The following is a 72,089-nucleotide window of genomic DNA, read 5'->3' as shown; positions in this document are numbered from 1 at the left end:
GCCGCGGCACGAGGGAGGCGGTGGCGCGAGTGGGCCGGCTGGGCCTCAACCCAGTTCGGTCCGAGAGTCTTTTTTTTAACTATTCCGCCGAATTGGAAAATCCTAAATAAATATAAAAAATCTAAAAATGCCAAAAACAATTTTCACCGTCCAAATAAAATATTTAGAACATAGTGAACATTTTCTTGGACTAAAAATGCAATTTTGAAAAATGCATATTTTTCTAATTCATATAAAATAACAAATAAAATCCAAATAAAATCTTTATTTGATTTTAAATATTTTTCCTCCAATATTTCTTTTATTTTGGAGAAGTCTTATTATCTCCTCTTTTACTTTCAGTATTGGAAATATTTTCGGAGAGAAAAATAATTAAAACCAAATTGATCCTCTTTTCAATATTTGAGAAAAATTCAAATATGAACTCTCTCCGTGGGTCCTTGAGTTACTTAGAAGTTCTAGGATCAAAAACCAAAATGCAATTAAAATATGATATGCATATGATGACCTATGTATAACATTCCAAATTGAAAATTTGGGATGTTACAGCTGGCTCGTTGGCGATGTGGAGCTTGCCAAGGAGGTCGACGAAGAAGATCTCGGAGCTGGCTGCTCCCGCGTCAGGCGCGGGCTCGTCGGAGAGGTGGATCTCGCCGATGATATCAGCGAGGCAGGCCTCCGCGCAACCGACTTCTGCGCCATGCAGCGCGTCAGCGCAAACGCCATCGGGTGTGTCGGGCTAGCTGCGCTCGCTAGGGAGGAAAAGGGTTCCTGTCCAGAATAGTTCTCGGGATGACAGTGCACCTAGCCCCACGGTGGGAGCCAAATGTCGGGGGTGTCGTGTGACATATGCCAAAGGATGGCTTATCATGGTGGGGGAGAGTAATACGTCGTCGGTGCCTGGAAACAGGATAAGGCATAGATAGGTACGTCGACGCATCTTACCCAGGTTCGGGGCTCTCCTAGGAGATAACACCCCTAGTCATGCTCTACAGAGTCTCCACACGATCACTATCTCAACAAGTAGCTACAAGCTTGCTCCTTGAGCTGTTGGGCTAGAGGAGGAAGAAGGGCAAGGCTAGCTCTACTGCTCTCTCTACGTGTGTGTGTTATCTAAGAAGCTGAACCCTTTGCATCGGTGCCCTGGGGGGTTTATATAGGCCTACCACCCAGGGTTACAATGGTAATCCGGCTAGGTGTAGGACCCAGCCGTCAGTGTCTCTGGTGGCCAGCTTTTCCGCGGGCTGGTGGGTCCCGCCGCCTGGTGGGTCCCGCCAGTTGTCTCTTACTTGGCCAACAGGCCGTGCCCGCCGCTTGCGGGTTGTGTCGGCTGCTTAATACTATGGCAGTACCATTGATGATGTGTGCTTTGTTGGGGGGAACATGGCTATGATAGGTCTCCAACGTATCTATAATTTTTGATTGTTCCATGCTATTATATTACCCGTTTTGGATGTTTACGGGATTTATTATACACTTTTATATTATTTTTGGGACTAACCTATTAACCGGAGGCCCAGCCGAAATTGTTGTTTTCTTGCCTATTTCAGTGTTTCGAAGAAAAGAAATATCAAACGGAGTCCAAACGGAATGAAACCTTCGGGAGAGTTATTTTTGGAACGGAAGCAATCCATGAGACTTGGAGTAGACGTCAGGGAAGCTTCGAGGAAGCCACGAGGCAGGGAGGCACGCCCTACCCCCTGGGTGCACCCCCACCCTCGTGGCTCCCCTGTCCGACTTCTTTCGCCTATATATGTCCATATACCCTGAAAATATCAAGGAGCACAATAGATCGGGAGTTCCGCCGCCAGAAGCCTCTGTAGCCACCGAAAACCAATCTAGACCCGTTCCGGCACCCTGTCGGAGGGGGGAATGCCTCTTCGGTGGCCATCTTCATCATCCCAACGCTCTCCATGACGAGGAGGGAGTAGTTCACCCTCGGGGATGAGGGTATGTACCAGTAGCTATGTGTTTGATCTCTCTCTCTCTCTCTCGTGTTCTTGAGGTGGTACGATCTTGATGTATCACGAGCTTTGCTATTGTAGTTCGATCTTATGATGTTTCTCCCCCTCTACTCTCTTGTAATGGATTGAGTTTTACCTTTGAAGTTATCTTATTGGATTGCGTCTTTAAGGATTTGAGAAAACTTGATGTATGTCTTGCATGTGCTTATATATGGTGACAACGGGATATCACGTGATCCACTTGATGTATGTTTTGGTGATCAACTTGCGAGTTCCGTGAACTTATGCATAGGGGTTGGCACAAGTTTTCGTCTTGACTCTCCGGTAGAAACTTTGGGGCACTCTTTGAAGTTCTTTGTGTTGGTTGAATAGATGAATCTGAGATTGTGTGATGCATATCGTATAATCATACCCACGGATACTTGAGGTGACATTGGAGTATCTAGGTGACATTAGGGTTTTGGTTGATTTGTATCTTAAGTTGTTATTCTAGTATGAACTCTATGATAGATCGAACCGAAGGAATAGCTTCATGTTATTTTACTATGGACTCTTGAATAGATCGATCAGAAAGGATAACTTTGAGGTGGTTTCATACCCTACCATATTCTCTTCGTTTGTTCTCCGCTATTAGTGACTTTGGAGTGACTCTTTTTTGCATGTTGAGGGGTAGTTATATGATCCAATTATGCTATTATTATTGAGAGAACTTGCACTAGTGAAAGTATGAACCCTAGGCCTTGTTTCCTAGCATTGCAATACCGTTTACACTCACTTTTATTACTTGTTACCTTGCTGTTTTTATAATTTCATATTACAAAAACCTATATCTACCATCCATATTGTACTTGTATCACCATCTCTTCGCCGAACTAGTGCACCTATACAATTTACCATTGTATTGGGTGTGTTGGGGATACAAGAGACTCTTTGTTATTTGGTTGCAGGGTTGCTTGAGAGAGACCATCTTCATCCTATGCCTTCCACAGATTGATAAACCTTAGGTCATCCACTTGAGGGAAATTTGCTATTGTCCTACAAATCTCTGCACTTGGAGGCTCAACAACGTCTACAAGAAGAAGGTTGTGTAGTATACATCAAGCTCTATTCTGGCGCCGTCGCCGGGGAGGTTAGCGCTTGAAGGTATATATTTAGATCTTGCAATCGAATATTTTAGTTTCTTGTTTTATCACTAGTTTAGCCTATAAAAGAAAACTACAAAAAATGGAATTAAGGTTACCTCATATGCTTCATCTTTTTAATGTCTTTCGTGAAAATAAGGATTCCGATAATTGTGCCAAAGTGTTAGAAGAAGAATGCATTAAAATGTTTGGCAATAAATCTTTGTATGATGAGCATGATTGCAATGTTGTTAGTATGAATTCCTTGAATATCGATGATGCTAATGATATGCAAAGCCACAAGCTTGGGGATGCTATGTTTGATGAAGATGACATTTTTTGTCCCCCAAGTTTTGACGAGCAAATTTATTTTGATGATAGTATGCCTCCTATTTATGATGATTATATTGATGAAAGTGGGTTTGGAGTGGTCATGACTTTAGTTAATGTTAATCCCACTATTTTGGAAGAGTGTCAACTTTGCGTACATGTAGATCATGAAAAGAATGCTTTATGTGATAGTTATATTGTTGAATTCATTCATGATGCTACTGAAAATTATTATGAGGGAGGAATATATGCTCGTAGGAATTGCAATAATACCAAGTTTCCTCTCTATGTGTTCAAAATCTTGAAGTTATGCTTGTTTTGCTTTCCTATGCTAGCTGATTATTGTTCCCATAAATTGTTTGCTCACAAAATCCCTATGCATAGGAAGTGGGTTAGACTTAAATGTGCTAGTCATATTCTTCATGATGCTCTCTTTCTGTTTCAATTCTTGTATTTTATGTGAGCATCATTGAAATCATCATGCCTAGCTAGGGGCGTTAAACGGTAGCGCTTGTTGGGAGGGAACCTAATTTTATCTTTGTTCTTTACTTTTTTCCTGTTTATTAAATAATTAATCTAGCCTATGTTTATATGTGGTTTTATGTTTAAATTAGTGTTTGTGCCAAGTAGAACCTTTGAGAAGGCTTGGGTGAAGTCTTTGTGATCTTGCTGTAAAAAACAGAAACTTTAGCGCTCATGAGAATTACTGCCATTTTTACTGGAGAGTGATATTAAGTTGATTCTTTTTGAAGAGGATTAATAGAAAAATTCCTCACGTCCACCAATTAATTTTAGAATTTTTGGGGTTCTATATGTATACGTTTGATCCAGATTACTACAGACTGTTCTGTTTTTGACAGATTCTGTTTTCTATGTGTTGTTTGCTTATTTTGATGAATCTATGAGTAGTATCGGAGGGTATGAACCATAGAGAAGTTGGAATACATTATATATTACACCAATATAAATAAATAATGAGTTCCCAACAGTACCTAAGTGGTGATTTATTTTCTTATACTAACAGAGCTTACGAGTTTTCTGTTGAGTTTTGTGTTGTGAAGTTTTCAAATTTTGGGTAAAGATTTGATGGACTATGGAATAAGGAGTGGCAAGAGCCAAAGCTTGGGGATGCCCAAGGCACCCCAAGGTAATATTCAAGGACCACCAAGAGCCTAAGCTTGGGGATGCCCCGGATGGCATCCCCTCTTTCGTCTTCGTCTATCGGTAACTTTACTTGGAGCTATATTTTTATTCACCACATGATATGTGTTTTGCTTGGAGCGTCATTTTGTTTTGTTTTGTTTTTCTTGTTGTTTGAATAAAATACCAAGATCTGAAATTCTTAAATGATAGAGATTCTTCACATAGTTGCATAATTATTCGACTACTCATTGATCTTCACTTATATTTTTCGGAGTAGTTTGTCTTTTGCTCTAGTGCTTCACTTATATCCTTTTAGAGCACGGCGGTGGTTTTATTTTGAAGAAATAGATGAACTCTCAAGCTTCACTTATATTATTTTGAGAGTCTTTAGAACAGCATGGTAATTTTCTTGGGTTATGAAATTAGTCCTAATATGATAGGCATCCAAGAGGGATATGATAAAAACTTTCATGAAAAGTGCATTGAATACTATGAGAAGTTTGATATTTGATAATTGTTTTGAGATATGAAGATGGTGATATTAGAGTTATGCTAGTTGAGTAGTTGTGAATTTGAGAAATACTTGTGTTAAAGTTTGTGATTCCCGTAGCATGCACGTATGGTGAACCGTTATGTGATGAAGTCGGAGCATGATTTATTTACTGATTGTCTTCCTTATGAGTGGCGGTCGGGGACGAGCGATGGTCTTTGCCTACCAATCTATCCCCCTAGGAGCATGCCCGTAGTACTTTGTTTCGATAACTAATAGATTTTTGCAATAAGTATGTGAGTTCTTTATGACTAATTTTGAGTCCATAGATTATACGCACTCTCACCCTTCCACCATTGCTAGCCTCTCTAGTACCGCACAACTTTCGCCGGTACCATAAACCCACCATTTACCTTCCTCAAAACAGCCATACCTACCTATTATGGCATTTACATAGCAATTTCGAGATATATTGCCATGCAACTTTCCACCGTTCCGTTATTATGACACGCTTCATCATTGTCGTATTGCTTGCATGATCATGTAGTTGACATCGTATTTGTGGCAAAGCCACCGTTCATAATTCTTTATACATGTCACTCATGCATCATTGCACATCCCGGTACACCGCCGGAGGCATTCACATAGAGTCATATTTTGTTCTAAGTATTCAGTTGTAATTCTTGAGTTGTAAGTAAATTAAAGTGTGATGATCATCATTATTAGAGCATTGTCCAGTGAGGAAAGGATGATGGAGACTATGATTCCCCCACAAGTTGGGATGAGACTCTGGACGAAAAAAAAGAAAGAAAGAAGTCCCAAATAAAAAAATGAGAGAAAAAGAGAGTCTCCTATGTTACTATCCTTTTTCCACACTTGTGCTTCAAAGTAGCACCATGATCTTCATGATAGAGAGACTCCTATGTTATCACTTTCATATACTAGTGGGAATTTTACATTATAGAACTTGGCTTGTATATTCCAATGATGGGCTTCCTCAAAATTTCCCTAGGTCTTCATGAGAAAGAAAGTTGGATGCACACCCACTTAGTTATTATTCTGAGCTTTCATACATTTATAGCTCTAGTGCATCCGTTGCATGGCAATCCCTACTCACTCACATTGATATCTATAGATGGGCATCTCCATAGCCCGTTGATACGCCTAGTTGATGTGAGAGTATCTTCTCCTTTTTGTCTTCTCCACAACCACCATTCTATTCCACATATAGTGCTATATCCATGGCTCACGCTCATATTTTGCGTGAAGATTGAGAAAGTTTGTGAACATCAAAAGTATGAAACAGTTGCTTGGCTTGTCATCGGGGTTGTGCATGATTTAAATATTTTGTGTGGTGAAGATAGAGCATAGTCAGACTATATGATTTTGTAGGGATAACTTTCTTTGGCCATGTTATTTTGAGAAGACATGATTGCTTAGTTAGTATACTTGAAGTATTATTATTTTTATGTCAATATTGAACTTTTATCTTGAATCTATCAGATCTGAACATTCATGCCACAATAAAGAAAAATTACATTGAGAAATATGTTAGAAAGCATTCCACATCAAAAATTCTTTTTTATCATTTACCTACTCAAGGATGAGGAGGAATTAAGCTTGGGGATGCTTGATACGTCTCCAACGTATCTATAATTTTTGATTGCTCCATGCTATTATATTATCTGTTTTGGATGTTAATGGGCTTTATTTTACACTTTTATATCATTTTTGGGACTAACCTATTAACCAGAGGCCCAGCCCAAATTGCTGCTTTTTTATCTATTTTAGTGTTTCACAGAAAAGGAATATTAAATGAAGTCCAAACGGAATCAAACCATGGGGAACGTGATTTTCTCAACAAACGTGATCCAGGAGACTTGGAGTGGGCGTCAATAAACAATCGGGGAGGCGACGAGGCAAGGGGGCGCGCCTACCCCCCTGGGCGCGCCCTCCACCCTCGTGGGCCCCTCATTGCTCCACCGACCTACTTCCTCCTATATAAGTCCACGTACCCCGCAAACATCTAGGAGCACCATGAAAACCTAATTCCACCACCGCAAGCGAGAGATCCCATCTATTGGGGCCTTTTTCGGAGCTCCGCCAGAGGGGGCATTGATCACGGAGGGCCTCTACACTAACTCCATGGCCTCTAAAAATAAGAAGCAAAACAAGAAAAGACTCATATCATACAGGACGCTCCAAGCAAAACTCATGATATGTGACGAATAAAAATATAGCTCCAAGTAAAATATCGATGGTCGTTAGAAGAAAGAGGGGATGCCACTCAGGCATCCCCAAGCTTAGTTGCTTGCTTCTCTTTTAGATAATGGCCTGGGATGCCATGGGGCATCCCCAAGCTTAGGCTCTTCTTACTCCTTGTTCCTTCATCCATCATGATCTCACCCAAAACTTAAAAACTTCAATCACACAAAACTTGACAAAACCTTCATGAGATCCGTTAGTATAACAAAGCAAATCACTACTCTAACTACTGTTGCAAACCCATTCAAATTTTATTCTTGCATTATATCTACTGTATTCCAACTTTACTATAGCTTATATCATCCAATACAAACCATAGATTCATCAAAATAAGCACACAACGCAAAGAAAACAGAATCTATCAAAAATACTTCTGGAACTCTAAAAGTTCTGAAAAAATAGGACAACGTGGGAAGTTTGTATATTAAACTTGTGTACAAAAATCAGGATTTTATCGCGCTTCTCTTAAAAATGAAAATGGTTTTTCTCGACGCAAAAGTTTCTGTTTTCCAACAAGAGCAAATCAACTATTACCCAACATGATCCCAAAGGCTTTGCTTGGCACAAACACCAATTAAAACATAAAAACACAATCATAACAGTAGCATAATTGTGAAAACGCTTAAGAACAGAAAGAAAAAGACAAAAATAAATTTTATTCATTGGGTTGCCTCCCAACAAGCGCTATTGTTTTATGCCCCTAGCTAGGCATAAGACTTCATTGATGCTCACGTGAAAGATAATAATTTAAACACAAAGAGAGCATCATGAAACATGTCACAAACACATTTAAGTCTAACCCTCTTCCTATGCATAAGCATTTTATAAGAAAACAAATTATCAAGACAAACAATTTCTAGCATATGCAAAGGAGAGGGATAAAACATTGAAATCTCAACATAATGAGAGGTAATTTAGTAACATGAAGATTTCTATAACCATATTTCCCTCTCTAAAAATTATTACATATAGGATCATAATCAAATTCAACAATATAGCTATCATATAAAATTTTCTCTTCATGATCCACATGCATAAAAGTTTTATAATCTTCCAAAATATTGGGATTAACATCAACTAAAGTCATGACCTCTCCAAACCCACTGTCATAAAAAAATTCATATGATTCAACACTCCCCAAATATGTGGGATTATTTTTAACTAAAGTTGACGCTCTTCCAAGCCCACTTTAAATATTATTGCAAACATATTCATCATGAGGCTTAAATAGATTTTCAAGATCATAAGAATCATTATCACCCCAATCATGATCATTGCAACAAGTAGTGGACATATAGCAAAATTAGCATCCCCAAGCTTGGGGTTTTGCATAGTATTAACACAATTGACATGAATAGAGTTTATAGTAAAATCATTACAATCATGCTTTTCATTCAAGGAGCTATCATGAATCACTTCATAAATTTCTTCATCACAATTTCCAGATTCACGAATCTCAAGCAAAACTTCATAAAGATAATCTAGTGCACTCAACTCACTAGCAATTAGTTCATCATGACTGGATCTTTTAAAAAGATTAGAAAGCAAAGATCCAAGCATATAGAAGGCACATGGCAACACAAGAAAACAAAACATCTAATGAGAAAAAGGCGAACGAAAAAGAGGGCGAATAACACGGTATTTTTTGTGAAGTAGGGGAGATGAAAACGAGAGGAAAATGGCAAATAATGTAAATTGTAAGGAGATGAGAATTGTGATTAGGAACCTGGTAGACGTGGATGCTGTCTCCCCGGCAACGGCGCCGAAAATTTGATGCGGCTTGAACTACGTCGGTATTTCCCCAAAGAGGAAGGGATGATGCAGCACAGCTACGGTAGGTATTTCCCTCAGTGACGAGACCAGGGTTATCGAACCAGTAGGAGAACCACGTGATAACCCACAAGTATAGGGGATCACAACAGTTATCGAGGGTAGAGTATTCAACCCAAATTTATTGATTCGACACAAGGGGAGCCAAAGAATATTCTCAAGTATTAGCAGCTGAGTTGTCAATTCAACCACACCTAAAATAATTAATATCTGCAGCAAAGTATTTAGTAGCAAAGTAATATGGAAATAACGGTAACAGTGACAACAGTAACAGTAGCAGTTTTGTAGCAATCATAATAGTGGCAACGGAAAAGTAGTGTAGCAAAGATCAATATGAAACAAACTCATAGGCAATGGATCAATGATGGATAATTATGTTGGATGGCATTCATCATGCAACAATTATAACATAGGGTGACATAGAACTAGCTCCAGTTCATCAATATAATGTAGGCATGTATTCCGAATATAGTCATACATCTCTTCCCCCCCAGCCACGCGCGTCGTCCCCGCCAACTGCGCCAAGGCCGCCCCGAATCAGTACCCGTTTTTCGTCGACTACTTCTCTTGTGGCCTCTGCCCTCCTTTCTCCGATTTCTTCAATGATGTCATGCACACATTTGGCTTCCACCTTTTGGATTTTACCGCAAATGACGTGGCGTGCATGGCTCTTTTTGCCCATTTTTGTGAGGGCTTCGCCGGAGTTGTCCCCAACATGGTGCTCTACCGCCACTACTTTCACCTTTGCATCCAGAGGGGAGGCGCCATCTCTGGTTGCATCACCTGGATCCCGAGGTAGAAAGGGGCCGCGTACCCAGATGGCGCCCAGAAGGAGAGGTTGGAACAATGGCGGAGGCGGTGGTGCTGGATCGAGGAGGACGACCCACAGGAGTTCTGCCGGGTTCGCCAAGCGCCGCCCGTTCGTAGGCCCGATTGGGGTGACGTCGACGCCAAGGACGACAAGCCCAAGGTCGCCGTCACCCGGATTCTCCGCCTCACCGAGTCCGGGCTCACCCTTGTGATGATCGGGGCAGATTTCATCCGCCGCCGGATCGCTCCACTGCATTACAAGGGGGAGGCCGGCCTGGCTCTTCACGAATGCGGCCGATATCATGAGGCTTCGCCCCGGCCTCGACCACAACTTCACAGTGCTGGAGCACGCCCACTTCTGCCAGCGGATCTTCCAGCTCGACGAGGGCCGTGACGGCAGGGCTGAGAGGTCCGGCAAGGCCGCAAGGGCCGGCAAGGTCGCCAAGGGGCCCTTGTTTGGGTTGCCGGCGGGGGTGGTCCTGCTGAGCAATAACTCGCGCCGGAACAACATCATCGCCATGATGCCGGACTGTAACGCGCATGGCCCCATCCCCAACTGGGCCGTGCCGTCGCAGGAGCGGGTGCAGGAGTTCTTCGACAATCTGGAGGAGAAGTACGTCCGTGACGAGCCGCGGCTCGTCCAAGACACCACCTGGGCGGAGCTGGACTACATTGCCGCTAGGGCGGCGGAGGCGGAGCTCGCCAAGGAGGCCGGCAGCACCGGCGGCGTGGAGGAAAAGGCCGCGACAGCCGCAGAGGAGAAGGAGCTTGCCCAGTGGGCGGACTCTGCTGGGGAGGCCAGCAACGGCCCCACCGAGGACCCTCTCGTCGAGGATGACGACGATGAGTCGTCTAAGGAGGAAGCCGAAGCCGTCGAGCCCCCAATCGCGGGGAAAGGGTGAATCTTGCGGCGAGCCAGCTTCAGTGAGCCGGTTCGGCCCGGAAGGGCCGCCCAACCCCGGCACGCCCAGGAGGTGTCCGCACGCCAAACGAGGGCCGCAGCGGCGAAGAAACTGGTGAAGGCCATGGTGGCCAAGAAGAAAGCATCTGCCTCTTCTTTGTCCAAGCGTTTCCCAACCTCGTCTGCTTCCCCTCCTCCCGCAAGCAATGACACAGAGGTCTTCTTTGACCTCGGGTCTCTCAGCGGAGGAGGAAGAGGAAGGCCGCAGAAGAGGAGGTGTAGGACGAGTAAGCGTCGTTCCCTTTTGTCATTCCCAGCCCCCTCTAACTATGCTCCCCTATCTTGACTTGTTTTCATCTTGGCAGGGTTGCGGAGACGCTGGCCCAAAGGGTAAAGAGGGCCAGGTCTTCGGCGGGCGGCCAGCCCCCGGCGGGCACCTCCAAGGCACCACTGGTGGTGGTGAGTAGCCCGGATAGCAGCCCCCGGAGTAGCCCCCATCGTAAGTTCACCACCCGCCCCCTCGTCGACGTGCGCCAAGGGCACGGTTCTTCGAGCTGACCTTGCCGTGACTGCAGGAGGTGGAGAGCAGGAGGATGAGCCGCTGAGGGCCACTCCCAACCCACGGCCTCCATCAACCACGCCGCCCCGAGGGGTGTTCCCAGCAAGGGCGCCAAGCACCGAGCCCATGCACATGGAGGAGGAGGAGGCAAACTTGGGCACCGGTGGCCACACCTCGGCGCCTGATGTTGGCGGGGAGGGGGCCTCGTCTTCCTTGCCTGGCACGGGTAAGCCATTCTCCTTCCATCCCTTTTCTTTTTCTTGAATCTTGGTCTTGGCTTTACTCCCCCTTCTAATACCCAGATCCTCTCCCGGCGGACCGGGAGGACCTGGACACTGTTATCGAGGATGTTGCCAAGAACGCCGCGGCGGAGGCCGAGAAGACCGCCGCTGAAGAGGCCGCCAAGGGTGTTGCCGAGGACGCTGCCAGGGAGTCTGCCGGGGGACCCGGTGATGTCTACTACACAACCTTTCTCTTGTAGACATTGTTGGGCCTCCAAGTGCAGAGGTTTGTAGGATAGTAGAAAATTTACCTCAAGTCGATGACCTAAGGTTTATCAATCCGTAGGAGGCGTAGGATGAAGATGGTCTCTCTCAAGCAACCCCGCAACCAAATAACAAAGAGTCTCTTGTGTCCCCAACACACCCAATACAATGGTAAATTTTATAGGTGCACTAGTTCGGCAAAGAGATGGTGATACAAGTGGTATATGGATAGTAGATAAAGGTTTTTGTAATCTGAAAATATAAAAACAGCAAGGTAACTAATGATAAAAGTGAGCGTAAACGGTATTGCAATGCGTTGAAACAAGGACTAGGGTTCATACTTTCACTAGTTCAAGTCCTCTCAACAATAATAACATAATTGGATCACATAACTATCCCTCAACATGCAACAAAGAGTCACTCCAAAGTCACTAATAGCGGAGAACAAACGAAGAGATTATGGTAGGGTACGAAACCACCTCAAAGTTATTCTTTCCAATCAATCCGTTGGGCTATTCCTATAAGTGTCACAAACAGCCCTAGAGTTCATCCTAGAATAACACCTTAAGACACAAATCAACCAAAACCCTAATGTCACCTAGATACTCCAATGTCACCTCAAGTATCCATGGGTATGATTATACGATATGCATCACACAATCTCAGATTCATCTATTCAACCAACACATAGAACCACAAAGAGTGCCCCAAAGTTTCTACCGGAGAATCACAATGAAAATGTGTGCCAACCCCTATGCATAGGTTCATGGGCGGAACCCGCAAGTTGGTCACCGAAACATACATCAAGTGAATGACGTGATATCCCATTGTCACCACAGATACACACAGCAAGACATACATCAAGTGTTCTCAAATCTTTAAAGACTCAATCCGATAAGATAACTTCAAAGGGAAAACTCAATCCATTACAAGAGAGTAGAGGGGGAGAAGAAACATAAGATCCAACTATAATAGCAAAGCACGTGATACATCAAGATCATGCCAAATCAAGAACACGAGAGAGAGAGAGAGATCAAACACATAGCTACTGGTACATACCCTCAGCCCCGAGGGTGTACTACTCCCTCCTCGTCATGGAGAGCGCCGGGATGATGAAGATAGCCACCGGAGAGGGATTCCCCCTGCGGCAGGGAGCCGGAACGGGTCTAGATTGGTTTTCGATGGCTACGGAGGCTTCTGGCGGCGAAACTCCCAATCTATTGTGCTCCCTAATAGTTTTAGGGTATATGGATATATATAGGCGGAAGAAATACATCAGGGGAGCCACGAGGGGCCCACGAGGGTGGAGGGCGCGCCCAGGGGGGTGGGCGCGTCCCCCTGCCTCATGGCTTCCTCGTTGATCCCCTGACGTGCACTCCAAGTCTCCTGTATTGCTTTCTTTCCAAAAATAACTTTTCTGAAGGTTTCATTCCGTTTGGACTCCGTTTGATATTCCCTTTCTGCGAAACACTGAAACAAGGGAAAACAGAAACTGGCACTAGGCTCTGGGTTAATAGGTTAGTCCCAAAAATCATATAAAATAGCATATAAATGCATATAAAACATCGAAGGTTGATAATATAATAGCATGGAACAATCAAAAATTATAGATACGTTGGAGACGTATCAGCATCCCCAAGCTTAATTCCTGCTCGTCCTCGAGTAGGTAAACGATAAAAACAGAATTTTTGATGTGGAATGCTACCTAACATATTTATCCATGTAATTCTCTTTATTGTGACAAGAATATTCAGATCCATAAGATTCAAGACAAAAGTTTACTATTGACATAGAAATAATAATACTTCAAACATACTAATGAAGTAATCATGTATTCTCAAAATAACATGGCCAAAGAAAGCTATCCCTACAAAATCATATAGTCTGGCTATGCTCCATCTTCACCACACAAAATATTTAAATCATGCACAACCTTGATGACAAGCCAAGCAATTGTTTCATACTTTTGATGTTCTCAAACTTTTTCAATCTTCACGCAATACATGAGCGTGAGCCATGGACATAGCACTATAGGTGGAATAGAATGGTGGTTGTGGAGAAGACAAGAAGGAGAAGATAGTCTCACATCAACTAGGCGTATCAACGGGCTATGGAGATGCCCATCAATTGATATCAATGTGAGTGAGTACGGATTGCCATGCAACTGATGCACTAGAGATATAAGTGTATGAAAGCTGAACAAAAGAAACTAGTGGGTGTGCGTCCAACTTGCTTGCTCACGAAGACCTAAGGCATTTTGAGGAAGCCCATCATTGGAATATACAAGCCAAGTTCTATAATGAAAAATTCCCACTAGTATATGAAAGTGACAAAACAAGAGACTCTCTATCATGAAGATCATGATGCTACTTTGAAGCACAAGTGTGGTAAAAGGATAGTAGCATTGTCCCTTCTCTCTTTTTCTCTCATTTTTTTATTTTTTTTGTTTTTTTGTGGGCCTTCTCTTTTTTATGGCCTCTTTTTTTCTCTTTTTTCATCCGGAGTCTCATCCCGACTTGTGGGGGAATCAAAGTCTCCATCATTCTTTCCTCACTGGGACAATGCTCTAATAATGATGATCATCACACTTTTATTTTCTTACAACTTGATACTTAGACCAAAATATGACTCTATATCAATGCCTCCAGCGGTGTACCGGGATGTGCAATGACCCATGAGTGCCATGTATGGAAGAATTATGAATGGTGTCTTTGCCACAAATACAATGTCAACTACATGATCATGCATAGCAATATGACAATGATGGAGCGTGTCATAATAAACGGAACGGTGGAGAGTTGCATGGCAATATATCTCGGAATGGCTATGGAAATGCCATAATAGGTAGGTATGGTGGCTGTTTTGAGGAAGGTATATGGTGGGTTTAAGGTACCGGCGAAAGTTGTGCGGTACTAGAGAGGCTAGCAATGGTGGAAGGGTGAGAGTGCGTATAATCCATGGACTCAACATTAGTCATAAAGAACTCACATACTTATTGCAAAAATTTATTAATTATCGAAACAAAGTATTACGCGCATGCTCCTAAGGGGATAGATTGGTAGGAAAAGACCATCGCTCGTCCACGACCGCCACTCATAAGGAAGACAATCAGTAAATAAATCATGCTCCGACTTCATCACATAACGGTTCACCATATGTGCATGCTACGGGAATCACACACTTCAACACAAGTATTTCTCAAATTCACAACTACTCAACTAGCATGACTCTAATATCACCATCTCCATATCTCAAAACAATTATCAAGTATCAAACTTCTCTTAGTATTCAATGCACTCTATATGAAAGTTTTTATTATACCCTTCTTGGATGCCCATCGTATTAGGACTAAATTCATAACCAAAGAAAATTACCATGCTGTTTAGGACTCTCAAAATAATATAAGTGAAGCATGAGAGTTCATCTATTTGTACAAAATAAATCCACCGCCGTGCTCTAAAAAGATATGAGTGAAACACTAGAGCAAATGACAAACTACTCCGAAAGTTATAAGTGAAGATCAATGAGTAGTCGAATAATTATGCAACTATGTGAAGACTCTCTAACATTTAATAATTTCAGACCTTGGTATTTTATTCAAACGGCAAGCAAAACAAAAGAAAATAAAATGATGCTCCAAGCAAAACACATATCCTGTGGCAAATAAAAACATAGCTCCAAGTAAAGTTACCGATGAACGAAGACGAAATAGGGGATGCCTTCCGGGGCATCCCCAAGCTTAGGCTCTTTGTTGTCCTTGAATATTACCTTGGGGTGCCTTGGGCATCCCCAAGCTTAGGCTCTTGCCACTCCTTATTCCATAGTCCATCGAATCTTTACCCAAAACTTGAAAACTTCTCAACACAAAACTTAACAGAAAACTCGTAAGCTCCGTTAGTATAAGAAAATAAATCGCCACTTAGGTACTGTTGTGAATTCATTCTAAATTCATATTGGTGTAATATCTAATGTATTTCAACTTCTATATGGTTCATACCCTCTGATACTACTCATAGATTCATCAAAATAAGCAAACAACACATCGAAAATAGAATCTATCAAAAACAGAACAGTCTGTAGTAATCTGGATCAAACGTATACTTATGGAACTCATAAAATTCTCAAATAAATTGCTGGACGTGAGGAAATTATCTATTAATCATCTGCAAGAATAATTAACTAAATAGCAATCTCCGATAAAAATGGCAGTAATTCTCGTGAGCACTAAAGTTTCTGTTTTTTACAGCAAGATCAAAAAGACTTTCCCCAAGTCTTCCCAACGGTTCTACTTGGCACAAACACTAATTAAAACATAAAAACTCAATCATAATAGAGGCTAGATAAATTATTTATTACTATACAGGAACAAAATGCAAGGAACAAAAATAAAGTTGGGTTGTCTCCCAACAAGCGCTATCATTTAATGCCCCTAGCTAGGCATGATGATTTCAATGATCCTCACATAAAGGATAAGAATTGAAACATAAAGAGAGCATCATGAAGATTTTGTGTCGGTGTCAAAACCGGCGGATCTCGGGTAGGGGGTCCCGAACTATGCGTCTAGGCCGGATGGTAACAGGAGGCAGGGGACACGATGTTCTACCCAGGTTCGGGCCCTCTTGATGGAGGTAAAACCCTACGTCCTGCTTGATTGATATTGATGATATGGGTAGTACAAGAGTAGATCTACCACGAGATCAGAGAGGCTAAACCCTAGAAGCTAGCCTATGGTATGATTGTTGTTCCTCCTACGGACTAAAACCCTCCAGTTTATATAGACACCGGAGAGGGCTAGGGTTACATAGAGTCGGTTACAATGGTAGGAGATCTACATATCCGTATCGCCAAGCTTGCCTTCCACGCCAAGGAAAGTCCCTTCCGGACACGGGACGAAGTCTTCGATCTTGTATCTTCATAGTTCAGGAGTCCGGCCGAAGGTATAGTCCGGCCATCCGGACACCCCCTAATCCAGGACTCCCTCAGTAGCCCCTGAACCAGGCTTCAATGACGACGAGTCCGGCGCGCAGATTGTTTTCGGCATTGCAAGGCGGGTTCCTCCTCCAAGTACTTCATAGAAGATTTTGAACACAAAGGTAGTGTCCGGCTCTACAAAATAAGTTTCCACATATTTCCATAGAGAGAATAATATTTACACAAATCTAATCTGTTGATGTATTCCGTAGCGTGACATCACACCACGGCCAAGTCTTTATTCGAATCGTTTTACTGTCCCACCTCAGCGCGTTTAGCGAGGCAGTTTCCTTGGCACGTCTTGTTAAAGCAGAGATCGTGTCCCCTTATTTCGGGATTCTCATCAATACAGGTGTGGGTAACCCAACCGCGCCATTGACTATGGCGCTTGGGAGATAAGCGAGTTTTACCAGGCTGGTGGGGGCGCATAGTCGCGTCCGCCCATATAATGGGATAAGGATCCACGTTTTCATCCATGCCTTATTCCTCCTTTGCCTATCCATTTCCGCGCACTCGAGCTCCAGCGCCCAAGTCTGCACACCCCACCTCAACCTTCTCCAGCCATGTCTGGAGCGGGAGGCAAGTGGATGGTCTCCTCCGTCACGGAGGGACACATCAAAAGACTGAGGAAGGCCGGATACTTGTCTAACGACATTGCGCACCGGCTTCCCGAAGAGGGGCAGCTCATCCCCACCCCTAGGCCCCATGAGAGGGTGGTGTTCCTCCCCCATTTCCTCCACGGACTAGGCTTCCCTCTCCACCCATTTGTCCGGGGGCTCATGTTCTACTATGGCCTGGATTTCCACGATCTGGCCCCGAACTTTGTCCTCAACATCTAGACGTTTATCGTCGTGTGCGAGGCTTTCTTCCGCATCCGCCCCCATTTCAGCCTATGGCTCAAGACTTTCAATGTCAAGCCGAAGGTGGTGCGCGACACCCAAGTGGAGTGCGGAGGTGCCATGGTGGGCAAGATGCCCAACATTCTATGGTTCGAGGGCTCCTTCGTGGAATCCCTAAAGGGGTGGCAGTCGGGGTGGTTTTACATCACCGAGCTGCGCGACCCTGAATGGGTCGCAACCCCCGAGTTCCGATCCGGACCCCCTATGCGGCTCGCCTCCTGGAAAGAGACGGGCCTGTCGTGGGGTAAAAAAGGAGAGCTTACCGAACTCCAAACATGCGTCCAAACCCTGGTGGACAGGAAGCTCAAACCTGTCAACGTAGTCCAGGTTATGCTCACCCGCCAGATCCTCCCGTGTCAACAACGGGCTTTCAACCTGTGGGAGTTCGACCCGGCGCGGCACCGAACTCTGAGCAGGCTCTTTGACACGATGTACGAAGATGCCTGGAAGGTGCTTTTCAAGGGCGCCGAGGCCCCCTCATCCACTACCGAGGATCGCGGATTCAGCACGCAGCGTCACGCTCGTGCGGTAAGCTATTTTTACCTTTTACAGGGTATTAGTTTTTCATAGTTCGACTCCATGCGGGATCTAAGCTCCCTTACCTTTGACAAGATTGTCAGGAGACGTCCGGACAGATCAACTGTCCGGCTCCTTTGCCCGAAGTCCCAGCGGACGCTCGCTTGGCGAAGCTGCTGGTTCCGGCACCCTACGTGGTGCCGGAGAAGAAGGCCAAGAAGAAGGCCACGGGGACTCAAAAGAGTGCCCGGCGCCAGGAGGTGTTAGATTGATCATCCGACGACTCCAAGGCGCACTCCTCCCATGAAGACGAGGAACAGGAAGAAGAGACCTCTCCCCCTCCAGCGGGGGGAGGGAAGAAAAGGAAGGTCGCCCCAACTGGGGAGGCCGAAGGGTCCAAGAGGGGGACGACCCCTCCTCCGGACTACTCCACCAACGCCGACGACGGCGAAGAGGAGTGGCCGCACAGGGCCAAGCCCCTGGCGAGATCGTAAGTATCCGGATACCAGAGTGATTCATAGTATTCCCCCATTGCACAGCTTTTCCTTACGTCGAACATGATTGTGCAGTCCTCCCAAGGCCAGGCTCGACGAGTCGTCGAGTGGCTCCCTGGATTCGTCGGATGTGAATTCGCTTTCGATGGCTTCCTCCCCCCACCCTATGGACGGTGCCGAGGTGGCGTCCCAACAGGTTCCAAGCCGGGAGGAGGTGGTCCTGGAGGCGCCGCAAGGCAACCTCCCGGACTCCAGGCGTAAAGGGGATAGAACGCCGAAGGGCTCCAAGTTCGGCCTTGAGCCGGACACCGCGCCGGAACCTTCAACGGTTCTAGACTCCGGTAGGCAGCCTCCTTCCAAGAGGAGCAAGCCTACCGAGCCGGTGACCTCCGTCCAACCGGAGGCACCGGACAATTTGCTGGAGACGCTTAACGGCGCCTCCATCGACGAGGAGCACCGCACTATTATGAGTGTGGTGATCCAGAAGGTTCAGTCCGCCAAGAGCGGACTGACTGAAGCCTGTGCCAGCCTTCTAACAGGCTTTGAGGTAAGTAAAGAATATGTAAAGATATTACCGCATAGACAGTAGCCCCTGATGCTCTGTTCGGCGTTCGGAAAGAAAAGCCGAATAGAGGATCTAATAACATTCACAGGAGTCTAACATAATCAAGTCAATATGCGTATGCAGGCTTCGCTGCTGGCCTCCGCCGCACTAACTGCGGAGGTGGATATGCTGAAGCAGAACCTCGAGCGGTCCAAGCAAGAGCTCGGCCTAGCCAAGCAGCAACTCGAGGAGAAGGAAGGTAAGAAATACCTTATTGAAATATGTGAAAGTTGCAATTGCAAAAAGTGACAGGATTAACACGGCTATTGTAGGGGCCACAACTGAGGTGGCGACCCTTACGCAAGCGCTGTCCGAGGCCGAAAAGAGGGCGGCCACGGAGCGCACCGAGCGGGAGAAGCATGAGACGCAGGTTGGCGAGGTGCGGCAAGAGCTCCATGCTCTCATGAAAAAACATGAGAGTTTGGAGTTTGACTCGAAGACGCGAGATTCTGAGCTCGCGGTGGCCATTGAAGATGCCAAGTCTGCCAAGGACGAAGCCTAGAAGGCCCTCCAGGAGGTTGAGGCAATAAAAAAGATAGCGGCGGGTAAGGCATTATTTATGCAAAGCAAGCTCATAAAAGTGAATTACTTGTTACTTACCTAAATCCGGAGCTCTCCAGGAGCATTCACAGACTTGCCCCGTAGCGTGTCGGATGCCGCCGCCTTCTATCGAGCCGAGGAGGGAAGCTCGATGGAGAAGGTGTTCTGGTCTCAGTATGCTGAGGCCGAACATCCGGTGCCCTTAAGCGACCAGCTGAAACAGCTGGTCGAGCTCCATAAGGTGGCCGAACAGGCCATGAAGGCCTCATAGTCCGGCTATGGCCTGGAGAGGCCATGCCTGGGAGCTACTTCGGGCTGGTGAGGCGGCTGGTGGAGGCTTGTCCAAGGCTCGAAGTCATCAAGCGCTCTGTATGCATCGAGGGTGCCCATTGGGCGCTTGCCCATCCGAAGGTGCACTGGAACAAGCTGGATGCTAAGAAGCTTGTGAAGGATGGTCCACCGCCGGGCAAGGAGCATCGCAAGCCCGAGATGTATTATGAGGGCATTCTGAAGGGTGCCCGCCTTGTGGCCGATGAATGTTCCATGGATGTAATTTTTTAGTAAACTCGCTCGTTTTGTCCTGTGCGCTGAAAACTTGTTCATGTGCGCTAAGAAATGCTTTTTGAATTTAAAATATTACCTTCTGTGCGGCCGTTTATCAAATTTGAGAGATGGTGAGTCGTCGGCTTCTGCCCCCATGGCACGAGTGCTGGGGTGTTCGGGATAAACATGAGCACTCTTTTTCCCATTCTTGGGTCCTTCGAGGGAGGCGCTCAACACAACGAACAAGGCAATCGGACTATAATGCTTGAACACTCTCACTTAGCCATAGAATTCTATAATTTTAAATTTCGGCGAAGCCCCTAGTGTTTGGAAGACCGAGTTCGGGGCGCTATCCACGCCTAGGACGGACAAAGCCGACTCCTCGCTCTAAGCGGCATAAGTCTTTAGGGACTCGAAAATCTCTCGAACAGCGACCAGCTCTCGCCTCATCATGACGGTCAGTTTTAGCTTTCTCTACTGAGGTTCTTAGCCCAGCTCAACTGGGGCACAATCACAGTAGTTCTCCTAGTGCTACCTTAGCCGATATAACGGAATGTAAGGTACAAAAACATAGGAGCCGGGCAAACCCAACTATTAACCCAAGACATGATTCGGAGCCGATGCATATAATGCTATAAGTTCGGGGTGCCGCACTTGTGAAAGTGTTCGGACTTCTCACACCGTATTGTGGGGTACTTAAGCCCCTGGCATATTGGCCGTACCAAAGTGTACGGGTGCAATATGTCATTAATGAACATATATTCATAAAAAGAGTAATGCAATGATAGACGGAAGCTATGCATTGTTTATTTAAAAAGGCTGCGGTCAAGCAGGACGATACAAATAGTGCGATAAGCAAAAGATGGGACTATCAAATATGTCCTTTCCAGGGGCGAGCTGCGGAATGTTATGCGAAACAGGTATACTGCTTGTTATAGAGACCACCTTAGAGTTCCGTAGTGCAGCGTAGCTTTCTGCTTCCCTGGTTGTATCGTTTGTGCGACAATTGTACTGCCAGACAAGCCTTCTGAAGAATGGAGTCCTGAAAATAAGAGAAAATTAAGAGATCGACAGCCCCTAGTGCGGTTTAAGCCACGTTTCAGGCGTGCCGTGATGGTGCCCCTCCCCATGTGCCCATGGTATTTCCAGAGCGTAGTTATGTACGCGCAGCACTGGTTTCACAAGTTCGCGAGGGCTGGGGTTGGGGCCGCATTGCTACGCTTGCTCTGAACGTGCCGGGCGGTCTTGGTGTAGGTTACTCCGGGCGCGCTTGACCGTGTCCAGACGTTTAATGGCCGGACTAGAGAATTGCCTTGAGAGGCTGCTTTGTACTTCCGCTGCGATAGCCGTCGTATGCTCCTCCATTCAGAGAGAGCGTTCGGTGTTTCCATTGACCGTGATGATGCCTCGAGGGCCTGGCATCTTGAGCTTGAGGTATGCGTAGTGCGGCACCGCATTGAACTTGGCAAATGCGGTTCGCCCGAGCAGTGCGTGATAGCCACTGCGGAACGGGACTATGCCGAAGATTAACTCCTCGCTTTGCAAATTATCTGGAGATCCGAAGACCACTTCAAGTGTAACTTAGCCTGTACAGTTGGCTTCTACACCTGGTATGATGCCTTTAAAGGTCGCTCTAGTGGGCTTAATCCTCGAGGGATCGATGCCCATTTTCCGCACTGTATCCTGATAAAGTAGGTTCAGGCTGCTGCCGCAGTCCATAAGGACTCTAGGGAGGTGAAATCCGTCAATAATTGGGTCTAGAACCAATGCGGCGAATCCGCCATGACGGATGCTAGTGGGGTGGTCCCTTCGATCAAAAGTGATCGGGCAGGAAGACCATGGGTTGAACTTTGGGGCGACTGGCTCCATCGCATATACGTCCCTTAGCACACGCTTCCGCTCCCTCTTGGGGACGTGGGTTGCGTATATCATGTTCACCGTCTGCAATTGTGGGGGAAAATCTTTCTGTCCACTGTTGTTCGGCGACCGGGGCTCCTCCTCGTCATCGCTATGCAGCCCCTTGTCTCTGCTTTCTGCATTTAACTTGCCTGCCTGCTTGAACACCCAACAATCCCTGTTGGTGTGATTCATTGGTTTTTCGGGGGTGCCATGTATCTGGCATGAGCGGTCGAGTATTTGGTCCAAACTGGACAGGCCCGGAGTATTTCTTTTGAATTACTTTTTCTGCTGACCCGGTCTAGAGCCTCTGAATCCGGCATTAACTGCTGTATCCTCAGCGTTGTCGCTGTTAATGCGGCGCTTTTGCTTGTTGCGACGCGACCTGCCACTGCTGTCCTTGGTATCCGAATTACCAGGGCTCTTGGTCATGTTATTGCTGCGAGCTAGCCAGCTGTCTTCTCCCGCGCAAAAGCGGGTCATAAGTGTCGTGAGGGCTGCCATAGATTTCGGCTTTTCCTGTCGTAGGTGCCGTGCAAGCCACTAATCGCGGATGTTATGATTGAAGGCTGCTCGGGCCTCTGCGTCCGGACAGTCGACAATTTGATTTTTCTTGGTTAGGAACCGTGTCCAGAATTGTCTGGCCGATTCCTCTGGCTGCTGAATTATGTGGCTTAGGTCATCGGCGTCTGGTGGTCGCACATAAGTGCCCTGGAAATTGTCGAGGAATGCGGCTTCCAGGTCCTCCCAACAACCAATTGATTCTGCTGGCAAGCTGTTAAGTCAATGCCGAGCTGGTCCTTTAAGCTTGAGTGGGAGGTATTTGATGGCGTGTAGGTCCTCACCGCGGGCCATGTGGATATGAAGGAGATAGTCCTCGATCCATACCGCAGGATCTGTTGTGCCATCGTATGATTCGACGTTCACGGGTTTGAAACCCTCGGGGATTTGATGATCCATTACTTCATCTGTGAAACATAGTGGGTGTGTGGCGCCTCTGTATTAGGCTACATCACGACGCAGCTCAAACGAGCTTTGTCTACTGTGTTCGGCCCAGCCGGATTTACTGTATCCGGGGTGACGAGTACCGTCTCGTGTTGTGGGGCGCCCACGTGATCCGTAGATCGATCTTGTTTGCCTTGCCTTGTCCTCCAATATATCTCGCAGGTCTGGTGCATTTTCCCATGCCTTGGTATTTTTTGAGTGGCGCTGGGGTGCGGCTTGAGTGGAGGGCCGAGAGGCCTCTCTGTCGCGGCCACGGGGTGGCCGGTCGGCCGCATCATGCGCTGGTGATGTACGTTTAGGTTCTTCCTCCTCTAATTGGGGTAGCAACCTGTGCTTTGGGTAGCTCTTGGAGGGCCGTTCGAGTTCATACTCTTCGGCCGCAAGGACTTCAGTCCATCTGTCGGCTAGCAAATCTTGATCAGCTCTAAGTTGTTGCTGTTTTTTCTTGAGGCTGCTCGCCGTGGCCATAAGCCTGCGTTTGAAATGCTCTTGTTCGACGGGATCCTCCAGCACGACAAATTCGTCGTCGTCGAGGCTTGCCTCGTCTTCGGAGGGAGGCATATAATTATCGTCATCGACCTCTCTATCTGCTGTTCTCTCATGAGGGCTGGCTTCTCTATCCTCCTGTGTTGAATCTTGCTGGAGGTGGTTGTCTTCAGCACTGTCCGGGGTGTTATTATCTCCCGTGCCGGAATCACCGTTTTTGTTTTGGCGGGATTTAGAGCGGCGCCACTGATGCCGACGCTTAGGCTGCTTCTTGGAGGGGTCATCCTCCGCTGTTCCATCGCCATTGCCTTCTTTTGGGGTGTCCACCATGTATATATCATAGGACGAGGTGGCTTTCCAGTGCCCTATAGGCACTGGTTCTTGATCGTCTCCTGCATCGGCGTCCATACTGTCAATGTCTTCGGAGTCAAAGTCGAGCATGTCGGTTAAATCATCGACAGTGGCTATGAAGTGGGTGGTGGGTGGGCTTTGAATTTCTTCATCATCCGCATCCCAACCTTGCTGACCATAGTCCGGCCAGGCCTCTCCTGACAAAGAGAGAGAGAGACTTTACTGAATTCAGAATATCGCCAAAGGGCGAGTGCTAAAATATGTCCGCGGCGGTGAACTCCATGATCAGCGCCCAATCGGGTTCGATCGGTCGGGGCATGGAGGGCTTGGAGTCTGGAGAGGAGTCCGGCTCCTTGGAGTCACGGGCTTCGCAGAGAATAGGGCTGGTGTTCGGCTCGATCGCCGTAGAGATTGCAGCCCCCGAGGTGGTGTCTAACCACCCATCCTCGATTGGTGTGATCGGCTCCGAGCTAGGGGTCAGAGCGGACACAGGTGCGGCCTCCAGGGCACTGTTCGGCGGCAGAGCTAAATCATGCCTATCGTGACAGTGCGGCGCGCTTGGCTGTGGCTCGAATCCGTCGAAGATCAAGTCTCCGCGGATGTCGGCCGTGTAGTTGAAACTTCCAAATCTGACCTGATGGCCAGGGGCGTAGCTTTCGATCTGCTCCAGATGACCAATCGAATTGGCCCAGAGTGCAAAGCCGCCGAATACAAAGATCTGTCCGGGGAGAAAAGTCTCACCCTGGATCACATCGCTGTTGATGATCGGAGAAGCCATCGGGCCTAAAAGTGACGACACAGAGGAACTCTCAATGAAAGCACCAATGTCGGTGTCAAAACCGGCGGATCTCGGGTAGGGGGTCCCGAACTGTGCGTCTAGGCCGGATGGTAATAGGAGGCAGGGGACACGATGTTTTACCCAGGTTCGGGCCCTCTTGATGGAGGTAAAACCCTACGTCCTGCTTGATTGATATTGATGATATGGGTAGTACAAGAGTAGATCTACCACGAGATCAGAGAGGCTAAACCCTAGAAGCTAGCCTATGGTATGATTGTTGTTCCTCCTATGGACTAAAACCCTCCGGTTTATATAGACACCGGAGAGGGCTAGGGTTACATAAAGTCAGTTACAATGGTAGGAGATCTACATATCCGTACCGCCAAGCTTGCCTTCCACGCCAAGGAAAGTCCCTTCCAGACATGGGACGAAGTCTTTGATCTTGTATCTTCATAGTCCAGGAGTCCGGCCGAAGGTATAGTCCGGCCATCCGGACACCCCCTAATCCAGGACTCCCTCAATATGGCTATCACACTTAAGTCTGACCCACTTCCTATGCATAGGGATTTTGTGAGCAAACAACTTATGGGAACAAGAATCAACTTTCATAGGAAGGTAAAACAAGCATAACTTCAAAACTTTAGCACATAGAGAGGAAACTTGATATTATTGCAATTCCTACAAGCATATGTTCCTCCCTCATAATAATTTTCAGTAGCATCATGAATGAATTCAACAATATAACCAGCATCTAAAGCATTATTTTCATGATCTACACGCATAGAATTTTTATTACTCTCCACATAAGAAAATTTCTTCTCATGAATAATAGTGGGAGCAAACTCAACAAAATAACTATCATGTGATTGAAAATTAAGATCAAGATGAAAAGTTTCATGGTTATCATTATTCTTTAAAGCATACGTCTCATCACAATAATCATCATAGATAGGAGGCATGCTTTCATCATAGTAAATTTGCTCATCAAAGCTTGGGGGACAAAAATATCATCTTCATCAAACATAGCATCCCCAAGCTTGTGTCTTTGCATATCATTAGCATCATGGATATTCATGGAATTCATACTAACAACATTGCAATCATGCACATCATTCAAATATTTAGTGCCAAACATTCTAATGCATTCTTGTTCTAGCACTTGAGCACAATTATCGGAATCCTTATTTTCATGATAGATATTAAAAAGATGAAGCATATGAGGTACCCTTAATTCCATTTTTATAGTTTTCTTCTATAAACTAAACTAGTAATAAAACAAGAAACTAAAAGACTCGATTGCAAGATCTAAAGATATACCTTCAAGCACTCACCTCCCCGGCAACGGCGCCAGAAAAGAGCTTGATGTCTACTACACAACCTTCTTCTTGTAGACGTTGTTGGGCCTCCAAGTGCAGAGGTTTGTAGGACAGTAGCAAATTTCCCTCAAGTGGATGGCCTAAGGTTTATCAATCTGTAGGAGGCGTAGGATGAAGATGGTCTCTCTCAAGCAACCCCGCAACCAAATAACAAAGAGTCTCTTGTGTCCCCAACACACCCAATACAATGGTAAATTGTAGAGGTGCACTAGTTCGGCAAAGAGATGGTGATACAAGTGGTATATAGATAGTAGATAAAGGTTTTTATAATCTGAAAATATAAAAACAACAAAGTAACTAATGATAAAAGTGAGCATAAACGGTATTGCAATGTGTTGAAACAAGGCCTAGGGTTCATACTTTCACTAGTGCAAGTCCTCTCAACAATAATAACATAATTGGATCACATAACTATCCCTCAACATGCAACAAAGAGTCACTCCAAAGTCACTAATAGTGGAGAACAAACGAAGAGATTATGGTAGGGTACGAAACCACCTCAAAGTTATTTTTTCCAATCAATTCGTTGGGCTATTCCTATAAGTGTCACAAACAACCCTAGAGTTCGTACTAGAATAACACCTCAAGACACAAATCAACCAAAACCCTAATGTCACCTAGATACTCCAATGTCACCTCAAGTATCCGTGGGTATGATTATACGATATGCATCACACAATCTCAGATTCATCTATTCAACCAACACATAGAACCTCAAAGAGTGCCCCAAAGTTTCTACCAGAGAATCACGACGAAAACGTGTGCCAACCCCTATGCATAGGTTCCTGGGCGGAACCCACAAGTTGATCACCAAAACATGCATCAAGTGAATCACGTGATATCCCATTGTCACCACAGATATGCACGGCAAGACAAACATCAAGTGTTCTCAAATCTTTAAAGACACAATCTGATAAGATAACTTCAAAGGGAAAACTCAATCCATTACAAGAGAGTAGAGGGGGAGAAGAAACATAAGATCCAACTATAATAGAAAAGCTCATGATACATCAAGATCGTGCCAAATCAAGAACACGAGAGAGAGAGATCAAACACATAGCTACTTGTACATACCCTCAACCCCGAGGGTGGACTACTCCCTCATTGTCATGGAGAGCGTCAGGATGTTGAAGTGTGACGCCCCCGATTTGACCGTACACTAATTATACACGCAAACATGTACGATCAAGATCAGGGACTCACGGGAAGATATCACAACACAACTCTACAAATAAAATAAGTCATACAAACATCATATTACAAGCCAGGGGCCTCGAGGGCTCGAATACAAGAGCTCGATCATAGACGAGTCAGCGGAAGCAACAATATCTGAGTACAGACATAAGTCAAACAAGTTTGCCTTAAGCAGGCTAGCACAAACTGGGATACAGATCGAAATAGGCGCAAGCCTCCTGCCTGGGATCCTCCTAAACTACTCCTGGTCGTCGTCAGCGGGCTGCACGTAGTAGTAGGCACCTCCTGAGTAGTAGTAGTTGTCGACGGTGGCGTCTGGTTCCTGTGCTCCAACGTCTGGTCGCAGCAATCGGGTACAGAAAGGGGGAAAAGAGGGAGCAAAGAAACCGTGAGTACTCATCCAAAGTACTCGCAAGCAAGGAACTACACTACATATGTATGCATTGGTATCAAATGGAAAAGGGGTATCATATATGGACTGAACTACAGAATGCCGGAATAAGAGGGGGATAGCTAGTCCTTTCAAAGACTACGCTTCTGGTAACCTCCATCTTGCAGCAGGAGAAGAGTAGATGGTAAGTTCACCAAGTAGCATCGTGTAGCATAATCCTAACCGATGATCCTCCCGTCGTCGCCCTGTGAGAGAGCGACCACTGGTTGTATCTGGCACTTGGAAGGGTGCGTTTTATTAAGTATCTGGTTCTAGTTGTCATAAGGTCAAGGCACAACTCCAAGTCGTCCTGTTACCGAGGGACACGGCTATTCGAATAGATTAACTTCCCTGCAGGGGTGCACCACATAACCCAACATGCTCGATCCCATTTGGCCGGACACACCTTCCTGGGTCATGCCCGGCCTCGGAAGATCAACACGTCGCAGCCCTACCTAGGCACAACAGAGAGGTCAGCACGCCGGTCTAAATCCTATGGCGCAGGGGTCTGGGCCCATCGTCCATTGCACACCTGCATGTTGCGCACGCGGCCGGTGAGCAGACCTAGCCTCCCTTATACAAGAGCAGGCGTTCCAGTGCAACCCAGCGCGCGCCGCTCAGTCGCTGATGTCACGAAGGCTTCGGCTGATACCACGATGTCGAGTGCCCATAACTGTCCCCGCGTAGATGGTTAGTGCGTATAGGCCAGTAGCCAGACTCAGATCAAATACCAAGATCTCCTTAAGTGTGTTATTTTGAAATAACCGCGAACGCCGACCAGGGCCAGGCCCACCTGTCTCCTACGTGGTCTCTACTTGCCCTGTCGCTTCGCCACAAAGATCCACACAGAGGGCTGTCGGGAAAGTATGTCCTTCCAGCCCCCAATTCGTGAATCAACCGCGGGTACTCCTCGAGCCAACCCGACTTTAGTCATCACATGTATCATGTATAAAGTATATAGTATATACCCGTGACCCCAAGTGATCACGGCCTGATAGTATAGCATGGCAGACAGACAAGAATGTAGGGCCACTGATGATAATCTAGCATCCTATACTAAGCATTTAGGATTGCAGGTAAGGTATCTACAGTTGTAGCAACAATGACAGGCTATGCATCAGAATAGGATTAACGGAAAGCAGTAACATGCTATAGTACTCTAATGCAAGCAGTATAGAGGAGAGTAGGCGATATCTGGTGATCAAGGGGGGGCTTGCCTGGTTGCTCTGGTAAGAGAGAGGGGTCGTCAACACCGTAGTCGTACTGGGTAGTAGTGGCATCGGTCTAGGTGTCTAGCGAGAGAAGAGGGGGTAGAAACAATAAATATAATGCAAACAAATGCATGACAATGCATGACATGACAAATCGTGATGCTAGGTGTGCCCTAACGCGGTACGAGGTGGTACCAGCGAAGGGGGAAAACATCCGGGAAAGTATTCCTGGTGTTTCGCGTTTTCGGACAGATGAACCAGAGGGAGAAAGTTGTGTGTTTGCTATGCTAGTGATGTGTAGCGGACGAACGGGCTACGTATGTGGATTCGTCTCGTCGTTCTGAGCAACTTTCATGTACAAAGTTTTTCCATCCGAGCTACGGTTTATTTTATATTAATTATTAAAGTTTTTATCCATTTTGGAAATTAAATTAATTCGAAAATAAATGTTAAATTGCCACGCATACCCAACCCTGTGTACACAGAATGTACACAAAGGCTGACATGTGGGCCAGCGGACCCAGTTGACCAGTCAAACTTGGACTGGTCAACAGGAGGGTGGGGCCCTCTTGTCATTGACTAATTAAACTAGTGGGGTAGTTGATTAGTTAACTAAGCAATATTAATTAGGTTAATTAATTATTAAATGAATTAATTAATTATTAATTTTATTTAGTTATTTTGAAATTCTCTTTTTTTTTGTTCTAACAAGGGGTGGGCCCCACTAGTCATACCCACAAGGGGGGTTAGCACTTAATCTAATCTGGGGGCTTATCCACACGAATCCAATAGGGGACCAGCTGGGCTCGTGCGGGCACTCGGTGCCGGCGGCCTCAGTGGGCGCGCATGGCGCGAGGGGGGACGGAGCAGGGCGCCATGGGGCTGGGCAGCGGCACAGACGTTTGGCCAGGCCATGGCCGGCAGCAGCTTGAGCAGCAACTAGTAGGAGCAGGGGGGCCGAGTGGCAGAGGCAGGCGCGCTCGGGTGGAATCGGCAAGGAGGCAGGTCAGGGAGCAGCAGCAGTCATGCAGCAAAAGCCGGCAGCAACAGCAAGGCGCGACGCAGCATCGGTCGAGGCCGTGCGTGCGTGCAGTCGGCGCGGGTCGCGACCGGGCACGGCCAATCGAGGCTGAGCCGGACGGAGGTGATGGCGGCGAGCACCGCAGCGGACGTCGGACACCGGGCATCGTCGGGAACTAGGATACAGTGAGCAAAACAAGCCGCGCGAGGTACCTATGGCTTGTACGCAGGCCAACCAAGCGTGTGGACTAGCACGCCTGGCCAATGGGCCACCGGAACCACGCCGGCGATGTTCGCATCGGGCGGAGCAGCTCGGTTGACGTCGAACAGAGCACTAGAGCTCGAAATCGAGCGCGTGGAGTGAGGGGAAAGGGGGAGGAGCTCACGGCCATTGCAGGGAAGGCCCGATGAAGCCGGCGATGGTCGGAGGGCAGCGAATCCTGGCGATGTCGACGACAGAGTGAACGAGGAAGAAGAGGTCGCAGCGGTCGATGCAGGGGCCCCAAGCTCCAATCCTAGGCGGCAGACGATGTAGGGGACTAGAGCGGGGCCGATGCGCGTGTCGGCGAAGCGAGCTAGGTCCAGTGCCTGCGTAGACGGTGAGCTGTGGTGTTGAGCTCGAGCGGCCGAGCTCGGGATCGAGCTAGAGGAGAGGGGAGGGGAAGGAGAGCGAGCGAGGAGGAGGGGAGGACCGATCTAGGGTTTGCGGGGGCCTTATAGGCCAGGGCGTTGCTGGAGTGGCCGCGGATGGCCGCCACAGCTCCGGCCGGAGCCGTGGCGGACATCGGTCGATGCCACGGGAGGGAGTGAACAGGGTGAAGGGAGAAGTGGCCGGCAGGGTCGGCCTGATTGGCCCGGGTGGCCGGCTGGGCCACGGTCCAGTAGGGTGGGGAGGTTTTCTTCTCCTTTCATTTTTGTTTGTTTGTTTTTTCTTTTCTTTTATTCTGTTTTATCTTTGTTTCCTATTATTTTTGGTTTTGTAAAATATATACTTAGCCTCTAATTTATTATTTCAATTTAGTCCACTGTAAGAAAAAAATGTAGTCCCCAAATAATTTAGTTTGATATCTTATTAATTATAAAAGGTATTTAAATAATTGTTTTTGCTGATGTTTTATTCATCTTATAGTATGTAAACATTTTATAAAGGTGTGGCTTCTCTCCCGCACAGATTCTGTTTTCATTGCATAGTTTGCTTGTTTTCTAGTTTCTATGACTTACATTTCTCAATATAAATTGTAGAAATTATATGGTACAGTAGGCATTGTGTGAAAACAATTATGAGCCTTGTCTTTGACAGTACCAAAGTGAATGGTTTACTCTTTATCATACTAACCTATCTCACGAAGTTCTGTTACGTTTTGTGTGATTGAAGTTTTCAAGCTTTGGGTGAGATATCGATATGAGGAGAATAAGGAGTGGAAAGACCCTAAGCTTGGGGATGCCCAAGGCACCTCAAGGTAATATTCAAAGAAGACTCAAGCGCCTAAGCTTGGGGATGCCCTGGAAGGCATCCCCTCTTTTGTCTTCAAAAACTATCGGTATGCCTTACTCGGAGCTATATTTTTATTCCACATGATATGTGTTTTGCTTGGAGCGTATTTTCAATTTTAATTGTTGTTTGAATAAAATCATTGGATCTGAAATCTTAAATGAAAAAGAATCCTCCCATGGCTAGTTAATTACTTGACTACTCGGTGTCCTTCACTTATATCTTTTGGAGTAGTTTGTCATTTACTCACGTGCTTCACGTATATCCTATGAGTAAATGGTTGAATAATTGAATATCATAAATCTGAATTTATATATGTTTCATACGTTTATACCATGGGGAGTAATGACTTCACACAGAATAAGTATAGGTAGTAAAGTTATTGAAAGTTAGCAAGCATAGAATTGGTCACTTGAACAATTCATGAAAGAGTATTGAAGGAAGAGAGATTTCACATATAAATATACTATCTTGGACATCTTTTGCAATTGCGAGCACTCATTAAAATATGACATGCTAAAAGGTTGATGTCGGACAAGGAAGACAACGTAATGGGTTATGTTTTCTTATATCCAAAATAAAGTATATTGTCTTGGATCATCCAACATGTTAAGCTGCTTTTCCCCCTCATGATAGCCAAATTCTTTGCACCAAGTAGAGAAACTACTTGTGCTTCCAAACATTCCTTAAACCAGTTTTGCCATGAGAGTCCACCATACCTACCTATGGATTGAGTAAGATCCTTCAAGTAAGTTGTCATCGGTGCATGCAAGAAAAATTGCCCTCTAAATATGTATGATCTATTAATGTGGAGAAAATAAGATTTATACGATCTTGTGATGTGGAAGAAATAAAAGCGACGGACTGCATAATAAATGTCCATATCACATGTGGCAATATAAAGTGACATTGTTTTTCATTAAGATTTTGTGCATCCAACCATAAAAGCGCATGAAAACCTCTGCTTCCCTCTGCGAAGGGCCTATCTTTTAATTTTATCTTCTACCTTATGCAAGAGTCATGGTGATCTTCACCTTTCCTTTTTACATTTTATCCTTTAGCAAGCACATTGTGTTGGAAAGATTCTGATATATATATATATATATATATAATTGGATGTAAGTTATCATGAACTATTATTGTTGACATTACCCTTGAGGTAAAAGTTGGGAGGCGAACCTATAAGCCCCTATCTTTCTCTGTGTCCGATTAAAACTTTGAACCCATAAATATCATGTGAGTGTTATCAATTGTGAAAGATTAAATGATAGTTGAGTATGTGGAGTTTGCTGAATCAAAACTCTGACATAGACCCTTCCTGAAAATAAGATGAATTGCAATTGTTTGATGACTGAGAATATAGTTTGTTAGTTTCAAGAAAGTTTATGATCTGTACTTTAACATGTGAATAGCTTGTTACTTGATCATGAAAAGTTTTATGAAAATGAGCTACTGTTATGATACATAATGATGCTAAAGAAGTGATTGGAACTACCATTGATGAAAGTTATGCACTTGCTAGCATTCACACTTCATAAATTATTTCTTTTATCATTTACCTACTCGAGGACGAGCAGGAATTAAGCTTGGGGATGCTGATACGTCTCCAACATATCTATAATTTATGAAGTATTCATGCTATTATATTATCAACCTTGGATGTTTTATATGCATTTATATGCTATTTTATATGGTTTTTGCGACTAACCTATTAACCTAGAGCCCAGTGCATGTTTATGTTTTTCCTTGTTTTTGAGTTTTACAGAAAAGGAATACCAAACAGAGTCCAATTGACGTGCCAATTTTTGACGATTTTTTATGGACCAAAAGAAGACCCCGGAGTAAAAGAGTTGGGCCATAAGAGTCCCGGGCCGTTCACGAGGGAGGGGGTCGCGCCCACCCCCCTAGGCGTGTGGGCCTGCCTCGTGGACGACTCGTGCACCTCCTTGACGTGAGACCAACGCCAAAAATTCCTATAAATACAGAAACCTCCAGAAATTAACCTAGATCAGGAGTTCTGCCGCTAGAAACCTCTATAGCCACTGAAAACCAATCTAGGCCCTCTCCGGCACCCTGCCGGAGGGGGCCATCATCATCGGAGGGCATGGTGGAGGATCCCGGAGGGGCCATCATCACCATGAAGGCCAAGGACCAGAGGGGGGACCTCTCCCCATCCAGGGGGGAGGCCATGGAGGAGGAAGCACAAGGGGAAGAACCTCTCCTCCTCTCTCTTGGTGGCACCAAAGTGCCATCGAGAGGGGAATCATCGACGCGGTGATCGTCTTCATCAACATCACCATCATCATCACCCTCATCTCTTTTACATGGTCCACTCTCCCGCACCCCACTGTAATCCCTACTTGAACATGGTGCTTTATGCCACATATTATGATCCAATGATGTGTTGCCATCCTATGATGTTTTGAGTTGATACCCTTTGTCTTTGGGCTGATTGATGATCTAGATTGGTACGAGTTGTATGTTTTATTTTGGTGTTGTCCTATGGTTCCCTTCGTGTTGCGCAAGCGTGAGGGATTCCCGATGTAGGGTGTTGCAATATATTCATGATTCACTTATAGTGGGTTGGTGAGTGACTGAAACACAAACCTGAGTAAGGGCGCTATTGCGTACGGGAATAAAGAGGACTTGATGCTTTAATGCTATGGTTGGGTTTTACCTTAATGATCTTTAGTAGTTGCGGATGCTTGCTAGAGTTCCAATCATAAGTGCATATGATCCAAGAAGAGAAAGTATGTTAGCTTATGCCTCTCCCTCATATGAAATTGCAATGACGACTATCGGTCTTGTTAACAATTGCCTAGGACAATTATGCACACCGATCCACCATTTTTCCACACTCGCTATTTATAATATTTAGTAATATATTCTAACTTTATGATAACAGCACCTACTTTCATATTTTAGCTCTCTGATATCATACAAAGTTATCCACTTCATACCCACAACGTAGTTTTATTTCTCGTTTCTAGTTGGAAGCAAACGTTCGGTGTACGTAGAGTCGTATCAGTGGCAGATAGGGCTTGAGAGAATATTGATCTTACCTTTAGCTCCTTGTGGGTTCGACACTCCATACTTATCACTTCCACCTTTGCAAATTTCTATGATGATTCCCTGCACTTGGGTATTATCAGCCTCGCAACCCAGGCATAGTTCGCATAAAGCGACATAACCCGCGATGTGCAGGACGGAGACCGGGGTAAAATTATGCAGCTGGAGGCCGTAGTACTCCAGAAGCCCTCGAAGGAATGGGTGAATGAGAAATCCCTCGCCCCTCAGCATATAGGGAACAAATCACACTCATTCTCCCGCAGACGGATTGGGGAAATCCTCCGCCTGGGTTTTGCCATTGAAGGAAGCCAGTCCTGCTCGAACAGGGACCAGATCTGCAGGAGGGAGAAATCCCTGCGTTTGCAACTTCACCAATTGGTTGTGGGGCAAGGAGCACCTCTTCGACTCGTCTCTCTCTAGGTTGGAACAGGAAGAGGAGCTGGGAATGTTGGCCATATTGGAATGGTTTCGCCTGGCGGTATCTGAGGATTTTCTCCGCGTGATGCCGATAGGATCTGAGATCCAATCCCTTTAAATAGACATTCTTTCTTGCAGGGCTAGGGTGTTATTTGAAAAAAATACCCTGACCACCCACATTCGCCCGACCCGTGGAGGATGAAGTCATAAATGCACAGAAGCCGAGGGGTGCGGCATTGAATTGAAAGCCGAACACATTACTTGGAAGACGTTGGAGGAGGAACCTGCCTTGCAATGCCGAAGACAGTCTGCACGCCGAACACCTCGTCATTGAAGCCTGGTTCTAGGGCTACTGAGGGAGTCCTGGACCAGGGGGTCCTCGGGCGTCGGGCCTGTTAGCCATGGGTCGGACTGATGGGCTGTGAAGATACAAAGACCGACGACTGCACCCGTGTCCGGATGGAACTCTCCTTGGCGTGGAAGGCAAGCTTGGTGACTGGATATGTAGATTCCCTTCTTTGTAACCGACCTTGTGTAACCCTAGATCCTCCCGGTGTCTATATAAACCGGAGGACTTAGTCCGGATAGGAGACTCATTATCATAGCCATACAAGCTAGACCTCTAGGGTTTAGCCACTACGATCTCGAGGTAGATCAACTCTTCTAATACTCATATTAATCAATATCAATCAAGCATGAGGTAGGGTATTACCTCCATAGAGAGGGCCCAAACCTGGGTAAACACCGTGTCCCTCGTCTCCTGTTAGCATCGACTTTAGACGCACAGTTCGGGACCCCCTACCCGAGATCCACCGGTTTTGACACCGACAATGGTGTCTAGATTGGATCTCGTGGTTCTGGAACTTGCGGCGGCTGGAATTGTGTTTCGACGTCTTACCCAGGGTTTCTAGAATATTTGGGTATTTATAGGGCGAAGAGGCGGTGTGGGAGGCCACCGAGGTGGGCACAACCCACCAGGGTATGCCTGGGCCCCCAAGCGCGCCCAGGTGGGTTGTGCCCCCCTTGGGGCACCCCTCTGGTATTTCTTTGGACCATGTTGTTCCTTCTAGTCCATAAAAATTCTCCAAAAAGTTCAGTTGTGTTTGGACTCCGTTTGGTACTGATATTCTGCGAAGTAAAAAACAAGAAAAAAACAGCAACTGGCACTGGGCACTATGTCAATAGCTTAGTACCAAAAATGATATAAAGTTTCTATAAAAGGATTGTAAAACATCCAAGAATGATAATATAACAGCATGGAACAAGCAAAAATTATAGATACATTAGAGATGTATCATTGCCGCTTCGCCCACGCATCAGTGGGACTACGGTCTGGACACCATGAGCACACAGTCCCATGGTCGCGCCTTGGACTGAGCCCACGTGTGTAGTGCAGACAAAGCCACTCCTTGCGCTTCATGTACCATCAGGTCAGTGTCACGACCCAATCACATACATGGGGTGTGCAGTCAGATCAGTACCAATTTTGGATACAAGAGAAGAGATGTGAGGTGAGAATCGACAACAAGGGGTGAGATACAGATAGCACGGAGGTGAGGAACAAGAGCAAGAGGTGAGAGGCTTAAAGATGTTTCAATCATTCCCCTGCCTTCTGCGATGCGTGCCTCTTTATATAGCATTACTCCAGATTCTTGCCACTAGGCCCAGCCCAGGATCCATGGCCCATTTTCCAGAGAAGTTCCACGAAGAGTAAAGGGCAAGACCTCTGGGGCATGGCATTCTCGCCCCCTTAAAATGCGGCTTGTCCTCAAGCCGATGATGTGAACCATCCGGATCCCATGGTACTAGCAGCTCAATGAGAAGTCCAATAATGTCGACGAAGCAGACACCACCCGTGTCCCATGGAGATCGCCTCTCTAGTACTCCTTGTACGAGCTTAACAACCTGTTGCTGCAGAAATGGGTTTGACTAGTCGACCCAAAACATGTGATGCTAACTACTCCAAGAGATATTTGGTTGTTTTCTCTGTCCGTCGGCTCAAGATAACATGATGTGCATACATATTCCAAGTAGTCTGAGCAAGCTAGGTGCTACTTCTTGAGCTTGGATTGATTTTACCCTTAAAGAGGAATGGGTGATGCAGCAAAGTAGAGATAAGTATTTCCCTCAGTTAAAAACCAAGGCATCAATCCAGTAGGAGGTACAAGCAAGTACCCAATAGATGCACCTGCACAAACTAACAAATATTTGCACACAACGTGAAAAAGGGGTTGACAATCCCTTCACGGTCACTAGCAAGAGTGAGATCTGATAGAGATATATATAAAATATAAGTAAAAGGCAAAATAAAGTAAATATAAATAAATTCCAACAAGGTATTTTTAGGTTTTGATTTTATAGATATGAAAATATATGATGAGAAATAGACCCGAGGCCATAGTTTTGACTAGAGGCTTCTCTCTTGAAAGAACACATACGATGGGTGAACAAATTACTGTTGAGCATCACGTCCGTGACAAGTAGACCGACTCCTGCCTGCATCCACTACTATTACTCCACACATCGACCGCTATCCAGCATGCATCTAGTGTATTAAGTTAACAAGAATGGAGTAACGCCTTAAGCAAGATGACATGATGTAGAGGGATAGATCCAATAAATATGGTAAAAACATATTTTTATCCTTAATGGCAACAATACAAATATGTGGCTCGCTACCCCTACTGTCACCGGATGAGGACACCGCAAGATTGAACCCATCACCAAGCACCTCTCCCATTGCAAGAAAAACCAATCTTGTTGGCCAAACCAAATTGATAGATCAGAGAGAAATAAAAATCTATCTTAATCATGCATAAAAGAGTTCAAAGACGAGTCAAATAACATTCATAGATAATCTGATCATAAATCCACAATTCATCGGATCTCAACAAACGCACCGCAAAAGAAGATTACATCGAATAGATCTCCAAGAACATCGAGGAGACCATTGTATTGAAGATCAAAGAGAGAGAAGAAACCATCTAGCTACTAGCTATGGACCCATAGGTTTGTGGTAAACTACTCACACATCATCAGAAGGGCAGCAAGGTTGATGTAGAGACCCTTTGTGATCGAATCCCCCTCCGGCGGAGTGCCGGAAAAGGCCCCAAGATGGGATGTCACGAGAACAGAAGCTTACGACGGCGGAAAAGTATTTTTGGTGTTCCCTCTGACATAAGGGGAACATTGGTATTTATAGAGCAGAGATTAGGGTTAGGAGAGCCATGGGGGGGCACTACAAAAAATACACTTCTGTGATGATACGCGTTTGTCACAGTAGGTCATGTTGTCTGTCATGCATGTACATCCATGACGATTTTATGACTGAATCAAGATAGTCACACCCGTGCTGTCGTAGAAGTGTTCCATGATGATAAATGGCGCGTCATGGAAGTGCTTCCATCAAGGGTAACCGACACGTGGCATCCACCGTAATGGGTCGCCGTTAAGCTATCAGGTCCTGTTTTGGATCCGATAGCAAGCTAATAGCCACGACCAATGGCTATTTTCCACGTGTAAAATTCTCATTGGCCGACGGAACCATGTGTCAACTCCGCATTGGCACAGGTGTCACTCATCCAATGGGCGAGATGGGCCTATGATATGTTGACATGTGGACTGGCCCAAAAGTGGCCCATACAGATTAAATGGGCCCAGCCAACTAAAGGCCCACAAGATTTTGCAGACCATAATGGGTCAGCCCAGCTAAAGGCCCACAAGATTTTGCAGACCATAATAGCCCGGCCCATCTAAAGGCCCACAAGATTTTGAAGACACTAGTGGGTTGGCCCGTTAACAGCCTGCCATGTTTTGGGCCAAATGCCAGCCCATCTTCGATCCGGTCCATTAACAACTTGCCATGTTCTGGGCCTAATAAGGGCCCATATGAGATCTGGCCCGTTAATAGCCTACCACGTTCTGGGCCATATTATGACCCATATCACATCCGGCCCTTTAAGAGACTTTAGCCTAAATTATGGCCCATATCATATTCGACCCATCAACTGGATGTTGTGCTTTTGGGCCCACTTAAGGCCCAGTTAGGATTTATGTTTGCTAAAGGCCCATTTACTAATATGGCCTGATATTAGTTTCGGCCTGTTAAAGCCCGTTTAACATTCCAGCCCTATATTTATTTCGGCCCGTTAAAAGCCCGTCATATAGTTGGTCCTAACTATGGCCCGCTTTGCATCCGGCCTGCTCACAGCTGATAATTTGATTGGGCCAAACAAGGACCGAGACAATTTTGGCATGTTAATGGCCCGTGATGTGATTGGCACAATCATGGGCCGGGGTCTATTTCGGCCCGTTGTCGGTCCGTGAGCTGTTTGACACGTTTCAGGCCCAACTTACTTTTCAGCCTACTAAAAGCCCATTGAATTTTCTTGCGAAAATAGGGCCTGCACTTTACTCGGCCTATTAAAGGCCCAAAACTACTAGTGGGCTAGTTTACATTTAGGCCTGTTAACGGACCAAGATGGCTGGGCCCATGATGCATCCCATACATAGTGATTTGCATGACGGCCCAATTATGTACCGTAATTTTACGGTTTGGCCGGTTTACTTTTCATGGAGCGAAGACATGATGTATATATATAGTAAAATAACTGCAGCATCGTGAATAAGAAAAAACCTAGACTATACAATAAAGAAATTACGGCATATTACATCCACTGGGCATCAAAGTTCGCCACTATGATAATAAAGCACAAGCAGACAGCTGATTACATACACTGGGCATCAAAGATCGCCACCAGTGCAAATAAACACGCTGACAAAATAATATACAAAACTGACAGCACTTCAATAGAGTTCAAGAAAGGTTAGCCCTGCTCGGGAGCTGCAGCGCAAGCTGCTGACCAAGCTGATGAGACGGTGCTTGTTTGATGCTTATATCCTCCTCACTCTGAAAGAGAAACAAGCAGACGAATGACAGGTTTTGCACATATAAGTATCAGTGCTGACAATTCATCACATTTCTTATTGACGAATAAAGTGACACAGTTTAAAATAGCATTAACACAATATGGTAATCTTCAGGTTAAGATATGGCAGGAAATGACATTGTGAAGGAGTTGGCAGCTTCATGACACCATTGGATTATAGATCAAGAACTCATAAGTATCAATGGTTAGTGTGTTGTCAATTTATCCCATTTCAGATTGGCAAATAAAGAGACGATTTAAATAATAGTAGAATGATATGACATTGCTCATAGTTAAGACATTGCAGAATATGCCATTGTGCTATAGTGGGTAGGTTCAGCACACCACTGGATTACGGATCAGGAACAGAAGCATACATGCAGTGCAAAAGAAGATCAATTGCTCTGTATAGTTTAATTTACATGGTATGAAGAAAGAACTTGGTTGTACAACTGAAAACTTTAATCGAGAAGGATAAACTTTTGTTTATGAAGTACATAATAAAGTTTAAACATGCAATTTGATGCAAACACCAAAAATAAACAGCTGTTGCAGTCATGCCTAACCAAATATGCACAACAAAGTTTTAAGGCTTGAGAAGGAAAAACTTACATTAGTGGTGAAGACCGGCTCTGTAAAGCCCTTGTCCATGCTGATGGGGGGCAATTCCAGAAGTTTACCACTGAACCTTCTTCATAAGCATTGCCTTTATTCTAAATTTTGTTAAGAGTAAATATAGATGTGGTAATATAAGAAAAAATCGAGAATATTTAAGATAAGATGAAGAGTGATGCTACATAACAAAGTCGCTATAAATGTAAGTACAGCGATACAGGCAAAAGGTACAACCAAGAGCAATGCAGAGCTAAACTTCTTCAGTACCATCAGATGTGTAGAAAATGGAGGGCAAAGGAAAATAAACTACAGAGTGATGGTACATGAACAACTAGTTGTCAATATACGTACGCTGATAAAGCATAGTAGGTACTTACAATAACAATGCAGAGCTAAACTTTTTTATTGGCATTGGATATATTCTACACTAATGTCATTGGTACGCGTCGGTGCTATACAAACGGTTTTTAACCCCTTTCCGCGACGGCATTTGGAACCGTCGCCAAGTGAGTGTGGGCGATAGGGGGGTCCTTCCCACACGACCCAGAAACCGTCGGGGATAGGCCCTCCTGGGACTCGCGTGCGATCGGGCGAGGCATCGAAACCCAATCATTTCCGTCCGTATGTACATCCCACATGGTGAATCCCAGAAAAAATTTCCTTCTGTATGTATATCACACACAGTCAATCCAAGGAATACGTTTATGTTCTTATGTACATCCCACACAGTCAATCCAGGGAAAATGTTTCCGTTCGTATGTACATCCTGCACAGTTTTATGTATACGCTCGTGTGTGAAAGGTGTAACTATCACACACGCTCTGCCTTGGTTAATTGTTTTCTTTTATGAACTACATCACACATGATTTGATGTAGAACACTGTGTGGCATTGGGCTATCCATCACAAGCGCTTTTACTGTCAAAACCGTTTGCAAAGTTCCATGACCGTCTGTTCTCTTTTTACATCGCACACGCTATTTTCTTTCTAACCGTGTGCACATTATTTTATTAGCTCCTGTATATTTTTATTTTTGCCTATAATTTATTATTCAAATTGGAAATTTTGAAATATGAAATGTGCAATTCAAATTCTCAGCACAATGGTTCAACAATGAATCCAAAAATAAAATTGCCAGTACAACATGTTCGGTAATTATAGGATTAGGCAACAATTAACTATGATGAAACATAATATTTAAAGGTAGTAAAGTTGAAGAGACAAGTGTAAATCATTTTGACTACCGACGGTGTTGAAGAAGCGGAATGCCCATAATGTGCCTTCCTGCATGCCATAGGCACAAATCACTTTTGTCCAACCCCTTGTGACGATCACCCGCCCATCCTTCACCGCCTCTAGGAAGACTTCTAGAGCATTATCATGGTAGCATGAATTATATACTTGAACCTTAGTTGCCTCCACTCCGGTCATGTAGTTTGCAAGGTAATCATCAGTAAATAGCTTCGGAAACCACTAAAAAGAGAAAAATATCAGATATTGTGGTCTAGTAGAGTAACTTGTTGTGGGCAAGGGGAAAAGACAACACATTATTACCATCCTAAAGTTCATTGTTGTCTTGGACAGAGTGTAAATAAAGATCTTAATCCCAATGACCCGTTTCTTTTGCCTAACAATCTTTCTTAGTTTCCTCACTTGACGGTTGTTCATGAATATCTCATTGCCACATACGCAAAAGGGATCGAAGCGTGGATCAGTACCGCTCATATATGTACCTACAAGCAACCAGTAAATGTTAGAAGCTAAACTGAGATTGCACAAATGATGTAAAATACAAGTACCTATGTTCCTAAGTACAAGTATTTTTTTGAGATTTCAATATGAACTACATACAGATGTATATAGAATTATATATGTAGTTTAGATTAGAATCTAGATTCACTCATTTTGCTCCTTATGTAGTCTATATTGTAATCTCTAAAAATACTTATATTTAGGAATAGATGGTGTATAAGACATGGGATGCAGCTAACCTTGACGGCAAACAACATCATCGCCGATTGTAGCCCTATGTAAGTACATGGAAAGCCAATGTTAACTACAACATGGTTAACATCCACCAAAAATAGCAAATGGTAATAAAATGGTAGCATCTGTAGTGATATCTTCATTGCTAAAGAGTAGCACAGTAGCAAAGGGACGGATTAAAAAAGGATACAACTGCTAATTGCAATAGGCTTAACCTCATCCTAATTCATGTTTTGTAAGTTTTGTAGCCATTGAAATACAACTCTTTAAAAATGGATACAACTGTTAATTGCAATAGGCTTAATGGCCATTGAAACCGGTACTGATAAAAGTGTAATTGGCAGAGTTAAACATCACATGGCAGGTGCTGCCAGAGCAGATAATGGCCCAGTTGTCTATAAAAAGGCAGGGAAAATAGCTAAAACGTGTTAGGCATGTTTACTAGAACATGTTCAATACATCGACCGTACGGAACATAGCCATTAATTGCAACTGGTATTGGTAAGATTTAACTGGTGAGTACATACTTGGTAAGTCTTGGGAGGTAGTTGCTGGGGCACTTCATCTTGGCCAGAGCCTGCCCAAAGTCAGCGGAGGCGAGTTGTTCCTCCGGGTTGAAGCGTGGATCAGTGCTACTGACATGTGTACCTACATGCAACCAGTAAATGGTAGAAGTTAAACTGCAATTGCACAAATGATGTGAAATAATGTAAGACATGGGATGCAGCTAACCTTGACGGCAAACAACAACATCGGCCGTTATGACCCTGCGTAAGTACATGGACAGGCATGTTAAGTACAATAGGGTTAGCATCCACTAAAAATAGCAAATGGGCAGCATCCTCTAGTGATATCCCAAGTCATGTCTTGTAAGTTTGTTGCTGGTATTGGTGAAATTGAGCTGGCACGGTAATATTTGAACATCACATAGTGTACAATATTGGAATAAATAAGGCACGGACATGCTTAATACATCAACCATACAAATCATAGCCGTTGCAAGTGGTATTGGTAAGATTTAGCTAGTCAGACCTTACCTGTTAAGTCATGGGGGGTAGTCGCTTGGGCACTTCATCTGGGCCAGAGCCTGCACCATCTCGGCGGCGGTGGCGGAGGCGAGGTGTTCCTCTGGGTCAACACGCACAGCGGCCATCGCGCCATGGACCGCCATCAGCTCCTGGCGGTGGGATTTGGAGGCATGAGGATGTTTCACAGGCGCCATTTGAGCAATCAGGCTGAGGGCGTGATAGAGATCGGTGGGTTACCTGACTGGATCCGAGCAAAACATAGATGTGCTTGAAGCTGTGGTTGCGGCGGCGGCGGTTTTAGGAATACTAAGGGTGGGGGTGTGGTTGGAGGAATAAATTCTGAAATCACATGCCTAATGAAAATTTCACTTTGAAACTTGAAACTTGGGCGAGGGGAAACACACAACACAAACGAATCACATAATGTGTAGTTGATTTTCTTCGGTCAATGGTATGCCTGGTTTATTAGGAAACATTGCACAGGTAACTGACTTATGGATCATTAACGCAAAAAAACGCAGACAGGTACGAAATAGAAACTGTGTGGTTTGTGATCTTCTAATGATTAAGGCAAAAAATAAACATGGGCACACATGTTAATCAACACTCAAAGCCCTCCAAGGATGCTCTTACCGACATTGTACGTTAATACTACAAACTTGAAGTACTACTGGTAATTTGCTCTAATACTACAAACTTAAACTACTTCTCACATGCTGCCATCGGGGCATGCTGGCTAGACGCCGGCATTCTCCTTCCCCGCCTTGTAGGCGGTAGCCCACGGTGCTTCGATCTCCCCCAAGCTCTCCTCACCATGGCGTGCGGCCTATTTTTTCTTGCGGCGGCGGGACTCTCTTTTCTTGGCTGCATTCTTCCTTTTCCGCTCCTTCTATGCGGCTTTGGCCGCCTCTAGATCCACCAACCATTCGGCCATGGCAGCCTCAAAGTCCGCCCATGTAACTGTTTGGCCGCCGGCGGCGATGAACTCACCGCGACGAGATGCCATAGTTTCCTTACCATGTGTGCGGTCGCGGGCAGCGAGGAACGCGGCGCGGCGGGATGCCATCACTGAAGGAAATATGCCCTAGAGGCAATAATCATTTATTTCCTTATATCATGATAAATGTTTATTGTTCATGCTAGAATTGTATTAATAAGAAACTTAGTACATGTGTGAATACATAGACAAATAGTGTGTCCCCAGTATGGCTCTACTTGACTAGCTCATTAATTAAAGATGGTTAAGTTTCCTAGCCATGGACATGTGTTGTCATTTGATGAATGTGATCACATCATTAGAGAATGATATGATGGACTAGACCCATCCGTTAGCTTAGCAATATGATCATTTAGTTTATTGCTATTGCTTTCTTCATGACTTATACATGTTCCTATGACTATGAGATTATGAAACTCCCGAATACCGGAGGAACACGTAGTGTGCAATCAAACGTCACAACGTAACTGGGTGATTATAAATATGCTCTACAGGTGTCTCCGATGGTGTTAGTTGAGTTGGCATAGATCGAGATTAGGATTTTTCACTCTGTGTATCAGAGAGGTATCTCTGGGCCCTCTCGGTAATGCACATCACTATACGCCTTGCAAGCAATGTAACTAATGAGTTAGTTTCAGGATGTTGCATTACGGAACGAGTAAAGAGACTTGCCTGTAACGAGATTGAACTAGGTATTGAGATACCGACGATCGAATCGCAGGCAAATAACATACCGATGGTAGAGGGAACAACGTATGTTGTTATGAGGTTTGACCGATAAAGATCTTCGTAGAATATGTAGGAACCAATATGAGCATCTAGGTTCCGCTATTAGTTATTGACCGGAGATGAGTCTCGATCATGTCTACATAGTTCTCGAACCTGTAGGGTCTGCACACTTAACATTCGGTGACGATCGGTATTATGAGTTTATGTGTTTTGATGTACCGTAGGTTGTTCGGAGTCTCGGATGTGATCACGGGCATGATGAGGAGTCTCGAAATGATCGAGACATAAAGATTGATATATTGGAAGCCTATATTTGGACGTCGGAATCGTTCCGGGTGAGTTCGGGAATATACCGGAGTATCGGGAGGTTACGGGAACCCCCCGGGAAGTATATGGGCCTTATTGGGCCATAGCGGGAGAGAGGAGAAGGGGGCCTAGGAGGGGGCGACCCCCCATGCCCAATCTGAATTGGGTGGGGGGCGTCCCCCCTTTCCTTTCCCCCTCTCTCCCCCTTCCTTCCTCTCCTAATCCAACTAGGAAAGGGGGAATCCTACTCCAGGTGGGAGTAGGACTACCTTGGGTGCGCCATAAAGGGCCGGGCCCTCCCCCTCCTCCACTACTTTATATACGGGGGAGGGGGCACCCCATAGACACACAATTTGATTGTTTAGCCGTGTGTGGTGCCCCCCTCCATAGATTTCCACCTCGGTCATATCGATGTAGTGCTTAGGCGAAGCCCTGCGTCGATAACTTCATCATCACCGTCATCACGTCGTCGTGCTGACGAAGCTCTCCCCCAACACTCAGCTGGATCTAGAGTTCGTGGGACGTCACCGAGTTGAACGTGTTTAAATCGCGAAGGTGCCATACTTCAGTGCTAGGATCGGTTGGATCGTGAAGACGTACAACTACATCAACCGTGTTGTCATAACACTTCCGCTTACGGTCTACGAGGGTACGTGGACAACACTCTTCCCCTCTCGTTGCTATGCATCACCTGGATGGGTCTTGCATGTGCGTAGGTAATTTTTGAAATTACTGCGTTCCCCAACAGTGGCATCCGAGCCAGGCCTATGCGTAGATGTTATATGCATGAGTAGAACACAAAGGACTTGTGGGCGTGGGTATATACATATTGCTTGCCATCACTAGTTGATTCTTGATTCAACGGTATTGTTGGATGAAGCGGCTCAGACCGACATTACGTGTACGCTTACGCGAGACTAGTTCTACCGATGTGCTTCATACATAGGTGGTTGGTGGGTGTCAGTTTCTCCAATTTTAGTTGAATCGGATTCAATGAACAGGGTTCTTTGTGAAGATCAAAAAACAATCACTATACCGCGTTGTGGTTTTTGATGCGTAGGTAAGAACGGTTCTTGCTCAGCCCGTAGTAGCCATGTAAAACTTGCAACAACAAAGTAGAGGACGTCTAACTTGTTTTTGAAGGGCATGTTGTGATGTGATATGGTCAAGACATGATGCTAATTTTTTATTGTATGAGATGATCATGTTTTGTAACAGAGTTATCGGCAACTGGCAGGAGCCATATGGTTGTTGCTTTATTGTATGTAATGCAATCACCATGTAATTGCTTTACTTTATCACTAAGTGGTAGCGATAGTCGTAGAAGCAATAGTTGGCGAGACGAAAATGATGCTTCGATGGAGATCAAGGTGTCAAGCCGGTGACGATGGTGATCATGACGGTGCTTTGGAGATGGAGATCAAAGGCACAAGATGATGATGACCATATCATATCACTTATATTGGTTGCATGTGATGTTTATCCTTTATGCATCTTATTTTGCTTAGTTCGGCGGTAGCTTTATAAGATGATCTCTCACTAAATTTCAAGGTATAAGTGTTCTCCCTGAGTATGCACTGTTGCTACAGTCCGTCGTGCCGAGACACCGCATGATGATCGGGTGTGATAAGTTCTACGTTCACATACAACAGGTGCAAGCCAGTTTTGCACACGCGGAATACTCGGGTTAAACTTGACGAGCCTAGCATATGTAGATATGGCCTCAGAACACTAAGACCGAAAGGTCGAGGGTGAATCATATAGTAGATATGATCAACATAGTGATGTTCACCATTGAAAACTACTCCATCTCACATGATGATCGGACATGGTTTAGTTGATATGGATCACGTGATCACTTAGATGATTAGAGAGATGTCTATCTAAGTGGGAATTCTTAAGTAATTTTATTAATTGAACTTTAATTTATCATGAACTTAGTCCTGATAGTATTTGCATATCTATGTTGTAGATCAATTGCTCATGTATAGCTTCCTCGTTTTATTTATGATATGTTCCTAGAGAAAACTATGTTGAAATATGTTAGTAGCAATGATGCGGACTAGCTAGCTCCGTGATCTGAGGATTATCCTCATTGATGCACAGAAGAATTATGTCCTTGATGCACCGTTAGGTGATGGACCTATTGTAGGAGCAGATGCAAACGTTATGAATGTTTGGCAAGCTCGGTATGATGACTACTTGATAGTTTAGTGCTCCATGCTTTACGGCTTAGAACCGGGACTTCAAAGATGTTTTGAACGCCACAGAGCATATAAGATGTTCCAAGAGCTGAAATTGGTATTTCAGACTCATGCCCGAGTCGAGAGGTATGAGACCTCTTACAAGTACTTAGCCTACAAGATGGAGGAGAATACATCAGCTAGTGAGCATGTGCTCAGAAAGTTGGAGTACTACAATCACTTGAATCAAGTGGGAGTTAATCTTCCAGATAAGATAGTGATTGACAGAGTTCTCTAGTCACTATCACCAAGTTACTTGAACTTCGCGATGAACTATAATATGCAAGGGATAACCGAAATGATTCCCAAGCTCTTCGCAATGCTGACATTGGCGAAGGTAGAAGTCAAGAAAAAGCATCAAGTGTTGATGGTTGACAAGACCACTAGTTTCAAGTAAAAGGGCAAGGGAAAGAAAGGGAACTTAAAGAAGAATGGCAAGCAAGTTGCCACTCCCGTGAAGAAGCCCAAAGCTAGACCTAAGCCTGAAACTAAGTGCTTCTACTGCAAAGGGAATGGTCATTGGAAGCGGAACTACCCCAAATACTTGGCGGATAAGAAGGATGGCAAAGTGAACAAAAGTATATTTGATATACATGTTATTGATGTGTACTTTACTAGTGTTCATAGTAACCCTAGGGTATTTGATACCGGTTCAGTTGCTAAGATTAGTAACTCAAAACAGGAGTTGCAAAATGAACAGAGACTAGTTAAGGGCAAGGTGACGATGTGTGTTGGAAATGATTCCAAGGTTGATAAAGATCACCATCGCACACTCCTTTTACCTTCGGGATTAGTGTTGAACCTAAAATAAATGTTATTTGATGTTTGCGTTGAGCACGAATATGATTGGATCATGTTTATTGCAATACAGTTATTCATTTAAGTCAAATAATAATTGTTGTTCTGTTTACATGAATAAAACCTTCTATGGTCATACACTTAATATAAATGGTTTATTGAATCTCGATTGTAGTGATACACATATTCATAATATTGATGCCAAAAGATGCAAAGTTAGTAATGATAGTGCAACATACTTGTGGCACTACCGTTTAGGTCATATTGGTGTAAAGCGCATGAAGAAACTCCATGCAGATGGACTTTTGGAATCACTTGATGCTTGCGAACCATGCCTCATGGGAAAGATGACTAAGACTCCGTCCTCCGGAACAATGGAGCGAGCCTGTCGGAGTAATGGGCCACGGGTAGCCTAACCCGAGTCCTGGAATCTTTCAAGACATCGGGCCGGCTACGCCCCTCAAGACGTCAAGATTAAGCGCCGCCTTCTAGGAGGCGGCTCCAAGACAGGCCGGCCACTGGTAGGCCGGCTCAGGAAGGAGACTCCAAGACAGGCTGACCCCTGGTAGGCGGCCTCTAGAGAGGCCGGCTCCCAGCAGTCGGCCCACGGTGCCCTCAAAGTCTGCACCCCCATTAAAGAAGACAGGACAGGATGAGGCAACAGTGCATCCCATCCCCCCGAATCCGGGGCCGGGCGTGGCCACAGTGCCTCGTACCTACGGAGATCTCCGCTTGGTGCGGAACTGTTGCCACTTCGCCCTTGACGTCACTCCTGACAGGCAAAGCCCTACTCCCACGACTGCCTGTCGGTACGACCCAAGGATGGCGGGCCCTACCGGTCAACGAGAGCCCGGAAGACAGCGGGAGCCACACCAGTCGGACCCGAGGGAGGCCAGCTCCCAGCAGTCGGCCCGGTCCTTCCTCCGGGGCCCACGCACCATTAACCAGATAAGATGCAGAGTGGCTACAGTGACCTCCCACCAGGCGACAGGACTGTAGCCACGCCTCCCCAACCAAGCACGCGTCATTAGCAACACGACTATAGTAATCCGTAGCCGGCAGGACCCACCAGGCGGTGGGCCCGAGTAGTCGGCGGAGAAGCCAGCGACCAGAGAGACTGACAGCCAGGCCCTAGGCCCGGCCGGATTACCATTATACCCCTAGGGGGTAGGCCTATATAAACCCCCCAGGGCACCCATGCAAAGGGTTCCCACCCTGTTAGGACTAGATTCATATCTAGAGGAGGAGAGAGAGCGAGCCTTGCCTTCTCCCACCTCTAGCATACAGCTCAAGGAGCACCATTGTACTCACTTGCGCCTTAGTGATCATGCGGAGACCCCGTAGAGCAGGACTAGGGGTGTTATCTCCTAGGAGAGCCCCGAACCTGGGTAAAGTTCGCCGGCGTACGTGTCTACGCTTCATCCCGCTTCCAAGCACCGGCGACGTTCTACTCGCTCCCACCATGAAAAGCCATCCATCGGCATATCTCGCACCCAACCCCCGACATTTGGCGCCCACCTTGGGGCCAGGTGCACCATCGTCTGGAGACCTATTCTGGACGGGAACCCTTTTCCTCCCTGGTGAGTGTAGCTAGTCTAGCACGCCAGACGGAGTCTGTGCCGACGCACTGCATGGCGCGGAGCTCGCCTGCGCGGCGAGCTGCCTCGCCGACCTTGTTGGCGAGGTTCGCCTCTCCGACGAGCCGGCGTCTGATGCGGGCAATGATGGCCCTGAGAGCCGCCTCATTAGCCTCCTCGATCAGCTCCACGTGGCCAGCGAGCCCGCTGCGGATTTGGAATCCGTTGGCTCCACAGACCCGATGCTTGTCGACTCCGACACTGTGTCGCTTGACGTGTTCCCCACCAACGTGGTGGTCTACGATGAGCCGCCTCCTCACGCGGAGAGCAGCGAAAGCGCCATCACGGAGGTTCTTGTCATCGACCACAGTGAGCACTCTGGCGAAGGTGCTCACGATCCGCTCAACGCGGCACTACAAGACTTGACGGTGCCCATCCCAAAAGACGCCGACGCCGAGATGCTGGAAGCACGCCGCCTCCAGCTCGTCGAGGGCGCCAAGAAGCTGGCTAGCATGAGACGCTTGTCGGAAGCCTACAAGCGCGAGATGGACCGCGCTATGGGCGGCACGCCGGCTCCCGCTGGGCCCAGCCGCCTTGGCGCAGTCCAGCAGCGCGGCGTGGCCATCGCCAACCTACTCGGGGCAGATCGCCCCATCTACGCCACGCCCACAGAAAATATCTGAGCTGCCCAGGCGGCAGCAGAAGAGCTAGACAAGTTCGAGGGTGAAGAATGTCGCCAGATGGCGGAGCGCGTCCAGCGGCTCCTCGATGCGGCTGCTGAGCAGCACGAGGCCGGTTGCCGCACTGAGGCGCCCCACTGGCAAAACGACGATCCGCCTCCCTGCCGAGAACAAGGCGCATCATCTCGAACGCCGGTTGGTGATGTCCGCGGAAGAAGAGACAAGGAGCCGGCTGCCAGCCGCAGCCGGACTCGCATCACCATTGAGCGCGACCAAGACGGCCGCCCAAGAGGAGTGGAATGACGGGATGACTGTCCGCCTCCTCCCCTCACAGGGAAAGGCGCATCTCCCCGCCGCCTGTTGATCACCCGACACTCGGCGACCGCCTTGGCCACCGAGAGGGAGTCAGAGAGAATGATACCTGCCACCAGATCGACCATTCTCCACCGGTCCCTGGCGCTAGAAGAGGAAGATGAATTGGGTCCGCCCTGTTTCGGCCCCCGCATTCGAGACGAACCTTTCCCCAAAGGGTTCACGCCCCCAAGAGACACGCCCAAATAAACCGGCTCCGTGAAGCCGGAGGAATGGCTGGTTGACTACTCCACAGCCGTCAGCACAGCAAATGGCAACAAGCACGTTGCCGTGAAGTACGTTCCGCTCATGTTCCAGGGCACAGCCCGGACATGGCTGAATAGTCTAAAGCCCGGCAGCATCCACAGCTGGGTCGACTTCACTGAAGCCTTCATCCGCAACTTCACCAGCACGTACAAGCGGCCGCCCAAACCTCGCCAGCTCTCCTTGTGTGTGCAAGGCCCCAACGAGTCGACTAGCGACTACCTCACGCGCTGGGCCGAGCTTTGCAACTCTTGCAAAGGCGTGCACGAGGTGCAGGCTATCGAGTACTTCACCGTTGGGTGCCGAGAGGGCACCCTCCTCAAGCATCGACTCCTCTGCGATGAGCTGGCGACCCTCGACGAGCTGCAGATCATAGCAGATAAATATGCCACGAATGACTCCTCCATGAAGGCAGAAATCCAAGTTGATGCGTCTGGCAAAGTAGCCCCTCAAGCTCATCGAACCCTGGCTGGCGACACCAGTCGGCGCCAGCAACCAAGCGACAACAAGCGCAAGGCCATACAGCCAGCTTCCACAAGCCGACAGGTGGCGACAGTCAAAGACCAGCAGGCAGAGGGGCAGCCTCCCTCCAAGTGATAGAAGGGCGGCAAGCCCAATTGGCTGTCGGCTTTCTCATATGAGCAGACTCTTGACGCACCCTATAAATTCCACAGTGGTGCGAAGCCGTCCAGCCATACCACTCGGAAATGCCATTGGCTCCCCATGATCGCCAAGGGAGACGGCCTTTTGCGTCCTCCGCCTGCTAGGCAGCCGCCCCCTCCCCCTCAGCAGCCGGTCGTTCGACTAGTCGGAGCCATACAAGACGAATACCCTAAAGAGCATGGAGCTTATGTAGTGTTCACCAACGTGGCCGACGATAGGCACAGCAGACGGCAACGACGACAATAAGTGAATGCAGTAGCATCGGAGACCCTCGAGTTCATGCATTGGTCTGAGAAGCCCATAAACTGGAGCAGAGCCGACCACCCGGAGGTGATGCCCAATCCCGGTTCCTACGCCCTGGTTCTAGATGCCACCTTTGCCATAGATAGGTGAGCTGCTCGGTTTTCCCGAGTTTTGATAGATGGCGGCAGCAAGATCAACATTCTGTACAAAGATACCATGGAGAAGTTAGGAATCAGACAAAGACAACTTCAGCTCAGTCGGACTGTATTGCATGGCATAGTTCCTGGCCTTTCCTGCTCACCAATCGGCAAGATCCAGATAGACGTCCTCTTTGGAGACAAGGATCACTTCCGACGAGAGCCAGTCAGGTTCGAGGTGGTGGACCTCGAGAGCCTGTACCAGGTGCTAATTGGCCGACCTGCACTGGCCAAGTTCATGGCAGTCCCCCACTACGCTTACCGCAAAATGAAGATGTCGAGTTCTAAGGGAATTCAGACCATAGCTGGGGACTACAAGAAGTCATCCGCTTGTGCAGCTGAGAGCAGCCGGCTGGCCGAGTCCCTCGTGATCGCGGCCGAGAAGCGGCTCCTTGAACGAGTTGTGGTAATGGCAGGCAAGCAGCCGGACATGCCACCCCACCGCAAGGAGTCGGAAGCCGAGGGCTCGTTCAAGCCGGCCAAGGAGACAAAGAAGATACCCTTGGATATGGAGCACCCAGAGAAGTACGCTATCATAGGTGCAAGCCTCGACAGCAAATAGGAAGGCGAGCTCGCTGATTTCCTCCGTGAGAATTGGGACATCTTTGCATGGTCACCTAAAGACATGCTGGGTGTTCCGATAGATTTCGCCGAGCACAAGTTACATGTCCGGTCTGATACCAAGCCAGTCAGGCAGCCCTTGCGCCACCTGTTAGAGGCGAAGAGAAGAGTCGTCCGAGAAGATATAACCCGGCTGTTGGCAGCCGGCTTCATCATGGAAGTGTTCTTTCCAGAGCGGCTGGCCAACCCAGTCCTTGTGCTGAAGAAAAGCAAGCAGTGGCGCATGTGTGTTGATTACACAAGCCTCAACAAAGCCTGCCCCAAAGACCCGTTTGCTTTGCCAAGAATTGACCAAGTGATAGACTCCACAGCCGGATGCGAGCTGTTGAGTTTCTTGGATGCATACTCATGGTATCACCAGATCAAGCTGGACCCAGCTGACCGACTGAAGACTGCCTTCATCACGCCACTTGGAGCCTTCTTCTACTTAACCATGATGTTCGGCTTGAGGAATTCCGGCGCCACGTTTCAACGTTGCATGCAGAAGTGCCTCCTCAAACAACTCGGCAGAAACGCCCATGTTTACGTGGATGATGTCGTGGTGAAGACGGAGAAGCGTGGAACACTGCTAGAAGACCTCAAAGAGACCTTTGAGAACCTACGCCAGTTTCAAATCAAGCTTAACCCAGAGAAATGCGTCTTTGTAGTACCAGCCGGCCAGCTTCTTGGATTCCTGGTCTCAGAGCGCGGCATAGAATGCAACCCTATGAAGATCAAAGCCATTGAGAGGATGGGAGTACCCACCCGACTGCTGGATGTGCAGAAGTTCACCGGCTGTTTGGCGTCCATCAGCCGTTTCATCAGTCGGCTGGGAGAGAAGGCTCTTCCCCTGTACCATCTCATGAAGAAGACCACTTTTTTTGAATGGAATGACAAGGCGGATGAAGCTTTTCTCTAGCTCAAGAAGATATTGACTACTCCGCCTGTCCTGGTGGCTCCGACTCCTAATGAGCCCATGCTCCTCTACATCGCCGCCACCAACCGACTGGTCAGCACAGTCATAGTGGTAGAACGCAAGGAGGAAGGAAAGGCGCTACCAGTCCAGAGACCGGTGTATTACCTAAGTGAAGTGTTGTCAGCCTCCAAGCGAAACTACCCCATTATCAGAAGATGTGCTATGGCGTGCACTTTGCGGCCAAAAGTTGAAGCCGTACTTTCAAGAGCACCCAATCACTATTATCTGTACTGCTCCGCTCGCCGAGATCATTGGAAGCTGAGATGCCTCTGGCCGGGTGGCTAAATGGGCCATAGATTTAGCCCCCTACACCATCTACTACCAGCCGCGCACCGTTGTCAAGTCACAGGCACTAGCCGACTTCCTCGCCGACTGGGCCGAGACCCAGTACCTACCACCGGCGCCAGACTCCACCCATTGGCGGATGCACTTTGATGGTTCCAAGATGCGCACCGGTTTGGGAGCCGGCATCGTCCTCACCTCTCCCAAAGGCAACAAGCTCAGATATGTGCTGGAAATCCATTTTGCCACTTCCAACAACGTGCCGAATATGAGGCACTCATTCACGGGCTCCTGCTTGCCAAAGAACTCGGCATTCGCCGGATCATGTACTATGGTGACTCGGACTTGGTGGTCCAGCAGTCATCAGGCGAATGGGACACCAAGGATGCAAACATGGCGAGCTATCGTTTCCTCGTACAATAACTCAGTGAATATTTTGATGGGTGCGAGTTTCTCCATGTACCAAGAAACAACAATGAGCAAGCAGACGCCTTGGTGCGAATCGGCTCCACCTGTCAAGCAATACTGACCGGTGTCACCCTACAAAGCCTCCTCAAAACGTCTGTCAAGCCATCGCCAGAGTCAAATTCTATCTTCGTGTCGGCTCCTCTGAAGTAGTCGGAACCGACTCAAGAGCTCCAGCAGTCGGCACGGGAATTCTGGCAGGCGGCCCGGGGGCCGTGGCAGTCGCACCCGGCCCAGGGACTTCAGAGCCCGACTCGGGGACTGCAGCGGTCAGCCCAGGGACTTCAGAGCCCGGCCCGGGGACTACGGCAGTCGGCCCGGAGACTTCATCGACCGAGCAAGCGGCAGCCGACTCCAACCCGCCGCCTCCCGGTCCAACCGCCCCCTTCCAAATTGAAGTCCTGACAGTCGAAGAAATCACAACACCTTCATGGGCCCAGCCCATCCTCAACTTCCTGGTAAACAAAGAGTTGTCGACTGATGAGATCTCGGCCAGGCAAGTGCAACACCGGGCAGCAACATACACCATAGTCAATAGAGAGCTTGTGAGGCGCAGTGTCACCAGTGTCTACCAGCGCTGCGTCGAGCCAGAGCAAGGCCAAGCAATCCTCAAAGACATCCATCAAGGCGAATGTGGCCACCATGCGGCTCAAGAGCACTTGTCGCCAAGGCTTTCCGCCATGGTTTTTTATGGCCAACCGCCTTGGAAGACACGAAGAGCTTGGTCCAGAAATGCAAAGGGTGCCAGAAGTTTCATTCAAAGCCTCACCAGCCGGCTTATGCACTCAAGACTATTCCCATAGCCTGGCCCTTTGCCGTCTGGGGCCTGGATATGGTGGGACCATTCAAGACGGCAAGAGGTGGCTTGACTCACCTACTTGTCGCGGTGGACAAGTTCACCAAGTGGATAGAAGCAAAACCAATCAAGAAGTTGAATGGTCCGACTGCTGTGACCTTCATCTCCGACATCACCGTCCAGTACGGCATACCACATAGCATCATCACCGACAATGGCACGAACTTCGCCAAAGTTGCCTTGGCCCGTTTCTGCGCGACGCAGGGCATTTGACGGGACCTAGCATCCGTTGCTCATCCGCAGTCAAACGGCCAGGTGGAGCGAGCAAACGGCCTTATTTTGTCCGGCATCAAGCCCCGACTGGTCGAGCCTTTGGAACGGTCGGTCGGCTGCTGGCTCGACGAGCTGCTGGCCGTCCTTTGGAGTCTGCGCACGACTCCGAACAAGTTAACCGGCTTCACACATTTCTTCCTCGTCTACGGTGCCGAAGCTGTCATCCCAACGGACATATAATTCGACTCCCCTTGAGTCACCATGTACACCGAGGAGGAGGCGGAAGAAGCTTGTCAAGACGGCGTCGATCTGCTGGAAGAGGGCCGGTTGTTGGCACTCAGCCGGTCCAGCATCTACCAGCAAAGCCTGCGCTGATACTACAGCCGGAAGGTCAAGCCGAGATCTTTCCAAGAAGGAGATCTTGTGCTCCGGCTGATCCAGCGAACAGCTGGCCAGCACAAGCTATCAGCGCCTTGGGAAGACACCTTCATCATCAACAAAGTGTTGGGCAACGACTCCTACTACCTGATCGACGCTCAGAAGCCTCGAGCACACAAGAGGGACGACTCTGGCAAGGAGACGGAGCGGCCATGGAATGCAAATCTCCTTCGAAAATTTTACAGTTGATGCAGTATGTACCATGCTACATTTTGTATTAAAGTACGAAGACTTCGGGTCCCCCGAGAAGAGCTCGGGGACTGCCCTCTTTCATCTATATGATAAGAATTATGCCTATGAGTATGTCATTTTCTTTATGCCGCTCGGCACCGGGTCCGACTAGTCGGCCCGGAGACTTGCCGCCTTGTACTATGAAGTGCTTCCTGCAGCCGGACAAGTAATGTGTTGGCACTTAAGCCGTCTCCTGCCAGAAGCCGCAGCTCATAGAGCGACTGTCTGGTGGACAGGAGAAAGGCAGAAAGGGTGTCCACATGAAAAATGGCTAAGGACACAAAGCACGTGCATACTCCAAGACGGCTTCTCGCCTCACCAACTGGTTGCCAAATAGCCGGCCTGTCGGCTTCTACTTAACTTGCTAGAACGTTCTAAAAATGGCTAAGTACTTGCCTTCCCAGAAGTAGCTAAGTACTTGACCCAGCCATAGTCCGCAGAGCGGCTGTTCAGCTGGCAAGATGGCAACCAACGGAAGGCGGCAAAGGAAAAAGCCAAAGAGCGGCAAGCAAGAAAAGATAGAACTCGGAAATATATTTACATAACAAAGGCCCTCGACCGATCTTCAAAACACAAGTTTAAGATACAGCCCGCGGGTGGAATTCTTCAAATTAACAAGTTCTTCGAGACTAATAGACGGGTAAAGCAAAAGATAAACTGGCGGCCTAGGAAGCGGTAGAAGGGTTCGGTGGATTGGAGGAATCGGCGGCGCCGGTTGGTGGAGCGGCCGGCTGGTCAGTCTCCGCTTGGTCGCATCCGACGGTAGCCGGCTCGGTTGGGCGTGGCTTGTTGCTTGAGGCGCTCAAGCTGGGGCTGGCCGCCCGCTCCGACCTCTGGCGCCTCCTCGTCGCCTTCCTCCTCCGCCTCGCCCTCTTCCTTGCCGCTAGAGTCGATCACCTCCGCCGAGTCCTTGCCGTCTTCCGGGTTCAGCCCAAACCATTCCGGCGGCGCTTCGGTGCCGTCCTCAACCCGCTCCGGGACGAAGATGCTGGTGTCGGTGTACTCGATGATTGATGTCGCACGCTTGACGAGTTCATCTTCCACGACCGCCAATTCCTCCCGAGCCTTCGGCCGGAACGTGGCTAGCTGGGCCAGATTCAGGCCAAGGTACCACTCCTTGATGAACTCCAAGGCCCGACGCGCTCCAGCCCGGGCCGAGGAGCCCTTCCAGGCCTCAAGACAGCCGGCCGCCACCTCTAGCCAGTCGGCAGTCCGACCGGGAGTGCACGGTGCCGACATGTCAGGCCACAGGGGGGCGATCTCCTGGGCGCCAACACACTGAAGCCGGCGCAGCATCCAGTGAGCCGGCCGAAGACGGGCCTCGATGCTCAGGATCTACTCGTTAAGGGTTCGGGGGGCGTTTGTGGCGATCTGCGCACCGTCCGCCCTCCGTCCTTCGCGATCAGCTTCAATGGCCTGGTTGGCGGCGTCCGAGTGACCAGGGAAGAAGTCTGCCAAGACAAAAAGCAAAAATCCAAAGGTAAAGACGAGAAACCGGCTCAACCAACAGCCAGAAGCTCAAAGAAGAAAAAAGAGGGAAGCTCACCATTGACTATGTCCTCGATCGCATGAAAGCCAGAAGTAAGCATCGCCTCCTTGTCGGTCCAGGCGGAGCGCTCGATCGCGAACTCAGCAAGAAGTCTGGTCTCCTTGTCCTCCGTCTCATCCTGGGCCTTCTTGAGGAGCTCCTTCTGTTCCGCCAGTTGCGCGACAAGCCGGTCGCGCTCTTCAGCCAGCTTGCTACAGTCCACCTCCTTGGCATGAAGCGCGGCGTTGGCTTCGCCCAGTTGCTATTGAAGGCTGGCGTTGGCCTTTGCAAAAAGTGGAAAAATAAAGAGACGACAATAGTCAGCAAATAAAAATGAAGTTTCCAGGAAGATTCGGCCCGACTGCTCAGCAGTCGGCCCGAATCTCGAGGACTACAGCCCACGGGTGCGCCAGCGCGCCCCCGTAGAGAAAGAAGGATACTTACTCCGGCTCTCCGACAAGTCAGCGGCACGTTGATCCAACTGCTGGACTCTGGAGTTGAAGGTGGCCGCATGGAGGTTATGATAATCCTGCAGCAAATATATTAGCACTCGGAGCTCGCTAAGTAGAGTTCCAGGTCGCCTGCTCAGCAGCCGGCCCGAAACTCAGGACTACATCCAGTGGGTGCGCCAGCACGCCCCCACGAAGAAGTACAAAAATTAAAAACAAAGGAGCAAGAAGTGTACCCGGATGGCCTCTGGCGACTCTAGGAATGCCGTGTTGCAGAGCTTGAGAGCGTCGGCCTCAGCACAGAGTTTGGCTTGAACATCCAGAACCGCCTTGTTCAGAGGGCCCATTCCGCCTCCCTGCACCCACCCAGTGGGTGCGGCGCTGGTCGCCTCGATGTCCGGGATCGAGGAGCTTGCGGTGCCGGCCTCCAACGGGCGCGGCGCCGAGCCCGCTTTCGCGAGCCGGCGGCGTAAGGGTGTGCGGACCCCGGGAGTCGGGCCCGTCACCATCTCGTTTCCGGGTGGTGGCGCCGGCGGGTCGACCGGCTGCTTGTCTCGTGCCTCTTCAGAAGGAGGTGGGGGGGCACGATTACATCCGGCATGGCGACGTCACCGCTGTCTGTTTCCATAATAGGGCGCTCGCCGCCGGCTTCCCTAGTGTGTGCCATGAACTCCAGTGGTGGCGTTGCAGAGTTCAGGGAGACAACAAACATCACCGACTGGCGATGCGCGGCTTCTTCATCCCACTTCTTCGCAGCGTCGGCGGCCTCGGCCTCCGCAAGCTTCTTCAAGGCGGCAGCCTCCACCTTGTCAGCTTCCGCCTTCTTCAGGCGGGCGGCTTCCCGCTCCTCACGCGCCTCCCGCGTGTTCCGCTCCATCGCCTCCCGGAGGTCGGCGGCCGGATCGATCCGCCGGGTGGTGGTGGAGGTCTCCGCCGACCTCACGATGGAGGCAGTGGCCGACTAGAGAGAGAGCGGAGCCCTAAAATCCAGAAAATAAAGCAAAGGAAGTTCAGAAATAATCAATAAGAAGGAAAGCACAAGGGAAAGAAACTTACGCCGACACCATAGGGGCGCCTTGGGGAGCTTCTGGTACTTGGCCGCTGTAAGTGCATCTAGTGCCACCCCTAGTTGGTTTTGGAGTATTGACGACAAACCTAGTTGAGGGACTAATGTGTTTGTGAGAATTGTAGGATAACACAGGTAGAAGTCCCTCATTGATTCGGTTTTCCTACCAGAGATGACCCCTAAAAATGTATGAACACATTGAAGTCAAAGGTGGTATATGAAGATATTCACATTGAAGACTATGACAAGAGAAGACACCACATGAAGCCTATGGAGCTCGAAGACTTAGATCTTTCATAGTTCTTTTTCTTTTGTGTTGAGTCATAGGAACCACCGTACTGTTAAGTGGGGTCCAAGAGAACCAGTCAGAATGACTGAAGTGATGCCTAACCATAACCTATGTCTTCGAGTGAAGACTATGAGAGCGAATCTTGTCTAGAGTCGGACAAGTCAGCTTTTCTTGTAGCCCAAGTAAAGTTGCCGTGTGAGTTTGAAATCTAACCGTTGGAACACGTGTTAGTTCCTTAGTGACCTAGGGTCATTTCGGACAAATCAGGTCGGGTTGCCAAGTGGCTATAAATAGCCCACCCCCTACAACCATAAACGGTTGGCTCCTTAGATTGAGAGTACGGCTTTTGTCGTTTGAGAGCAACCCACCTCGAAGCCTTTGAGAGAGAATTCCTTGCGAGGATAATGCCCTAACCACCCAGAGCCAAAGAGAATTAGGCATCACTTAAGTCTTCCTGTCTGTGTGATCTGAAGACTTATTACACTTGAGGACTGTGCATCCTCCAGCCGGTTAGGCGTCGCGTTCTGAGCATCCAAGAGACATTGGGGATTGCGAATGAATGAAGTTTGTGAAGGTTTGGGAGTCTACCTTGAAGACTTACCAGAGTGATTGGGCGAGGTCTATGTGACCTTAGCTCAAGGGGAATACGGTGAGGACTGGGTGTCCTGAGCTGCGTGTTTAGGACTGGGTGTCCGGGACTGTGTGTCCTAAGGTTTAAATACCTAGCCGCCCCAACCAGACGTACAGTTGTCACAGCAACTGGAACTGGCCCAACAAATCATTGTCTTCAACGAGTCACTGGTTTCATCTTCCCTTCCCTTTACTTACTGTTACTCCTTGTGAAGTCATTGTATGTTTGCACTATCTTTTGTCTTCACTGAGTGACTATGTGTTCTGTTTGGCTTCACAATATCTTCCTACCTGATGCTTACTACATTGTTGCTATTAGTCATTGTGCTTTCACTCTATTGAATACTTGACTATGGCTTGGCTAGTGTAGTCTACCTTCCGTTGCAGGGTATTAGGTTTATTTCTATCGTTTGTCTTCATAACTCCCACGTTTTGAAGACTTTCATAAAAATTGCCTATTCACCCCCCCCCCTCTAGTTGATATAACGCACTTTCAATTGGTATCAGAGCAAGGTGCTCCCTTGTTCTGTGTGATTCGGTTTAACCACCTGGAGTTTTAGCTATGTCGACTGCAGGGATAATTAAAGTCTCCGCTGCGTGCCCCATCTTCGATGGAACTGAATATCCCTACTGGAAGAATAAGATGCGCATGCATCTTGAAGCCATTGACGCCGACCTATGGTATGTCGTCATGAACGGCGTTCCCAAGGCTGGAGAAGGTGTCACTACTGCTGATTTCAAGAAATTCGTTCAACTGGACTCTACTGCCAAGAATATCATCTGTGGTCATCTGACCAAAGGACAGTATGGGCGTGTGAGTGCTTTGAAAACATCTAAGATGGTCTGGGACTGGCTCTCCAAGGTCAATGAAGGCGTCTCAACCCAGAGAGATCAGAGAATCAGTGTCCTTCGCAACCTCTTCAACCGCTTCAAGCGAAATGACAATGAGAATGTCCAGCTCACATTTGACCGACTCACTGACATCACAAATGAGCTTCAAGCCCTTGCCGCTACTGAGATCACCAAACATGAAGTCGTCAAGACACTGCTGAGATCACCTGATAGTTCGTTTGACACCCTAGCCCTGATGATTCAAGAACGTCCTGATTTCAAGACACTCGATCCGTCTGACATACTTGAGAGGCTCAACACACATGAGTTTAAGCTTTTTGAGAAAAGAGATATCTACAGTCCAAACTATGGGCGAACTCGTGCCTTGAAGGCAAAAGCTGTCTCCTCATCTGAAGAAGAATCTGACAGCAGTTCTGATGATCCTGAAGACATTGGAAGGGAACTTGCTATGCTTGTGAAGAAGTTCCAAAAATTCACCAAGAAGAAAGGCTTCAGAAAGTCTTCCCGATCAAGCTCAAGGAATGATGAAGCTTCTTCTCACGACTACAAGAAGAAAACATGTCACAAGTGCAAGAAACCTGGCCACTTCATCTCTGAGTGTCCACAGTGGGACAATGAGAACAAAAAGAAGAAGAAGAGCAAGGAATATGACTCTGACAACAAGAAGAAGAAGTAGAAATACTCAAAGTCTTCTTCCAAGTCTTCCTCAAAGTCTTCAACACACAAGAAGAGCTCATCTGGCAAGGCACATGCGTTTGTTGGCAAGGAAATGGATTCAGAGGAGGAGTCCGCTTCTGAGGAGGCAGAGGTGGAGTCTGAGGAGGAGTCTGATTCAGGCGTCGCAAGTCTGGCTACAGCATACGTTGCCAAGTCCATCTTCAACACTGAAGACAATGACCTCATCACCGACACCGATGCAAATGACAAGGACTACTCCGCTTCTACCTACTGCTTCATGGCACGCGGTGCCAAGGTAAACACACGCACTACTCACTATCAAACATCTAGTGACGATGACTCTGATTGTGGTTCAAAACCCAGCTACAAAACACTTGCTAAAATTGCAACTGAACAACAGAAAGCTATGGAACATATTCAAAAACTGTTAGACAGAAGCGATGATCTGTTAGGTGCTGAAATGACTCGATCTGAATCCTTAATTGAAGACATAAAAAATCTTCATGTTAAGTATCAGGAACTTGAAAGTAGTCATGAAACTCTCTCAACAACTCATGAAAAGCTTTCCTATGATTATCTTCAAAGGAAGCAAGATCTTGAGAAATTGAGAGCGGTTCATGAAGATCTTCAAAAGGAAAACGAGTCACTTCGCGCCAAACAGATCAGTCCCGCTCAGGAAGGATTTGAACCACCATGTCTTAAATGCATTGAGCGTGATAATGCTACTTCTGTTGCTGAATGTTCTACTACTACTGCTGTTGCAATATCTTCAACTGTTGATGTGGTAACTAACCCCTCTGCTGAGGATACCACAGCTATTGCTGATGAGAATGCTAGGTTGAAGACATTGCTTGAAACAGGGATGTACAAAAGTCTTAAAAGGCATCAGACACTATGTGATGTCCTCAAAAAGCAGATTCTGAACCGAAACCCGAGGAAAGAGGGTGTTGGGTTCGTAAGGAAAATGAATGCTGATGGCTCTTACTGGAAACCTGAGCAGTACCCCAAAACCATGTGGGTTGCTGCAAAGGAACCTTCAGCAGATCCATCCAATCTATCTGGCTTCACTTGTGCTAACCCCATTATCATTGATGAATCCTTTGATGCAAACTATATACTGTTTAAGAATCAGAATGGTGAAGTGTTTTCCAGGTACATTGGTACTAACTGCAGGAATGGACCGCCTATGAAGAAGATCTGGGTTCCGAAAAGGTGTCTGGAGAATCTTCCTGTGAATGTCATCATGACACCTCACGTGAAGAAGACAAACCTCAGACCAAAGGCTTCATACGGTCCAAAGGCTTCATACAGACAGAGGACTCACCTGAGTCGCACCAATGCGAATGTTTTGCAGGGAAACCATACTCAGGCATATGAATATGAGAGCGGTTCATCAAACCACCATGTTCATAAGACCAAGAACTATTCTGCTTATTCTTATGAGTACTATTGTCCGCTTGCAAGACTGTTTGCTAGGGCTCCAAAGCCAAAGTTCTCAGATGCTGCACTTAGACTTATTGCTTCTAAGCCACCCTTGAAGATGTGGGTGGCTAAGAAAGCTTAACTCTCTTTTGCAGGGAAAGGTCTCCAGCAGAAAACCAAAATCGTCTGACGCTATTGCTGGGGACCTTAAACATCTTGTAGGGCGCAAGATCAAATGCCCGAATGGTCTTACTATGTACTTCGTTCCTGAATCGCTTGCTACTCTCCCTATTAGTCCTAACCTGGATCTAAGCTTTCATAACCCACTGGTTCGTCAAATGTTTTTGCTTCACAATGCTCTTGGTGAAGCCTATCCCCCTAACTACACTGTAGGGTACGACACCAGCGTCTTCAGAATGGATTATTGATAGTGGGTGTACAAATCACATGACTGGCAAAAGAAGCCTTCTTATGGACTCAACCTTGCGTCCATCCGACAAGAGCCACATCACATTTGCTGACACTGGTAAAAGTAAGGTATTGGGTCTAGGTAGAGTTGCAATCTCGAGGGATCAACACATGGATAAAGTCATGCTTGTTGAATCCCTTGGCTTCAACTTAATGTCTGTCTCAATGCTTTGTGATTTAAACATGATCGTAATATTTGGAAACTATCATTGCATTGTTCTAATGGAATCTGACAAATCTCTAGTATTTGAAGGGTATCGAAAAGATGATTTGTACGTGGTAGATTTCTCAGCAGGACCACAGCTTGCCGTATGTCTTCTTGCAAAAGCTTCAGAATGCTGGCTCTAGCATCGGAGGCTTGGGCATGCTGGCATGAGGAACCTCCACACCCTGGCAAAGAAGAAGCATGTCACAGGCATCGAGGGCGTCAAGTTCAAGAAAGATCACTTATGTGGTGCCTGTGAGGCAGGAAAGATGACGAGGGCCAAACATCCCTCGAAGACAATCATGACCACTACTCGACCCTTCGAACTGCTTCACATGGATCTTTTCGGTCTCACTCATTACTCAACTCTTACTACTACTGCTTGTCTGTATGGCTTTGTCATTGTTGATGATTATTCTAAATATACTTGGGTGCACATAATCCTTTACAAGACTGAAGTGTAGGATGTCTTCAGACGCTTCGCCAATCGAGCTATGAACAATTATGGCGCCAAGATAAAGCACATCAGAAGTGACAATGGCACTGAATTCAAGAACACTGGCCTTGATACATATCTTGACACCTTGGGCATCACACATGAATTCTCGGCCCCGTACACGGCACAGCAGAATGGCGTCGTCGAACGCAAGAACAGAACACTCATTGAGATGGCCAGAACGATGCTATATGAATACAAGACCCCAAGAAAATTCTGGCCTAAAGCCATTGATACTGCATGCCATACAATCAATCGTGTTTATCTTCACAAGCTTCTGAACAAGACATCTTATGAGCTCCTTACTGGCAAGAAGCCAAATGTCAGTTACTTCAGAGTATTTGGAGCCAGGTGCTGGATCAAGGACCCACATCACACCTCAAAGTTTGCACCAAAAGCACATGAAGGTTTTATGCTTGGATATGGAAAGGATTCGCACTCCTACAGAGTCTTCAATCTCTTTCATTACAAAGTGGTTGAAACAGTGGATGTGCGGTTCGATGAGACCAATGGTTCACAAAGAGAGCAACTGCCAAATGTGCTAGATGAAGTTCCATCCAGTGAATCAATAAAGCTAATGGGAACTAGAGAAATTATACCTTTTGAAGCTCATCCTGAAGAAGAACTTATCATCTCAGCACCTGATCAACATGAAGACAATGCTCAGCCTAAAGACATTCCTTCTAACAACGACAATGATCAGCAAGAGCAAAATCTTCGCCCTGTACATCCTCGCGTTGCCAATGAAGTGCAGATTGAAAGAATTATTGATAGCATCAATGCACCCGGTCCACTCACTCGTTCAAGGGCAACTCAGCTAGCAAATTTCTGTGGGCACTTCGCATTCGTCTCAATAACAGAACCCAAGAAAGTTGAAGAAGCCTTCATGGAACCTGAATGGATTCAAGCTATGCAAGAAGAGCTTCAACAGTTTGAGCTGAATAATGTATGGGAACTGGTTAAGCGTCCTGATCCACGGAAGCACAATATAATAGGCACCAAATGGATATATTGTAACAAGCAAGATGAGCATGGTCAAGTTATCAGAAACAAAGCTCGTCTCGTTGCTCAAGGATATACTCAAGTGAAAGGCATTGACTTCGATGAAACATTTGCTCCTGTGGCTAGACTTGAAGCCATACGCATACTGCTGGCCTATGCAAATCATCATAACATACTTCTATACCAAATGGATGTGAAGAGTGCTTTTCTCAATGGCAAGATTGAAGAAGAAGTGTATGTTGCACAACCGCCTGGCTTTGAAGATCCAAAACATCCTGACATGGTATACAAGCTCAACAAGGCATTGTATGGCCTCAAACAAGCCCCTCGGGCCTGGTATGACACACTCAAATACTTCCTGAAGAGCAAAGGCTTCATACCTGGTTCCCTAGACCCCACTCTCTTCATGAAGACATATGATGGTGAACTGTTTGTGTGCCAAATATATGTGGATGACATTATCTTCGGCTGCACCAATCAGAAGTACAGTGAAGAGTTTGGATATATGATGCAAGAGCAATATCAGATGTCCATGATGGGAGAGCTGAAGTTCTTCCTCGGTCTTCAAATACGACAACAACGCAACGGCATCTTCATATCTCAAGAGAAGTATCTCAAAGATTGCCTGAAGAAGTTTGGTATGCAAGACTGCGAAGGCTTCACAACACCAATGCCAGCCAAACATCATCTGGGTCCTGACGACAATGGTAAAGAGTTCGATCAAAAGGTATACCGCTCCATGATTGGTTCTTTACTTTATCTATGTGCATCTAGGCCAGATATTATGCTTAGTGTTTGCATGTGTGCTCGATTTCAAGCGGCACCAAAGGAGTCGCATCACTTAGCTGTGAAGCGAATTCTTCGATATTTGGCTCACACACCAACTCTAGGATTATGGTATCCAAAGGGCTCAGAGTTTGATCTGGTTGGATTCTCGGATGCTGATTATGCTGGTGACAAAGTTGATCGCAAGTCTACATCAGGCACATGTCACTTTCTGGGACGATCACTTGTATGTTGGTCTTCAAAGAAGCAGAACTGTGTATCTCTCTCCACTGCTGAATCTGAATACGTTGCTGCTGGATCTTGCTGCGCTCAGCTTCTGTGGATGAAGCAAACACTCAAGGACTATGGCATTCATCTGAAGCAAGTGCCACTTTACTGCGACAACGAAAGCGCCATCAAGATTGCCAACAACCCAGTTCAGCACTCGAAGACAAAGCACATTGAAATTCGTCATCACTTTCTCAGAGATCATGTTGTGAAGGAAGACATTGATATCATACACGTCAAAACTGAAGAGCAATTGGCAGATATCTTCACCAAGCCCTTGGATGAGAAGAGATTTTGCAAGTTACGGTCTGAGCTAAATATCCTGGAATCCTCAAATGTCCTGTGATCAGGCACACATCCTAACCCTTATGCATATTGATGACTTAGATGTGCAACACATGAAATAAAGTATATCTTCAATCAATGAAGACATACATTCTAAGTGTGAATACATTAATGTGGAATTTGGCTTCGGAGCGCCACGATAATTATGCGCCGTGTCTGGGTCTAATACTTCCTATACGGTGGGTAACGCCACCACCAAATGTTCTGTTTGAAGTGTTTCACTCATGGCATTACAATTGCTATGTCTTCACATTTGGTTTGGCTTCAATCTCAACATATCTTCATGATTATCTTCACTATGTTGATTATATAGATATATATATCTACTAGTGTTCTGTCCTCTACAGCATTCACTTATAGCTATGTCTTCTTGCTGAATCTTTTGAACCAAGTGAATGTGATCGGACCCTAACCTCTCTATGCTCTCTATCTCAAATTCTATCTCTCCAAATCATATGCATTCTATTGAAACTGTCGAATGTCTTCTCTGCGTCCTTGTCAGCAGAAGATATAGAGACAACCATTAAGTCCGTTTTCAATGCTCGTTCATCCACATGAAATCCGGAGAAGTAGGAACAACCACCCGACAATCCAGGCGTGCGTGGGACGTGGAACAAACCCCAAAATTCCGCACAATGGCCACGTGTTCCTCAGATGCGAATCGCCAGGGGCACCTGTGTAACAACGCAGTGCCACCCCTGTACCTATAAATACACACTTCACAGCGGTCATTATCTCTTCTTCCACTCTCGCACGAACCCTAGCGCCACCTCTAGCCCTCGACGACACCGGCGACGAAGTGCTTCGCTGCCGCAACCTCTCCGACGCCGTCTTCACGCCGACCGCGGACATCGTCCTCTCCGCCGTCGCCGTAGGTGTCCTCCGTTGCCAAGTTAGGGCACGGAAGATCAAACTACTCGGCCTCATCTTCCACTCCGTCTAGCAGTTCTTAGTGTGGTAAATAAAACTTCCTTTTTACGGCACCGTTGATTCTATGGCTTTGTCACTTTCTACCACAACCAGTTTCTATTCACACAAGTTAGATCTCTCTCAAACTGCATATCATAACATGCCTAGTATATTCACTTATGCTTCACAAAGTAGTTAGATTCCTCACTTGTACTGATCTGTGGATTCGTACAAATCTGGAACCAACTCCTTATCTATGAGTGAATGTCTTCGCACGATGAGGTCAATATCTTCTAAACTGATTTATCTTCAAAATCTTCTGAGAATGCATATGACCTCTTCCCCTTCCCTCGCACCTTAATGCTGTCACAGGTACATGTCCGTGGGAGAATCCTTTGGTTCTCATAGTCTGCATTCATTTGCAGAGTTCTTACAGCATCACATAAATTCTCCCGAAGCCAGTTCCTGTTGGTCCAGCAAGCGAAAACCTTTGAAGCCTTTGAACGTGTTGAAGCCTTTCAAGTTAAAGTTTATGGCTTCAGAGAAATCAGCAAGGAAGGGTGGCAGAAAGCATCATGGAGAAACATCCAGAGATCTGCCAGATGACCTCTTAGAACTATACAAGACAGATCCTGAAGAGGATTACAATCAGCGCAAGACCCGAATCCAATGGATTCGAAGATATTGGGCAGAACAATGGTTCAAATACCGATTTGTAACCCAGGAATATGCTGAGAAAAACGCCATCAAGAGACCATGGGGAGACATCCTATACAAGAATCTTCTACCCAGGTCCAGAGATGAAGCCATTGAACAAGGCTTCTATCCATGCATGGTCCCTGGGCCACAGCCTGCTGATGCACACCCATCGTCACCACTATGGTGTCGTGACGACAATCTGTTCAAGCGCAACTTCCAGTTTGCCCAGAACTCAGCGAAGCAGAACAAGAAGACTTTGGGGTTAGACTTCAACCCTGGTCCCTCAGCACCAAGGGCAGATGGCTCACGAGATGCAGAACCCAATGTCATCGGTCCTTTCTACAACCTTGAAGGCCTCATCACCCACATCTTGGTTCAAGGGACTGCAGTGAATGAGCCTACAACTGACGATGAATCAGATGAAACGCCTGCAGCGCTGAAGCCAAAGAAGCTGAAGAAGCCTAAAGCTTCAAAACCTGCCCCTTCACCAAAAATCTCATGGGAGAAGCCACTGGCAACTGCACCTCCTGAAGACAGTGTGCAGTCCGAAGACTTATCATGCATCTCCAAGCCCCAGAAGGTCAAGATGCCTCTGCCACACACCGGCCAAGAGCTAACTGCTGCTGCCATTCTACGCAATGACGCCATCGATCTGTCAAGTGATGAAGATCTTGCAGATGACGCTCTTGAGCAACTCATCAAGAGCAAAGAAGAAGCAGAAATCTTCAATGATCTGCCTCTCTTTGATGTAACCATCATCCACAACTTCATTGACGAGTGGTTTGACACGCCAAACATCAGCTTTGAAGATCTGCAGCTACCCATTGGCCTCAGTGTCGCCTTCCAAGGCGCCATTGCTTCAGAGCTAGCTGTCGCCCAGCGCATTGTTGAACTGAAGCAAAAGATTGATTATGAAAAGGCTCAGTTCAAGAAGCATATGGCCAAGCTCAGTGTGCAAGAAGTGAAGAACTTCAAGATCACGATGCACGAGCTCAAGGAAGCCTTTCTGAAGAAACATGCAGAAGCTCGGGGTTCGCGTGAGCGCATGAAGGCTCTGGCTGACAGATGTGTGCAAGCCTACAATGAGGTTGAGAAGCGCAAGGCCTTTGGTGTCCTGGCATCGACCCCAGGATGGCCGCAAAGAAGAAGAAGGAGCCTGCTACGGCTGAACCCGACGGACCAACGCAGGAAGCAGTTCCGATTGTCTTCCCAACTAGAATGACTGGCTCGAAGCCAAAAAGCCGGTCAACCGCTTCAGAGCTCAAGAAGACGAGGACTGCTGAGGCTGAAGCCAGGAAGAGGAAACATCCTGAAGCCTCTCCTACTGCCCCCTCCAAGAAGAAGAGGAAGACCAAGAAAGATCGGGCTGCTCCCACAGAGCCTTTGATAGTTGAACCCATTTCTATGGTCTATCCTGAAGCTGAACGCCAACTGACTATCCATGAGCCTGCTTCCACAGAGGCTCATGAAGCTGAAGACTTTCCAGCATCTAACCCCATCGCTGCTGAAGACATTGGTCAACATGACCATGTAGAAGATGGTGCAGTCCTTCCTCAGATCGAGAACAGCGAACTCATCAGCATTGGTCGTCCACTGACGCCAATTGCACATGATGCTTCATGGGTGGATCGCCCACAAGAGGAAGAAGACTATGAGGCCCAGCCCACTCCAACTCCACAGGCGTCACCCACGTTGCGCAGGCTTCACAAAGGTCCAAGGCCTCAAGTCTCTGCTGAAGACAATCCGGCTGCATCAGCCGTGGAAGAAGAAGTCCCACAAGTTCCCACTCCCCTGTCCCACCAAGAAGCAGTTCTCAAGGAGAACGTGCTTGTGACCAACCCTCCAGCTCGTCAAGTGGAGGATGAAAATCTTGAGGCTGCCACAACCACCAATGAAGCTAATGTGGAGCCCTCCCCAACAAAAGCATCAGAAGAAAGCAAGCCACTGATCCCGCCACTTCTGTTCCTGAGTCTGTTGCCGGTCCCCAGTTCGACTATCAATGGCTTTAGCACAGGCCTCAGGTACAGAAGCCAATCCCAAGATTGCCAAGGTTCCCAGGTCCTGCATCAGCATCTGGCTCCTTCAATATCAATGGCTTTAGAGCAGACAACACATTCTTCGATAGCTCCAGGAACCCCTACTCAAGGGAAAGGATATCATCTGATCGGTTGGAGCTATCCGCAGCGAAGCTATTACTCATGCATTCTTTACAACCAAGGTCACATCTTCCCACACAAGCGCCTTGACATTGAAGCTATAGCTGGTCTGCCCTGTCTGGAAGAAGCTTTGGATTGCTTCAAGGAAGTTGGACTGCTGCCGTCCGTTACTGACCAAGAGCATTGGAATGAAGAGTTGCTGCTCCAATTCTATGCCACACTTCACATCCGCGGGTACAGCAGAGATCCGAAGACTTGGGTCCTGGAGTGGATGACAGGAAACGTTCATCACGAAGCCAATGCATTTGACATCATTGAGCTCACTGGTTTGCCCACTCCTGGCGATCTCTACGAGCATGGCTATCAGCTGCATAGTGAAGCTATTGAGAGCATCTTTCAGAAGCCTGAACCTGATATGAGTCAGATGCTCAGCATGATGAAGCCATTGCCCCAAGATGCTACTTATCCCACAGAGTTCTTCATTGAAAACCTTGAGTATCTACCAAGAACCATCTATCACATCATCAGGCGAACTCTCTGGCCCATCAAAGGGCACTCTCCAAATGCCAAGCTTGAGGGTGCAATGAAGACTTTGGTCTTCTATATTCTTCATGGAAAATGCTTCAATGCACAAGACTTCTTTATTCGCCAACTTGCTGCATCAGGCTCTGATCTGTTTGGCTTGAAGTTCTACGCCCCATGGGTAATGCGGCTAATCAAACTTCACTCCGATATCTCATATCAGCCATCTGCTCGCAATCATCGGATTTTTCTGCCTGATGTGGATATCTCTATTGAAGCCATCTATCCTGAGCCTACCAAGGAACCTCTAAGTCTTCAGAATGCAGAGCATCAGAGTTTCTCTTAGAACATTGAAGGAGTTGAAGCAGTCACTCGGGTGTATCCTTTGGCTGGCACTACACATGCACCACACCCTGCTTCCACTAAAGCCACTGATAGTACAACTGCTCCACGACCCAAGAAGCG

General features: G+C 47.0%; 1 pseudogene; it reads left to right on the top strand.

The window, feature by feature from the left end:
* The first annotated feature begins 17,432 nt into the window (after positions 1-17,432).
* LOC119351922 lies at positions 17,433-53,796 on the top strand (annotated as a pseudogene).
* The last annotated feature ends 18,293 nt before the right edge of the window (positions 53,797-72,089 follow it).

This window comes from Triticum dicoccoides, chromosome 1A (genome assembly GCF_002162155.2).
Source record: "Triticum dicoccoides isolate Atlit2015 ecotype Zavitan chromosome 1A, WEW_v2.0, whole genome shotgun sequence".
Lineage (NCBI taxonomy): Eukaryota > Viridiplantae > Streptophyta > Magnoliopsida > Poales > Poaceae > Triticum > Triticum dicoccoides.
This window is presented reverse-complemented; position numbering and strand designations above follow the sequence as displayed.